Source organism: Camelus ferus, chromosome 14 (genome assembly GCF_009834535.1).
Source record: "Camelus ferus isolate YT-003-E chromosome 14, BCGSAC_Cfer_1.0, whole genome shotgun sequence".
In the NCBI taxonomy this organism is placed as follows: domain Eukaryota; kingdom Metazoa; phylum Chordata; class Mammalia; order Artiodactyla; family Camelidae; genus Camelus; species Camelus ferus.
The window spans coordinates 4,542,531-4,614,619 of NC_045709.1; the positions used below are offsets into that span (position 1 = coordinate 4,542,531).

The window sequence follows — 72,089 nt, forward strand, 5'->3', positions numbered from 1 at the left end:
TGTTTCCCCCTTCTTCCTCTCACATTCACCTACGACATTCACTTATGTCAAAATAAATTTTCTAACAACAGTCATCCAGCTGTGTTACCCCTGTGCCTAAACATTGTCAATGGATACCTGGTGCTCAAATCCAGCTCCCTCAACATGGCTCAGAAGGCTGCCCATGATCTGGCCCCAACCTGCCTCATCAGGTCACTCACTCTGCAGAGGCTCCTTGTGATTTAGCTGCACTCAATGTGTTCTTTCCCCCGAAAACCCCCACTCTTTCTGGGCTTCCAGACCTTTGCCCGTATGGACCTCACAGACATCTCTGAAGACCTAGAATGAGTGCTACTTCTGTAAAAACCTCTTGGAGTCCCCTACAGAGTTTGTTGGACCTTCTTTGAACACTTGTAGCACTTGGTTCAGACGCCTAAGACAGCACTTACTTTAATTTGGCTTAAAAATCTCTTACCTGTTAAACAAGGAGTCCCTGAGGGTAAGAACTAAGTCTTGCTCGGGCTATTAGAAGACCTTATTTAATAAACAAATGAGAGAGAATCGATGTCCTTGGCAGTGGGTTTCAATGTAATTTTATAGAAAGGGAAGATTTATAAAGTCAACGACCAAATAGTTACAGAGTATTGTTCAAATTACCCAGTAGGAGGGTATTAGAAATGACAGACTTTATATCACTAAATTAAGAATACGAAATATTTGTTTACTCTTTACTACAGAGATAGTGTGTGTGTACATAAATAAAATACTTGTTTACTCTTTACTGCAAAGACAGCAATAATAGTAATGCAATAAAAAGGAACATCAAAACTTTTAAAAATGAGGAGATATTTGGAAGTAGGGAGATAAATGGATTAAACAAAATAGTACAAGTAAGGTGATGCTAAAATGGCAAGTTAAGTGTGACTGTTGATTCACAGTGGCTTCATCCTCTGTAGTGTCACTAAATATTCTTTCTCTGGATTCACAGCATCTTCATCCACCCAGTCACCCAGTCCAGTTCTCCTGCCAGCCACCTCTTATGAACAGTCATCAAGTTCTGTCTATTTTATCTCTTACATACTTAAAAATGTCTCCAAGACCTCCTTTCGAATAAGTGTTTGCCAGATCTAACAGAACGAGGCTGCACTATGTAGACTTTGCCAAGACATACCTCCATCCAACAGATTAGTGGTCCTCAAAGTGTGGTCCTCAGACCTCCTGGGGTCCTTGAGATCCATTCAGGGGATCCTCAGTATCTAAGCTATCTTTATAGCAACACTAGGGTCAGAATTTGCTTTTTTACTTTGTAGACATTTGCACTGATGAGTAAAATGCTGGCGCCTTAGAATAATCAAGGAAAGTTGATGTGAAAACTCAGGCATTCTTCATGGCTACAGACTTCAAAGGTTTTTTTTTAAAGCCAGTTTCACTTAAGAATATCCTTGATGGAATAAATGCTATTATTTTTATTAAGTCTTAATACTTGAATATACATCTTTTTAATATTATGTGGGATGAAATGGAAAGTATGTACTGAAGCACTTCTGCTACATAACTAAGTATGATTGTCATAAAATAGATAAACAAGTTCATACTGTATAGCACGGGAAATTATATTCAATATCGTGTAGTAACTTACCATGAAAAAGAATATGAAAACAAATATATGTATGTTCATGTATGACTGAAGCATTATGCTGTACACCAGAAATCGACACAACTGACTATACTTCAGTAAAAGTATATATATACAAAAAAAATTTGATTGTCACAAAGTAAAGCACTCATGAGATTGTTTGAGTTTTAAGAAGGAAAAAAAAAATCCCTTTTCTGGAGATTGACAAAATATATTTGTATATTAATGCCACTGATAAAATCTGAGTTAAACAAAAAACAACAAATTTTTGTTGATCACAGTATTTTCCACTCGAAGGTGACCACGGGACCACCTTTTTTATTCAGCGAATGTTGAGAAACATCCGAAAGAGCCATTTTCAAAGTGTGGTCTGGGACACCTAAGAATCTCTGATCCTCTCACGAGTTCTGTACCGTCAGAAGTATTTCATAATATACTAAGGCGTTCTTTTTCTTTTTCATTCTCATTCTCTCAAAGGTGTACAGTGGAGTTTACTAGAGGCCGCATGATGTGCAATACTGTAACAGATTCAATACAGAAGTAGATACGAGGCTCTAGTAAGCCAGACAGTAAAGAGATCTGAAAAAGTGTAAAACAGGGTCACTTTTCTCCTTAATTTAAAAAAAGGGATTATTTTCCTATAATGGAAAAGAATCTGAAAAAGAATATATATATATATATATATATACGACTGAATCACTTTGCTGTACACCTGAAACTAGCACAATATTGTAAACCAACTATATGTCAATAAAAAAATTTTTAAATAGAAAAAAATGGTTATTAAACAAATAAACTGTACTATACTAACATGCTGCTGATACATCAAAAATCTCTCAGTTTAGATCTGTAATATCCCAAATATTTACAAATATAACCCACATAAACGAAAGCTCTATGAGGTCCGCATTAACTCTGATGAATGCGAAGGAGTTCCGAGACCAAAGAACACTCCTGAGAGCAGAATCACTCGTGTGGTAACTGTTATTTTTCCCTGCACAGCATCAATTCCTTTCTTTTTTGATATCTGTACTCTAATTTTCCCTTAACTCAATCCCCTGGCTCAAGGGAAGGCATTTGATTCAGGCTTGTGTATCCAGCCATGCCTGAGTCCAGATTAACCCTACATTTTTCAACTACATGAACCAGTAAATTGTCACTTGACTCCAAAAGAATCCCATTTCAATACACCAGGGTTCCAGGAAATACAGTTTGAGAAATGATGATCAAATCATTGTGCTGTTTATAGCTGAGTATTGACATAAACTTGAATTTTCAGTTGTGTTCTTGATCTTGGCAAGTCTTACTATCTATTAGTTTAATGGGACTTTGGCTTAATTATGTTATGATTTTGGTAACAGATTAACTGATGAATAGATATATTTATACAATAATAAACATATTAGGAAATTCTCAGTAAATTCAGACATGTCCAATTGAGAAGATACACTAAACAAATAATTATAATAACACAGTCATCTTCTGCTTAAGATAGCCACTGGTCAATTTCTCCCAGGTAACTATTACTCAAGGATTAGTTTTAATCATTATTTTTGCCCACAAAACCTTCTCTGACTATCCAGAATAGGTTAGGTCCCATGATGATTAAAATGTCTTCACTGTTCTTACATTTTTGCCTTCAAAGCAGTCATCACAGTTTTAGTGAACTCTTTGATGATTTGTTCAACGTGTTTCTTTCCCATTAGAATGTAAGCCCCATGTTGTCTCTTGGTCACCACTCTGTCCCTAGGATACAGCTTAGTGCTTGGTATACAGTATGCATATACTCAATTACATTGCAGAATGAATACATGAATGTGGGGGTGTCATGATAGAAGTGAAGGGTGCTGTGGGAGAGTAAACAAAGAGAGTCAACCCGGGTTAGGAGAACAGAGAAGTCCTTCTGGAGTAAAGACACCTGAGCAGCAAGAGGAAGAATTGAGTAGGAATGTCATCCAGGTGTGGAGAGGTGGGAGAGGAGTCTACTAGAGTGAGGGGTAGTGTCTGAATGTAAGATGACCTAAGAAAAGGAGTCTAGAGCCAAATTATGAAGGACCACTTGAGGCCTTTATCTCAAGAGTTTAGACTTTATACCAATAACACTTAGGAGCCATTTAAAGACAGGAAGTTGGGAAATAGTACATCTTTTTGCTTTAAAAGGAAATCCTGATCAGGATGTACAGAATTGTTCCAGGGCAAGAAAGACTGGAGGTAGTGGACCAGTTAGGTGACATGATTAATTCAGGTGAGAAACAGTGTGGCTTGGACTGGGCTGGAAGCAGAAGCTCTGTGAATTCCTTCAATCATTTTTTTTTAATTGAAGTATAGTTAGTTACAATGTGTCGATTTCTGGTGTACAGCACAGTGTCCCAATCATGCATATACATACATATTTTCATTTCATATTCTTTTTCATCAAAGGTTATTACAAGATATTGAAAATAGTTTCCTGTGCTATACAGAAGAAACTTTTTAAAAATCTATGTTTATATATAGTGGCTAACATTTGTAAATCTCAAACTCCCGAATTTATCCCTTCCCACCCCTTTTCCCTAGTAACCATAAGATCATTTACTATGTCTAAGAGTCTGTTTCTGTTTTGTAGATAAGTTCATAGTGTCCTTTTTTTCTGATTCCACATATGAGTGATATCATATGGTATTTTTCTTTTTCCTTCTGGGTTAATTCACTTAGAATCCATGTTGCTGCAAATGGCATTATTTTATTCATTTTTATGGCTGAGTAGTATTCCATTGTATAAATATACCACGACTTTTTTATCCTTCAATCATTTTTCATTGAACATGTATTTACTGTGTACCTACTATATACCAGGCAACATTCTAGGAAATGGGGATATAGAGGTGAATAATACATGATAAAATCCTTGAACATACAGAGTTTACATACTAATTGAGGAGTGAAATGTTGACAAATTAAAGTCAATTAATAGGCCAGAAACTTTCATTACCCTTGAAGAAGCAACATGTGGACTGACAGCAGGGTTTCCAATCCAGCCTGTGGATGCGGGAACACAGTGGGATGACATCTTTAGGGTACGATGGGAAAATCACTGTCATGGGGTAGGGATGTCACTTGAAGAACTCTGTAGGAATGTAATGTATGGTCTTATAAATGAAGCTACTGGGTCAAATAGACCAGAACATGATTCAAAGTTTTGAGGGAACTTCTTGTAATCTGAGGATCAAGATATCAAGGAATAAAAGACACATAACAAACACTGAAAAAGAACAGAAGGGGCTATAGTAAAGTCACTGTGGGTTTAGATATTATTACACGTTAAAAAATCTTTGATCCTAGTAAAGATTTACTTTAAAAAGGTGAAATATAGAATTGTTTCCCAAAAGAAGAAAAAGAAGAAGGAAGAGAAAGAGAAGGAAATAACCCTTACTTCTCAAAGTTAACAAACAAAAAGTAGAAAGAGGCCCAGGAGTGCATGGAGTAGGGGACCAATGTTAATTATTTTTCTATTAGAGTTTGAAAAAAATTTTTCTTCCTCTTTCCCCGTCAAACTTGACGTACATATATACACAAATGCTAAAAGCATTGAATTTGAACACACCATTGCATTTGTCTGGGTGCTTTTTTAACACAACCTGGTTACTCTTCCACAACTTGTGCTGAGTTCTACGTGTTTAATTGAGAACCCAAGCTTTGGTAACTCAGAGATACGTCATTTGTGAAAGATCTTCCCCATGGAAGTGCCCTTTACAGAATTACGCAGAAAGAGAACATAAAAGTAAAACGTATTAACAAAAAGTGGAAACATCCTAAGTTTGTATACATGTTTAAATTGGCCAGAACCTCCAGTCCTTCCTGCTGAAGATGTATCAGACTCTGTTAGCGATGTTCGTATTTTCATTTTCTTCCCAAGGGGCACAATTCTGAATAGAGACTTTTTAAGAACCCTAGAAAGTTTTCCTTAGCAAGAAAATTAACATTGAACACCACCACCATCTCAGCTTTGTGTAACATCCTTCTTTCCTGAGTGCCAGCTGGATGAGCCCTCCTGGGTGGCCTACCTCTGCGTATACCCCTCTTATTTTTAGGACACTGAAAGAAAATAACTGCCCAGCAGTAGGAACGACATAGACCGACCTCTGGAGGAATGCAGTCTATGGTCTTACGTTGAGGATACTAGGTCCTACTCCTCTCACTGTACCGTTTCTTTTTTTAACTCAGAGTTAGTGCCTACAGGCTCTCCGCTACCACATTCCAAATCCACTTCGCTCAAAGACACTTTGAGGGCACAGAAGCAGGGATTTGGGAAGAGGGTTCTGGTTTTTCCAAGCCTGCCAAAAAAAATCAGAACCTATATTTGAAACCATGATAAAGGCTGCACCCTCAGGATCCCTGAGGGTGTTCTTTGCTGAATTTTTTTGAGGAGGAAGGACTGGGAAGGGTGGGAAGGAGAAGTAGATAGAAAAGATCTTCAAAGATCACCAAGTCCAATTTTCTAAATGCTATCGGGGAAACTGAGGCTCAAGGATGCTTACTGCCCCGGGAATGTCTGTGATGTCACCTTTATCCCCGACCAAAGCGTTCATCTGCCTCTCTCCCAGCCCATCTCTTGGGCTGCCAGAAAGGCAGCTGAGGATGGGCAAGTAGCATCTGGAACCGCTGGAACGACCCACAGCCTCCTCCTCTGAGGGCCCCGAGGGGGGAAGGAGGAGGCCTTTCAGTGAGGGAGTAAGAGAGGGAGGGCGAAAGGAAGGAAGGGGAGCCAGAGGTGGGAGTGGAAGCGGCAGCTTCGCTCGGGGCTGATTGGCTCCCAGGGCCAGCCCTCCCAAAGCGGTTTATAAGAGTTGGGGCGGCCGGGCGCCCTGCCCGCTCGCCCGCGCGCCCCAGGAGCAGCGCCCGGCTCTGAGCGCCCCACGTCGAGGCCCGCCTGGCCGCGCGCGGGCTCCGCGCCGCCTTCGGAGTTGGCCGCGGGCAGACGAGCCAGGGAGGGCAGGCGAGTGCCCGAGGCAGCGGGCCGAGCGCCATGCGCCGCGCCAGCCGAGACTACACCAAGTACCTGCGCGGCTCTGAGGAGATGGGCAGCGGCGGCGCCGGCGCCCCGCACGAGGGCCCCCTGCACGCCCCGCCGCCGCCCGCGCCGCCCGCGCCCGCCGCCGCCGCCGCCGCCGCCGCCGCCTCCCGCTCCACGTTCGTGGCCCTCCTGGGGCTGGGGCTGGGCCAGGTCGTGTGCAGCGTCGCCCTGTTCCTCTACTTCCGAGCGCAGGTGAGTGCTCGCCTCCCAGGGGCGCGCGCGCGCGCGGCCGGGGCGCACCCACCTCGGTCCTCTCCCGCTCGCAGGGGATGGAGCCCGGGCCCCCGGCTTGGCTCCCCAGATCTTGCATATTCTGGAGGGCAAAGTGACTCCGAAAAGGGAGCGTCCGGCTCGGGGACAGCCTGGCGCGCGGCTGGGCGCACTGGCCTCTGGCCCCTGCGCGCGCACCCAGCCCCGCCGCGCGCTGAGGCTGGGCTCGCCCGGCCTCGTGCGTTTGAATTTCCCCCGGCGAGACCGCATTGGCCGCTCACCTTTTCTGGAAGTTACTGCACATTTTTCTCCTTCATACATTTCCCACTTGGAGCAAAGAATGAACTATGTCAACTTAGGGGGAAAAAAAAATTGAGCGCCTCCAATTAGGCATCGATTTTTTTCCCTTCCTACCCATCACTGGGAGGAATTGCGTCCCTGGGGCCGGCGGCTTTGCACCGCGCGCGGCTAAGCGCGATGCGTGGGCTGCCAGCAGCTGCTGGAGCACCGAGGGGCGATGCCCAAGTCACCAGATGGACCGAATGACATAGCGCGACCAGAGAAGCCTGGTCTCGGTACCCGGGCTCCGCTCGCGCGAGGTGAAAAAAAGAGAAAGGGGCCCACGTGCCTTCTCACGAAGGTGCGCCGAGGAAGAAAGTGTGTGTGGACGCGGTGAAGTGCTCTCTCCTGACACAGCCTCGCGACAATCTAGCGAATAACCAAGCTTTTCAAAGATGAGGAAGACTGCTAGGAACTGCAGAGAGATAGTAGGAAGGAAGGGGTAAATTTGTAACATTATGCTTTCTGGTGGTTTTTGCTCTTGTGTTTTCTTGGAAATTGCAGTGCAGTTGGTTGGATTCATTCAAATATTCTTGTCTGGTGCTGTGAACTCTCTCAAAGGAAGTGGGGGGCTGACTGTGCATTTTTTTTTTTTATGGGAAAAGAGAGTTGGGTTTGGACTTCATTGGTTTTCAGATTCAAAGGTGATTACTAAACCAAACTGGATGCATCAAAACACGGCATTGCTTGGGTTGTGCGGGGTTTGACATGTGCTAGTCTTGAACTCCATTACTTGTGATCGTAGGCTTTATGTTAAATATTCATTACCCATTAATTTGCATTTTACAGACTTAGTTTGATGATCTAGTAAAACAAATGTAGACATACTCTGTGCAGTGCGTTAGGAAATCTGCATTATAATCTTTTTCTTTTGAGGAAATTTTGTTTCCTACAAAAAACAACTTTTGAGTGGTTTATTTGTGACATAGATTACACAAATCTATATGAAATTGATGGAACGTTTTTCTTTCATTGGAGTATGCTGCAGTCAAGAATGAGTGATTTATCCATTTTCCCATCCAGCATATGATTCCGTACCTCCATTTAATGCTTGCATAATTTATGCCTGTATTTCACATTGCACTATTAAACGGTATAGAATGTAAGTTAAGAATCATTTATTCAACATGCAGTGTCCATCTATTATGTGTGGGGCATGATGCCAGGTAATGAAGGGGCCTCTAACCAAAGACTTTACATTCTTAGTCAAATAAGAGAGGAGCTTTCAGAAATGGATAGAGGATGCCCTGGTTCTCTCTTTTTTGGCTGTTCTGACACCTTAGAATGAGGAATGAATGAGTTCTAGGGACCAGGGACAGCTTAGATTGGCAGGAACCATGGAAATCGGTGTGACCATTTAGGAAAGAATGACTTGCTGGGCTGTTCAGCTTCTTTGTAGGGATTCTCAGCATTAATGGTCTGGTGGGCTGAGGGCTCTGGCTTTCTGATGATCTTCATCCTAACTGAGCAGTCTTGATGTCACATCGATAATAGTGAAACATTCAACTTCTTTTTTTCCCCCAAAGTAAACATGTAAGTTAGTAAGCCTAGCTGGAAGTTTTTCACTTGGAAAATTTAATGTCATCAAATTTCTGGGTACAGTTTTCCTAAATGCCACGAAGATTGAGTTTATCCAAGACTTACGCAAAATATATTAGCCACTACTCTGAACCCAACTTTGTACTGCATTTTTGAAAGGACATCTCCTTCAGGAAAGAAGTAATAGTAGGGGCCGTGTTTTCATAGGAACACACCACTAGATATGATTGCATTTTACTGAGTGTGGTATCTGCCTTTGATACCTAAAGGAGTCCTCATCATTTACAGAGACATTCGGAAGTAGTTTCAAATAAAATGAGATGTTTGGAATTTGTTTCAAAATAACAGGTGGGGTGGGTGAGGGGACAGGGAAGTGGTTGCTTATAGATGAAACGAGATTGTCCAATCACACTGGCTCTTGTTGAAGCTCTGTGCCAGGTACCTGGACGTTCACTCTGTAATTATTTCCACTTTTACATATGCTGGAAGCCTTCTTTCAAACATCTGGCCAAGAGAATAGATTCAGTTTGACCTGACAATGATTTAATATTTTCACTTACATTTGTTCCTTTGGATTAGAACTTAGTACCGAATAAGAGAGTTTTTTGATTTCCGCTGAAGTTTTAGGTCAGCTACTTGGGTTTTCTGAATGCATTTGAATTAGAATGAAATCATCTACTATCATGTAACATGTTTGCAGTTTACAGTGAAAAAAAAAAAAAGGAAGAAAAGAAAAGGGATCTAGTTTTATTGTTTTTGTTTAAAGGTGGTAGCTATGCAAATTATTGAGAAAAAAACAGTTCAATTTAGTTTTAAATGCATTGAGACGAATGCCCCAAATAGTGTAAAACTTATACTGACTTTAAACAAAATTTTCCCTTCTCAGCTTATGTTTAAATAGTTAAGCAGCCTCCTGAATGTTTGCAGATTGCCTGTGCCTAGATTAAAAAAAAAAAAAAAAGTACTAGATCCAGTGGAGATTGGCTTTTCCCCCACCAACCTTGCCAGAGAAAAAACAGCATGTGGCTTGTGCTATATATTTACCACATAGTATTCATACTTTGGTTTACAAAGAAAAAAAGAAAAAACCTTCTAAAATGTTGCTTTTAAATTTTATGTGTGCTTTAAAAAAAAAAAAAAGTCCATATAATCATATTCAAAGTTTAGAGTTTGGCTACAAGATAAACTTTTCAGAAAACTCAATCTCTGTTCCCTTTTAATTCCTTCCCCCAAGCCCTTAATACGCACACTAACCTCCCTGGGCTGTTTGTTACCCAAACAGGAGAGCAATCACTACCCAAAATCTGATGCAGAGATGTGTAGGCTGTCTGCTTGAAAAAAAAAACCCAGAAAACAAAGTAGCACAAATGTCAAGCATCCTGCCTCGTTTAACCCTACAAATGATTACTATTTTTTTTTTAAACTGAGTTCATGTCATATGAATTGCATTATATGATAGATGTATTCTTGAAGTCCATTTTCAGTCAGATGTTCAAGATTTACTTACTATGTTCAGTCATTTCTAGGCACAATGAATTCATTTGTAACTCAGTTTACTGTGATTTTTTTTCTTTGATGACGTTCTTCTCTATCTTCTTCTGTCATGTGTAAGTTCCTTGAAGATAAGGACTGCCTGTTTTACTTACTGCCTTATTTACAGCATCCAGCCTAGTGCCTGACATGTTGAATTTCCCGAAAAAGTTTTCAGATGATTTGCAACGCTAGAAACATACCCATTTTTAATTTGTAATGTGTAAATGATCTCATTAGTGGCTAAAATAGATGAAAAAGTATAATTGTTTCCATCCTGCAAATTCTCTATCCAGACTGCTGCGTCAGGGGATGGGTTGTTGGGGAGGTTCCATTGTTCAGTGAGGTTTGTGGAGTGTCCGGCACCAATCCCAGGCCCTGCCCTGCAGCCCCTGCAGCATCAAGACCGCAGGAGCAGAGGCCCTCATTGGCCCGTGTGTGCGTAGCTGGCCCTGCTTCCCCCCAGCATCTCTCCTCCTCCCTTTCTCCTGGGCTCCACTTTCAGGAAAGGAGAGATGCAGGAGCCCTGGAATAACAAAGATATTTGGTTCTAGGTTAAAATTAACATCTCTAACGTATGACCCTTAAGTACCCAAAATAAGTGAGTCTAGCAAAATTAATTATGCCATACTTTCATTTGGGAAAACAATTGATGACATTTTATAAATGTTTTAGCTCTAGTGTGACCTTCTGAAACAGTGGTTCCCACCTGCACCTTAGAAACACTTGGGGAGACACTCGGTTGACCCTTCCCCTTAAGGGTGTTGATTAAATTGGCCAAGGGTGGGATCTGGGCACAGACTTTTTTTTTAAGAGAGAAGAGACAAAATCTTTGCATTATATATCTTTGCATCAAGCCATAAGCCATTATTGACCATTGCAGTATTTTTGTACCAATTGATATTATTTGTGAAAAAATTGTAAAATTGGAGTCCAAGGAAATTAGGAGACATTTTAAGAGCAAACTATATTTGTACGTTTGGTATTTGAAAGCAGAACTGCTCAAACTTTAATGGGCATCAGGACCTATATGGGATCTAGTTGGAATGCAGATTCCCAGGCACTGCCCAGGGCGGGGCCTGACCTTCTGCATCTCTAACAAGCTCCCGGGGAGCCTGGGACGCTGCAGGTGTTTGGACGGTACTTGTGGCAGGGAGAGTAGCAGGGGCTGCCGCTTCTGTTGATGGCGTTTAGCTTGTCAGCAGGATGGAAGCTTAGTCAGTTTTAGGGTCCCCAGGCATTGCCCACTCATTCCAAATTGTTCCTTACTGCCGAGCCTGGCTTACCGAGCCAGCCGAAGCCTTTGCATGACTCTTCCGTCTTGAGGTCTGAACTCAATGATCCTTCATATCAGTTGTCCAAGCTCCTCTGGTTTTGTGGGAAACTCCTTGGTATAAGTGAGCTTTAAAAAAAAAAAAAAAAAAAGAAGTATAGAATCGAAGAAGGCTTGCCTTACATGAAAACTCACATTTTCTGTCTCATACTAATTCTTTAAAAAAAAATAAAAAACAAACATAGGTTGCAAATAGTTTCGCTTTGTGAGTGACGCCCTTCCCGGGATTATAGATAATCCTTATATTTGCAAGAGTGGAATGACAAAATTTGTTTCAGCGGATGCTCAGTTGTTGAAAGGTGATTATTTCATTTTGCAACTCACGGATATGAAGAGGGTACGGACTCATTTATTTCTGATGGTTGGTTAATAAATCCGCACATCTTCTGATGACTTTTAGAAAGATAGACCAGGGAAAGAGAGACATGGTATGCATTGACTGGGCTTTGGTTATTGCCAACTTTTGTTATTTTTCCTTTTTTCATCTAGCCTGTACCTAATAAGCAAATGCACATGGAGTGCCTTGAATTTTTTGAGAGAAGAGGACAATAAATTAAACTGCTATTATTAAAACAGTTAGACAGCTAATTATCTCTACCCTTTACTTGGCAGTTGAAACCCCTCCTAAGGCTTGTCATAGCCACAGGAGGAGAAGGCAGATAATTCCAACAAAAGAGTAATACTTACAGAAATGCTTATTCTGGTACCTGCTTTAACCGGGTAACCAGCTAATAACTCGATGGAGATATTTTGGTTGGGACAATCCCTTACTCTACAAGAATTTTAGCATCTTTTCAACGTGTATCCATGTAGCTTGCTTCTGCCATGAGCCCCCCTCATCCCATGTGACACCATACATCACCACACTCATTCTCAGGCATCCATCCCCTGACAGACGTACCAACAAGATGTACTAGGTTAAGAAAACTGATGAAAGATTCAACAAAAAGGGAAATTATGCTTCTGGCTTCAGATTTTCTTTGAGGTTAGGAAATGGATTTCTCCTTCCCTTCTTTGGCTGATTAAAATATACATTGGTTAAGGGGAAAAGCCAGACAAACATAGCAGCTAAACATGATGTTAATTTCACCTGATTTATGTCAGCCTCATGCGAATTAGAAGCCAATGTTTTCACCAACTCAAGGGTAATTGTATTTCCTATTAATTGTTGGGGACATAAAAACTTTTGCAAGATTTTTTTGTCCTTAAGTCACACTTCATTAAATAGCAGAATGATCAATGACAACCACACTGACGTCCTCATGTTCTTCCCTCAGATGGATCCTAATAGAATATCAGAAGATGACACTCACTGCATTAATAGAATTTTCAAACTCCACGAAAACACGGACTTGCAAGATACAACTCTGGAGGGTCAAGACTCAAAATTAATACCTGATTCGTGTAAGAGAATTAAACAGGCCTTTCAAGCAGCTGTGCAGAAGGTGAGTTGACCTTGAGATTATGAACGAGTCAAGGGCCCTCACTGGCTCTCTTACGACTGAAAATTAAAACTGGCTAAGTGCTGTTGGCTTTGTTCTTTTTTTATTTTAATAGTTTGTAAAGGAGCTAATGTGAATTTTTTTTAGCAGAATTCTTTTGAAGTTGGTAATAGTTAATTATGGTGACCAGTGATATTCATGCAAATATTCTTTTCTATTCTCTTTCTTTTCTTTCTTCCTTCCTTCCTCCCTTCCTTCCTCTCTTTTCTTCCTCCCTTCCTTCCTCCCTTTTTTCTTTCTTTCTTTCTTTCTTTCTTTCTTTCTTTCTTTCTTTCTTTCTTTCTTTCTTTCTTTCTTTCTTTCTTTCTTTCTTTCTTTCTTTCTTTTCTTTCTTTCTTTCTTTCTTTCTTTTCTTTCTTTCTTAGGGATTTAAATTCACACTTGGAAAGAGGACAAGGATGGTTTGTGGTCCTCAGTGGATCAGTTTGCTAGCTTGAATCCCCTGTCTCAGAAACCATTCCCTCAGCTCACAGGATTCTCTGCTAGCTCTTTCCTTTATATTTGGTTTTGGGATGGTAGGATTCCCTATTCCACATCTGTTGACCCAGGAGAATAGCTATAGCTGGTCCACTGAGGTCATCTGAGGTCGGGGGGGAGGCAAGTAGAGCGGGAACTGATGTGGTGAGTGAGGTGGAAATTCTCTGCCCGTTTTTGCATTCCCCGGGAGAGCTGGGTGAGAAGGGAGGAGGTGGGGACAGAGGAGACTGGTGACTTCTCTTACACCGACAGCTCCAGTTGAGAAACACTGTAATAACTGCCTGTTTTACTTCCCTGGATAAAGCTGCTTGAGAATTCTGCGGCCCTGGAATTGCTTTGTTTACTGACTCCACCAAACACTGGGTAGAACCTAGTGATGCCACTGCGTGCCCATCTGTACGCATTGCATACTTACATGCCCCTCTGCATGGATTCTTGTGTCCACCCATACATTTGGGCTGTTTCTGATCATCTTAGAGGAAACTCTGAAGTCCTCAAATTCTTTAAATCTAAATTGAAGTTTAATATATATTTCAATATTTTATCTTTAATAAAATATCTGTTTCTTTTTTGAAGATTCACATATAGTGATAGCATTTTTAAAAAAGAGGCTATGTGTTGGGGGTAGAGGTAGGGTGATGCTTTGTGTAACCCTTAAAGCTGATATTTGCTATATTTCATCAAATCAAAGGTACCAGTTTTCAACTTTATTATTTTATGCATCACAAAGAAAGAAAAAAACATTCACTAAAAAATTAAACATGATCGTCATAAATTCAAGTTGCATCTCAATTTCAGTGATGCTGAAATGTAAAAACATATACATCATAGAATCAATAAAGTACATATTGCTCTAGAGCTAAAAGAGCATATTTCTTATAAATATTACATTTTCATTATGATTAGTGTGTAGGTGCTCAGCTAGCTTTATGCAGTAAATGCATATTTTAAAATTTGGGTCTAAATTTGATCTTTTTATCGTATATTGTGACTTTTGAGCTCTAGCAACAGCAGTCCCACTAGTCTAATTCATATTCTTATGTTCTATAACATTTTCTTTTTCCGCTTTTGCAAAGAACTAACTTTACTAAATAAAAAGAACAGAAAAATGGGCAACCTCAGGTTTTTCACTAGGAGAAGAAATTGGAAATTGAATGACTCATACCGTATTTACCTCTGCCCATAGCATCTTAATTCATGTACATATTGCAGGAAAAACTGTAGGATGTGAAGTCAGATAAACTGGCTTTTGAATAAGTGTGATCTTGGGAAAGTATTTAGTATTTCTTCGCTTTGGCTTCCTTATGTTTATGATGCTCACAGTACCTCCCTAGCAGGATTGAGATTAATTTGAGATAATAGATGTAAAGGTGCTGAGGGCTGGAAATACAAGTATGCACTCGGTAAATGTTTATATGTTACTTTTACTGCCACTATTATTAATTCATTGTCATTATTGATGATTTAATCAAAGGCATATTTTTAAAGTATAGAGCAGGTTTGATCATTTTTCCAAGAGTGCATCTGAACAGTATCACACTGAAGCAAGTTGCAGAAAACCACTGTCATGTTTTTACCATCAGCAACAATTGAGTTGAGTACATACTATCCTTTAGGAAACTTCTAGGTCTATTTAAGAGAGCGTGTTCTTAAGGCATTTACAAGCTACATGTTGAGGGATAGTGCCTTAGTGGAGGAGAGAAAGCCATCACATTTGCAAGACCCTCAATTTAAAATTATCATCAAAAATCCTGATCTACGTTGGGGCAAAGGGGACCTACTGAGCTGTGTGTTGTGAAATCTAATACTCAATTTGATGTATTTTTTAAATTGAGGTATCATTGATTTACAATATTGTGTTAGTTTCAGGTGTACAGCAAAGTGACTCAGCTTTCTTTTTTCAGATTATATTCCATTATAGGTTATTATAAGATATTGGATATAATTCTCTGTGCTATACAGTAAATCCTTTTTGCTTATCTGTCTTATGTATAGTAGTTTATATCTGTTAATCCCATACTCTTAATTTGTCACTCTTTCTCTCCCTTTCCCCTTTGGTAACTGTAAGTTTGTGTTCTGTCTGTGAGTTTGTTTCTGTTTTGCATGTAGATTCATTTGTATTATTTTCTAGATTCCACCTATCAGTGATATATTTAAAAAAGAATGAAATATTGCCATTTGCAGCAACATGGATGGGCCTAGAGAATATTATTCTTAGTGAAGTGAAGTCAGGCATAGAAAGACAGATTCTAATTCCTTTTTTATTGTTTTGTTCTATGTTTTATTTTCATTAGTCTGCCTTTTATCGTCTTAACTCCCAAATACTGAGTAATCTATCTATAGGCAACATTTACATGCATTAGAGATGATCTGTTAGTTCAAAACTGAACCACTAATTAAGGTAATTCTGGTTAAGTAAATGATCACCTCCTAATTTTCTGTTTAGCTCAATCCATATTTTATCTCCTTACCATGAAAAAAGAGGTAAACTTTCAATTTCACTGGTGTCTTGGTTCTTAAACATTATACTTTAGGTTGCTTCTGGAAGAATAAATATGCAAGATCTGCCAAGATAATTTTGAAAATAAGTAATATTAAGAAGAACAGACACCATTAACAGTTAGTTATGAGAATGCAAGGATGAGTCATCTTAAAAGTGAAAGGAGAAAAACATTCTCATCTCACAGATACTGAGAAGGGATTGACAGAATTTTGCACTTATTTCTGATGTCTGAAATCCACTAGTAAATAGCACGACTTGGATTCTTGATGTTATCCTAAATAGCTCAAACTAAAAGTCAGCTAATGATGAAAAAGAGGAGCAATTCTCTCAATATTAGGAACACATCAAAGATGCCCACTGTCCCCATGTTATTTAACATTGTTCAGCACATGCGATTACATGTGAGAATGAAATAAAATATATAAAAGGTGGAACTTGCACGTGATATGATTGTGTACTTGGGAAAATTCAAACCAACGGAAAGGCTACAAGCAAAATACACCAGTTTGTGAAAGTTAATAGGTAGTGATCACTAGCTGTCCTTATTTCAAATAACAATTAGAAAATAGGAATGAAAGATTTTATTCACAACTTTTAAAAAGCCCTAAAAATTAGCTTCACGAGGAATGTACAAAGCTTATGGAAATAAAACTAGAAAACTCTACAGAGGCATTTAAAATAGGATTGGATAATGTAAAGACGGAAATACACAAAGTCATACCCACGAAAGAGAACGAACACCTTAGAGAAGCCCTCATTGTGTGCTGTGAATGTCTATGTGTATATAATTTAATATAAAAGTATTTTGAATAAATGGGCAGAGTTTGAATTATTCAAAAATGATACTGGGACAGTTTGTTTGCTATTTAAAAAAAAAAAAAGTGATATCCTGAGTGAAAATAAATCCCAGATGGAGAGAGATGGCCAATTATCTGCTCCCCGGCCATTCTGTGCCTTCTGCTGCCTCAGTGAACGTTCTGCCCCTCCCTGTCCCATCAGGACTTCCCCGGTCATTGTCCCGTTTCCTTTAAGCTTCCTAAGTGACTGTCTACAGTAGAGGATGACAAACCATTGTGTACTGAAAGATGCTGATGAATAAAAATGACAGAATTTTCATTATTTTATTTTATCTAAAAAAATTTTTTAGAACTGTTTTTTGTGCAACTTTATTTATTTATTTAGAGAGGAAGGGAACTAGGTTTACTGATTTATTTTTAGATGGAGGTGCTGGGAATTGAACCTAGGACCTCATGCATGCTAAGCACCCACTCTACCACGGAGCTATCCCCTCCCTACAGAATTTTCACCATTTTAAGAGTCTGTTGGAGACCAGGTGCCTTGTTCCCGACGAGTAAGACTATGAGAGATTCAGTACCTGACAAGCCAGAAGGAGAAAGATTGGTGGGCAGACAAGCATAGTCAACTGCTCTTATTAAAGACACCCTGTTTTGATGATTACTAATAGATTAGTGTGACTCACAATATGAGTAGAACTTTATTTTATTAATTTCACATTTTTTGGTCGCTCTGTAGGATTTTACCTGTTATTCCTGAGTAACGATATTACACCCAGGTCATTCTTTTTAAAGAATAAGAGCTTGTCACATTCTACCGTTGTGTGTTTGGAGGTAGAAGGTGCCGTTTCTTCTCCCAGCCCAGGGGATCTTGAGGAAGGAGACACGCTTTATCCACAGTCTTATGACTGGAATCAAACAATGTTTATCAAGGGCTAGGCACTTTGCTATAACCTCTCCTAGCACCGAGGATTTACGCTTCTCTTATCTTAGCCAAATAATGATTTGCCAAATGTGTTGTCCTGATGAGGATTATTGGTTAGTGTGGCATTCTGCATATCTTGCCAAAATCATCAGATTTCTCATTTCTCGTGCTGATGCTAAAAATAGGATGGAGGTACCAGGCATTCATAAGGAGGTTTGTGTCTTAGTTTTAGTTCTAATATAGATATTGGGTGAACCCGTAAAACACAATTACATTTGTGGCTGCTGTCATTATTGAGAGATCAACCCATCCAGTGGTAACAAACACTAGACATAGCACAATATCACATTCTGTGTGTGCAGAAAGTGATGTTTACCCAGCCCGACTTTGGTCAGACAAGTAATGCTGTTTTATCCTCCCTTTTTTTTTGTTTGTGGCTGGGTTTTCTTGGCTCTTTTTCCTCTTTAGCACAGAACACTGAAAGCCTCTTAGTGATCTAGCCCCACCAACCACAATTTACAGTCTATCATAACAGTCTGTGACAATAAAGAAAACACTGGTACAAATACGGTGTCCGATTTATAAAGCAATTCCTGTTCCAGCTTTGGCAGCCCCTCTGGCCCCTGCCATCCTGAGGAGTGAGGTGGGGAGCTCAGGCCTGAGCCGGGCACTTGGCCCTCAGACCTCCGGCCAGGCTTAGCGGGAAGCCATCTGTTTATTCACTGTTTATACATCCTGAGCCCTGAGGGCTGAGACTCGACTTGATGTCAGCATGCCCGGTTGTTGATTTCACCTTGGGTACCTGTTTGTGAAAAACTTCCCGAAACTGACTTTTATAAGTGTCTGAGGGTAACAACAAGGTCCTACTCTATAGCGCAGGGAACTATATTCAATAGCTTGTAATAGCCTGTAATGGAAACAAATCTGAAAGAGAATATGTGTGTGTGTGTGTGTGTGTGTGTGTGTGTGTGTAACTGAGTTACTACGCTGTACACCAGAAACTAACACAACACTGTAAATCAACTATACTTCAGTTAAAAAAATAAACATTAAAGCCATGAAAAAAAAAAAGTCTGAAAGGGTGATGTGGAGGAGAGAGATCAATATAGAAGTCATACCAGTCACCTTGCTGTTGTGACCAGAGACCCGTCACTCAGTGAACCAAGTAAGATAGAAGGTTTTTCGCTCGCGTGCACCAATCCAGAGGTGGCAGTTCAGGGCTGGCAGAGAGGCCCCCCCCCCTCCTCAACAGGTACCTTCCGCTGATGGTCCAAGTTGGCGTCTACGTTTGTTATCATTTCCAGACAGAGGGAAGGGAGAGAGAAAAAGTGAAGGCAAGACCTGGAAGTTGAGACGTCATCACCTCTAGTAGCATCTTATTGGCTGGAACTTGCTCATAAGATGACACTTCGATGCAAAGTAGGCTACACCCTCCAGCTGAAGGGGGTCGCCTATAACTAATCGGAAGGAGAGGATGGATTCCAGGAGCACAACGAGTGGTCTCCAATATTCACTAAACCCTGTTTAGGAAGGAAAATGGGCTCCCTATGTGAGCAAGAGTTAACTCTATGTACACACAAGTCTATGAAAAATTGACGTGGTCAAGATTGTATTTTATAAAAGTTAAAGCACTTTAGGATTACGCAGATCCCAGGAGACAGAGAAATTTAAAAGTAGATTTAACAGCATGCATCTTTTCGAGGAACTTTCACAGGCTGGTTTAGTCATATGCATCTGTGATCTTTGAATCAGCCTTGCTTCTCGCTTGCACAGTTTTTAGTCGGTTTTGTGGATTCAAGGGTATTAATGTAAAACCAGAAAGCTAGTCAGATGAAGTGATTGTCTTCTCCACATGCAAAGCTGATTCCTTAGAATTCCAATGTCAGTGACTGCAAGAAGCCTTGTAAGAACGAAAGTAGGTAAGAAATCAATTAAAACTTAAGTAGCTCCTAACTGCTTATGAAACTGTAATCATTGGAGTTGTTATGCAGCCATTATTTCTCGTCTGCTTTTTAGTGAAGTACACAGCAAAACCAACGGGAAAAAAATTAAGCCAATGCAGTATCTCTTTGCCTTTGTATATAAGAGCATGCGTCCCAAGAAAGTTTCTTGTAAACCCACAAGGCAACTTGGGGTTTGGGGGCAATGATGTTCCCAAATCATGATGTTAGTCATGTAGTGGTTTTCCAATGGGATTTCATCTCTGCCATAACAGTTTTGGGAACTGCAATTCAATCAACCCCAGTCATATCTAGCATTTATAAAAGCTGTCTTTATGGGAAAGCTGAAGTATGACCCACAGAATTTTCCTACAAAACCGAGGCCATCGACTGCCTTTGGCTCAACAACAGGCCATTGGCTGGGATGTGCTCAATCTCAGGGGAGACCCAGGGCAAAAGGTAGGAGGGTTTGCAAGAGGGAAATAACAGAGATGACCAGACAGCTGATGTTTGCTTGAACTTTTTGAAATTCAGGGTCTGAGAGGTCCGTTCTCTTGTGGCTTCCTCATCACTAGGGTGCTACCCCAGCCCTCAGTCTTTGCCCTTTGAGAATGCTAGTTGGTGGTGACGGTGGTGGTGGCAGCGGTGGTGATGGGAGTTGTAGCAGCTGCAGTAAAAATAATAATGATAATTAGAAACTGTGAGGCTGCTACCCATTAGAAAGTTTTGGTGAACCCAGAATCTCTTCTCCTCGGGGCCTCTACCTGCTTCTCATCTGATCTTCCCTTGCCTGGTGAGTGATGAGGTCAGCATTTCCATCAGTGCAAATCAGAAGCCAGAAGATGGTCTTACACACTTACTCATTGACTGTTCACCTCACCCCATCCTGTGAACTCCACCTCCTTACTAAACCTTCATATACGTCCGTCTACTCTGTGTCCTTACTGTTGTCACCAGTACAGGTGTCACCATCACCACCATCATCCTGTCTTGTCTGGACCACTGCCAGGGGCCACCCCATCCTTCAGCCCACTGCCTCTAGTCCATCCTCTCCACCGCTGAGTGACTTCTCAAATGCAGATCTGAACTTGTCACTTACTTTGCTGCTTAAGAAAATCCTTCAGCGGACCCCTGTAGTCATCAGGGTTAAAAAAAAAAAAAACAAAACCCTATAGTCATCAGGATCAAGCCTGAGCTGTTGAACATGTAACACCAAGTCTTCTGTGTCTTGGAACCTTCATTCCAACCCCAGCATCTCCAGACTCATTACCTTGTGCTCCCTCTCATCACCCAATCTCAGCTTGTGCTCAGTGGCCCCACCACAGGGAAGTGCCAGATGTTCCCTAACGTGGCTGTGCCCTCCCCCCGCCTGCTGTAACCATAAGCACAGTGAGGGCATAGAGGATATCTGTCCTGGACATGCAGCATCCTAACACCCTGCAGGATGCCTGCCCCTAGCGGCCATCAGCAAGCTTTGAGGGATGGACAATGGATGGATGGATGGATGGATGAAATATGGGTTTTCTGTACACATTCTTTATATGTCATTCTGGGCTCTTCTTTATGTACCGTCTTTAATTGTTTTTCAAAACTGAGCTCAGGCATTTCTTCCCAAAGGAGTCCCCCATCGGTGCCCGCCTGCCCACCTTTGGGGTTGGCAGCCCCTCCTGTGCACACCCAGGGTGTCTCGTATTCACCCCATCGCAGCATGGACCACAGAAGCTGGGTGCGGGTCTGACTCACCCGAATGTGAGCTTTCCAGGGACAGGGACTGTGTGATGTTTGCTGTGTCTCCCCAGTGGCAGGCACACAGCGAGCGCTCCATGAACGTTAAAAGAACCAGTTTAATGAATAACTGAGTGCTCTGTCTCATCCTTGTTCTTGGTGTCATCAGGTGACTGGTTATCAATGTTACCAGAACCTAGTCGCATTACCAGAGCCTGAAAGATTCTCATCAGGGGCTGGAGGTCACTCCCAAGCGTGGCCTTTTTCCTGCTTCTTTAAGGGGGGAGCTTCTTCCCTTTGGGGGGCATGAATGGGATGGAGACTTTGAGGCAGGCTAGGGAACCCTCCCTGGCCAGTCTGCCCCCTCCCCATCCCTCTCTGGCCTCATTTGTCCACAGTGGCTGGCTTGGTACCTCTGTTCCCCTTTGAGTTCCCTTCCTAGTAGTCAGAATCACTTTTGGGAGAGTCTGAAAGGGTGAGCCTTCTCAGAGGAGATGAGATTTTGTGGCTATCAGAAGCTGTGCTGATGGCAGGTGGCACGATTATATTTCAAGGGGCAGAAGTGAGCGGAGACACGGTAAGTGGCACAGTTCGTCCCAGAGGTCCCACTACAGTTACTCTGCCGAGCCCTTCAATTACACTTTTTTAACCCTAGCGCAAGACATTTTTAAATTGGCCTCTTTATGAAGACTAATACTGCCGTCATAAGGCTACTTTATGAAACCCCGAGGGGACCTTTAACTGTAGCAGAAACTTCCTCATTTAAACCATGAAGGTTAAACAATAAAAACTAATTTTCTATTCCCAGCATAGCCATCATGCTGCCAGGAAAGCATCACTCTGCTCTAGGAAAACAAGGGCACGGGATTCTCCAGCCCTTTGGTGGGTAGAGTCCATTATCTGTGTGCAAAGACATGTCGCCTTCAATCAGCAGGCTCCTTCTGGGAGAAATGAGCCCCCCGCGGGCTGTACTTGGCGCGGGAGGAGGAGGCCAGTTCCCATCCTGGTAAAGCTCTTCCCTGAGAGTTTCCAGAGACTTTCCAGAGATGCTTGCAAAGATGGTGGCAGTGGATTCAAGGAGGAGACGAAGAGATTAGGAGTTTCAGGGGGTGAGGGGGGGCGTGCCTGAGGGCAGGGGAGGGAGAATCTGTGTTGCAAAGACTTTAGTTTTGAGGGAGTTTTTAAAATCAATAGTTTATATTAAGAAATAAGGAATTTCAAGGATCAAAGGCCAAAGTTACACTTTCAAGTTGGAGATGGTTCTTAGCTTCAGGAGTAGCAGAGCTTATGCCTCAGCTACTGTCTCCCTGCCTCCCCAACACTCCCTAGACTTTGGGCCCCTCCCATGTCCCCCGCCCCCCAGCGCTGGCCTCCCTGTCCTGGTACCTTGTAGGGCTCTGCTCCAGGGAACCTGAGCTGAGAAACACATGCCTTTCGGAACATATATTGAGGTTTAACAGGACACTTAATGGATCTCGCTCTTTAAGTTCTTTGCTTTGAGGTGTTTTTGAACTGTCATCATTGACTCTTCTCAGCAAGCCTGGGGGGCCTCCAGCTCCATCCTGGCGCATATAAAGTGGCCCCACATCCTGTGGATTCAAAGTTCAGTGTGAGCTATAGGGGAAGAGGGGAGGAGGCGCAGACATCTATTCTAATCTTGTCTCCCTAGTTGCCCACAACGCCTGGCGGGTGTTCTTTCTGTGCCCAGTGTCCAGGAATGCTATGGAAATAAAATCTTTACAATTAGAGATGAGCTACTGATAAAACGGTAAGACATCTCTCCGAGGGAGCAGGTGTGCACTAAGTCTGCATGAACGGGCGGGCAGGAGACTTGTAGAGAGAACTGCCTCTAAGTAGTTCTGTGTGGCTCGAAAGTCCAGCGTCCTCAGAGGTGGTGGGGTGCAGGGGGTGCGGGGGGAGGAATAGCAGGAGAGCCTGGAGTGGCAACCGGCCCAGTTGTGCAAGGCTTATAAGCCCAGGCCAGGCATGGAGACTTGTTCCTGTAGTCTGCAGGCAGCCCCTGGGGGGTTTTCAGAAGAGGCGGGACTTGCTCTCCTGAGTACTTTCCGATGCTCTAGCAACGATGGACCAGTCTGAGGAAAGCAGGAGACCAGGAGAGGCGGTGAGAGGCTGCTGTTGTCATCCTAATGAGAAATGATGAAAGCTTGCAGGCAGGCAGTGGTACTCCGGCTGGAAAGGAAAGGATGGATTTCTGAGCTATTTACAAGGTGGAAGTCTGCAGGATTCCTCTGCAGGAATAGGAAACTGACTATTCATTTTCTGGAAACAACCCATGTGTGGCATTCATGTGCTAACTCGGCTGATGAATACGCTCTTCTTGTAGCTAGGTTGGAGAAGAATTACAGGAAGTATATCATTAAGATGTTAAAATGAATGCATTACATATGTTAACAAGTGTATGAACCCTGTATTATATCTGGCAAACGGGGTGTTAAATCCTTGTTCAACCAGCCAGATGTCCCTGCAGCTGCTGCTGCTATGGCAGAGGGAGGCAGCCACCTGAGACCCCAGCTAAGAGCTGGTACCAGTGGTTTCCGGAAGCATCTGGCTAGACAAATTGCTTCTCCTGTGCTCTGATTGACAGGTACCACATAGATCACACAGTTCACATCACAGTGCACAGGTGGGGTTTTCAGTCTGATAAGCCCAGACTCCAGCAACTTGACCTTTTTCACCGAATCTTTATAGGCGTGAATGTCCTCAGTGGGAATATAAATCTATTTGTACATATGATTTTGCAAGACCAAAAAAAAAAAAAAAAAAAAAAACCGTGGTCAAATAAACAAAGACCAATTTAATAACATTCACTCTTGAATTGGAATGCTATCAAAGTCTTGTTTGGGGCAGTTATCCAGCTAAGTTTGCAAAGGCTGGTTTAGTGTTTGCTGTAAATGTTTGAATTACCTGGAGCAAAATTTCCATAACTGCTCAAAAGAAGTTGAAAGTCCCTGAGAGGTGTTTATATTTATTCTTATAGAGTACAATCTCTCCTAAGTGGCTTTGATTTACCAAGATTGAGCCAATTCTGGGATGTCTCCCTCCTCCCTACGCTTGGCAAAAAGATCCTAAAATATTCTAAAAGATGTTCAGAGGAGTCTGTCCCAACCGTCTGAAGACACGGGCTTCACTCTTGAAGTTCTCCCCATCACCCTCCTGGGAATTGTGCCTCTTGGATATTGAGTTCAGGAGAAGTGAAAAGAGCAGCAGTCCGAGAGACCACAGTTACACAATCACATTGATCTTTTGTGTACGTTCTTTCCTGGAGGAGAAATTGTGAAATCCCAACATTTTCCTATGAGTGAAATAAAAAAGCTGAAATTAAAAAAAAAAAAAAAATCATCATGCCGGTTGTTTTCTTGTCTGTTCAAATGTACTCTGACAGCAGAGATGAAAAGTCAGTGCAGTCTAAATAGGAAAACACCACAATGAGAAGATTTTCAAATGTTGTGAAATGCCCTCATCTGCATTGTTTTTAGACCTCTGAGAGGGGGCAGAGGGCAGTTTCAACTTTGCAGTCCGGCTCGGGCAGCCCAGGCGCGTCAATGTTGGGCAGCGCCCACTAGGTGGCAGTATGTCAGAGGGTTTCTTTCATCCGAGACTTGGCCGCGATCGCTTTGGCGGTCTACCACTAGTTCGGTTTTTCTTTGTCCTGTTTTGAAGGGTTAAATGAAGCGATCGTAATTCAGAGATCCATTATACTTATTTAAAAATGCATAAATTCGCTGAAAAGCCTGCTCGTTACAGTGTGACCATAAGTAAGTTCATTCATTTATGGGATTTTTCTTAGTAATTTATAGGTAAGGATTCTAGTGGTCATGAGTAGTTTTTGGAAAGCAGGGGGTCGTTCGTTTTGTCCTTCCATGTGATGGATGCGAAACATGCTGTCTTCTGAGAAGGTGGATCGCTGAGCTCCCTGGGTTGCGGGACATGGGGTTGTCTTCAGTGGCTTTCAGCCAGGAGAAGATTGCGGGGGGGGGGGGGCATCTGCCCAGTTTCCTCACCCTGGAAACTGTTTCTGGCTTCTGCCTGAGGCTGTTTGCCAGGAGGTGTGTCTAAACTACCTGTATTTCTTTATGCAAATCTGTGGGAATTCTGATAGTGTAGACATCATAGGATTGCATTGCATGTGTATCCAGAGAGTTAACTATTTTTTTCAATTTATAGCTGAATATCAAATAAGGTAAAACACATATAACATTTTTTTAAAAGATCTCTTTCATCTGAATAATTTGTTCAGAGGAAAGGAGTTAGGCTGTTCTTTGTAATGTCTTCCCCAAATTAGATGATCAGAACTTTCTGATTTCAAAGAAACCAGAAGCCATGTCTGAATGATAAGATTTGGGAATAAAGAACTCTGCAAATTTTTAAACACTCTAATTAATGTGACAGAAGTAGGGGGGCTAATGCGGATGAAAACAAACAGAAATGCAAAGCTTAGGAAATAAATGGAATTGTCAGCTGGGGTGAAGTTTGGGTACTCCTTTGGAAGAGTTTCCTATAATCTTGAAAATTAAAAATATTCGGGGGTCATTCCAAAGAGATCTATGCTTGATATGTACAGAGCAAAGTATCTGACCCTTGAGAAAAAGGACCAGAGTGGCCCTGCTCTGTGGCATGGACTTGATGGAGTCATATTTGGAGATGGGGGGGTTATGGATTAGGTTGGGGGTTCACCAGCCAAGCCTTGAATGAGTCCTGGTTGGTTCTGAGCATCCTGTTTTCTGAAGCCCCTGGGAATTCTGAGACCATATTTCCTGATGTTGAGGCTCCTTTTTGTCAGACTCCCCAGGTACCCTGCAGCCAGGTCCCCAGGTAGTGAAGGTGTGTCTCCTTTCCACTTACTGCTTCAGGGAGGGACCCACCCTCTAAGGATTTCTTGATGGGGACAGAGAGGAAAGAAGACCTTTCCTTCTTCCCACTTAGGTTCTCCTGTCAGGGTCCTATAAATCAGACTGATGAAAGGCAAATTAGCAAGAGAGAAAAGCACACCAATTATTTAACGCAAGTTTTGCATGACACAGAAGGCTTCCTAAGGAAATGAAGACCTGCAGGAAGGGCTAAGCTGAGTGGATTGGGTTTGATAAAGAGTTGGAAGGTGTAGAAAAATGGGACAGGACAGGACTGGACAGGGTCTGAGCAACGGGTAGTGACCTGAGGATTCCTCTGGGTGTCCTTCCATCTTAAAAGATTAAGATGCTTCTTTCTTCGAGATGGGGAAGGCATCTCTCACCTGAGGGTCTATGAACTGCTTCAGGAGGTTACAGGAGGAAGGAAGTTACTCCTTCCAGCATCTGCCATTTCTCAAAATCCTTTCCCTTAAAATATTCTATATGCCAAAGCACCCTGTCTGGGGGGAGCATGTTCTGAACCTCAGAAGTAGGGGGGCTAATGCGGATGAAAACAAACAGAAATGCAAAGCTTAGGAAATAAATGGAATTGTCAGCTGGGGTGAAGTTTGGGTACTCCTTTGGAAGTACCCAGGCCATTGATACTTTAACCTCAGCTTCCAGGAGCATATTTGATGGCTACATCCTGTAAAGGAGGGTGGGCTTCTGGCCCTAGAAGAGGAGTGAGAAGGCAGAGGCTCAAGTCCCAGAGATATCAGTGGCAATCTTATTCTCCCTTGGCCTCCATCTCCCAGTCTGAGAAGTAAGGTTAGTAGTAGGTACCCTGTCTCTGATTCTAATGTGAATCAAATAGGGTCATACAAGGGGAAACTGTTGGCTCCGAATGTAAGGGGTTATTTAATTTTCAATTTTATATAAATATAAATTGTGAGACTATCATAACTCTATGACTAAATAGAGCTGTCACCAAGCAACCATTCATGCGGACACTCAATTAATAATAACATTTCTCAACACCTGCTACATCTTAGAATCACCTGGGGAGAGTCTTGTAAAAAATTACCAAGTCAACATCAGACTAATTGTATTACACTGGCTGGAGTTGGGCCAGGACCCCCTAAAAGTATAGTTTTAGAAGAATGTTATGTTTATGGTTGATATCTATGCACATAAATTATGATCTTCGAGTTAAGAAGATTGGGGGTGGGGTAGGGGATACAAGCAAAGATATTGAGAATACATTTTTTGTAGCCTGAGGCAATAAACACATCTTTCTTTTCCATTTTTCACACACTTGCTTTTCATGTAGACACTTCCCTGCAGAGTTTCAGAGAGGAACTGCCCTTCTTGGAGAACCGACAACATATAACATGAAAACAGCATTATCTTGTGGGTCTTCAGCTCGAGTTTTAATTCATCCTGGGTCATGACACACCTTTTTATTTTATTATTATTATTATTTTAAGCAGACACTGTAAGTGCTTCTGAATGGCTCTGGTTTTTGAATTTTTTTGTAATGAAAAATTCTGTGGCAGCTCTGACCTGGCAGCTGCTGATGAACTGGGCAGGAGAAGTTCATTCCCAGATGGCAGAGGACAAACGTTCTCTGTCCGCTTCATCAGCTTGGGCCTGGTCTCAGGCTTCAAGAAAAATCTCATATTGGCCCATCTCGGAAATCTCTGGGGATGTCAGAAGGATTGCTCTTCTCAGACTGAGGCCCCAGGTCAGCAGCACCAGCTCACCTGTTAGAAATGCACATTCTCAGGCCCCGCCCCCCCCCCCCCCAGTGGGTCAGAAACCCTGTGTTTCATTCAGCAAGCCCTCCGGGAGACGGTGCTGCGTGTTCTCATGTGAGAACCACCGAGCTAGCACCAAGGTCCTTTCCTTGTTTTGCTCAATAATAAGCAGCTTTTCTCACCCAGCAGGCACTTGTAGGCATTGGTCGTATTTGCTTCCTTCTTCCCTCCCGCCTCTTCCCTCTGATGGTGAGGCAGGTCGGGGCTAGAGGGGAAGTGAAGGGTAGCTTTCATTCTCTGAATTAGTCTGTCACCCAGGTTCCTATTCCTGTTCCAATCTTTCAAGAGATAGTAATCAGATGAAGATATATAGATAAACACGTAAAGAGATACATAATATATAAAGACATATTGCATCAGAAATGTATAAAGCTATATACAATGAATAAAGATATATTATATGTACACTATATGTAATATATTATATATTCTTAAAGGTAAAAGATAATACACAATTTATAAAGATAAACTGTGTATATATAAATGTATAAAAATGCACACAGTGTATAAGGTACTTTGTGCATATATAAATCTCCATTGCGAATGCAGGGAAGACCAAACCAGGGAGTCCCAGAGATCAGGGTACCATTGGGAATCCAAAGATCATGACATGAGACTTGGGAGATTGACAGTCAGCACTGGAGAGAACTAAATCTTGGATGGAGTGGGGAGAGGAGCAGGACCTGGTAGAGGCCACCGTGTTGCACAACCCAAAAGGGCCAGCCGCCACTGGCCTAGAATTCCGGGCAGTGATGCTCCCTGAGCCGTGCAGACCAGCGACCTAAGTCAAGGCAAGGGCAGGAGGTCGTCCTGAAAGAGGCTATAAAGTTTCCTTCTCTAAGTCAGTCATGCTGTGACTTCTTTAGGATGTTAGAATAGGTAACTGAAGGCAGCTCTGCTGTGTCCTCCAAGGGTCTTTAAAAATAGAATAGATTCTCATCTCTCTTGGGGTCCTACAGGCAGAGAGAAGAAATCAATGAAACTTTATGACCAGAACCTTTCCTGCTGTTAACAGCTGAAGTCGTGTTATTTCCTCGATCTATCTACCTGTCATCTCTCCAAAGCCCTTCTCTCCAGACATTCAAAGAACCAGAGCTATCTGGTCCATCTTTCAGACGTCACGGGGCGGGAGCTAGTTAGCCCGGATGGTCCTCCCAAGAATGAAGAAATTAAGAAACTCTCCAGAGTGTTTCTAGTATCTAGATGTATGGATTTACCAGACCGCCTGCTAAGTGCCTACATGCGTTACCCCACTGAATCTTCACAACCACCTGTGATGGAGGTGCTGTTAAATATCCTCAGTGTATGGAAGTGACCGAGAAGGGATTTGAACTGACGTCAGAGCCTGCAGTTACATCCACTTGACTTTACTATTTAATGGTAGCTAAGGTTTTGGTTCGCGTGGGCCCGCAGTTACCTATTGGGTCCTTCACGGTCAGAGCTCAGATTGAGACGTGCAATTAGCTACGCTCTTTATGTACTTGTGTTCTTTCTTTTTCTGGCTTGTGCTTCTAAACCTCTATTTGTGGCAATATTTTAAGTTAATTGTTGGTAATCTTAAAGCTCTTAGACTTCCATGTAGTACTTTAAATATGCTGTGACTTTTTTTAAATAAAAAATTAACCACTGGGAACTAGGCATCTTTCTCTTCCTTATGGGCTGAGCGTCAGTGTTATAACAGGGATTCACTAATGAAACAGACATAAAAAGAGCCTCCCTAAAGATTTAGGAGGGTCATATACTCCGTGGTAATTGTTATTTTCCTAGTTAACTTCATCTCCATTTGAGTACCTGCTACAAATGTTTGATTATGTTCAGTGATTCCATTTTTTATCATTTACATTGTCTTTTATTTCTTCTTATTGTCCAAAGTGTTTTGCTAGATGGTAGGCATGCAGCCTACTTTTTAAGCACATCAACATAATTCTTCAGGGGTGGATTTCCCTTGATAACTACTTAGAACATCAAGAAATGTTACCATCTTGGCATAATTTTGAATAAGGATTGAAAATATACATCTAAAGTTCTCTCGGAAAATATTGGAGAGATTGGAGACAAGTGAAAGAAGAAAGCTTCTCTGCTTAAGGCTTCTGATGCACGAAGATAAAATGCTGATTATCTAAGCAAGAACTTTATTAACAGTGTAAATTTTGAGATGTCCTTTGTAGGTCTGAAACAATCTCTTAAGATATCCTATATCTCTCCTTACAATGAAGTCTCATGACCACATCTTCCCAAACTCCTGAAATATTTTTATATCTTTTATAAATCTAGTTCATTAACTTATAGTATGTATGATCTGAAATTATGATAACTTGTTGGATTGTTATCTTTAGATATGAAAGAAAGACCAGTTATATTAGGTACCTGGAGTTAATAAAATTGCATCAATTAAAAAAAAAAAGAAGGAAAGGAAAGAGGATTGATGTATTGTATGCCCAACAGTCCTGAATTCTTACTGCTCTATCGGAACAGTGAGAGTATAAATAAGATTCTTCTTCCCTTGTATTTCAGGAAATGCAGCATGTTGTTAAGTCACAACACATCAGAGCAGAAAAAGGTAAGTGTGGATCTGTCTGAATATTTGAAAACCCCCAGGGTCACCACTCTGGGCTAACATGGCTTTTCTTATCTCCAGCGATGGTGGAAGGTTCATGGTTGGATCTGACCAGGAGGAACAAGCCTGAGACCCAACCCTTTGCCCATCTCACGATCAACGCCACGGACATCCCATCAGGTAAGTTCCATTTGCATCCCAGCCTGGAAAATATCTCAAGAATTCTTTTATCAGCCAATTTGAATTCTCAAACCTATTCTTAGTCTGTGACCAAAAGTTTGAGAGCCCTTAACTTTCAGGCCAGAAGAAAGGTCATTTAGTCTTCAGTTAGTAATCCACATCATGGAAACAGTGATTCTCAATCATGCCAGAATGGACACCATCACTGTATTCAGGCCATCAGAGTGATTTTCTTTTAAATGACAGCTAGTTGAGGTTGCAGAGCTAGGAAGGACAGTCCCTTGTTAGGCTTGTCTCCATTTACCCAAGCAGAAGGTGGCCTGCAGTGCATGAATTCCTCCAGGTAGTCATACACTCAGCCATCTCTTGCAGAGTTTTACGTAGGAGCTCAGCAGAGTGACATTAAAAGGCAGTGGCCCTCTAGAAAATGAGACATACTCCTTCTCCGGGGGGATTATCACCTTTTTCTGGCTAAGAAATTAGCTCAATGGACTGGAGACCTGATTATCTTTTGGAAATGAGGAAACCCAGAGTTCTATGCCTCCAGGTACCTTAATACACCAGCGATCTCAGCACACAATTCCCACTGGTTACTACACCTGGGGTTAGGTGAGCATCAAAAAGATTACAAAGGACATGATGACAGAGTGACAATTGGACATTATTATTATTGTCACACCATTTATTGAACACACACTACGTATCAGGCATTTTGCTCCGTATTCAAGGTCTCTGATCCTTACTACAACCCTGCAAGCTAGTGATTATCATACAGATTCTGCAAACAGGGAAACCAAGGTCCACCTAGTTTAACTGACCTGCTCGAAGCTGTGTTGGTGGCAGGATTAGAAGTTGAATTCCATTCTAGCTGATTCCCAAGGCCATGCTTTTTACACTATAGGTTATCATCTAAGTACCCGGGGCCAGTTGGCTTTGTCAGAGGGAAATAAATTCAGAGCTCTTATGTTCCTCTTTTCCTGTAAGAAGTAGATTAATGTAGCTTTAACAGCATGTCGTCTTGAGTCTGATGGCCTGGGTTTCAGGACCCACCGTGCTGCTTCCTGGCCAGGTGACCTTGCGCAAATTATTGGAATCATCTGGGAGTCGGCTTCTTCATGGGGATGGTAATAGCTACACTGGGAGTGTAGTTTGGTGCAGCCACTATGGAAAACAGTATGGAGATTCCTTAAAAAACTGAAAATAGACTTACCATCTGATCCAGCAATCCCGCTACTGGGCATGTATCTGGAGGGAACTCTAATTCAAAAAGATACATGTACCCCAATGTTCATAGCAGCACTATTTACAATAGCCAAGACATAGAAGCAACCTAAATGTCCATGAACAGATGCCTGGATAAAGAAGATACAGTGTGTGTATATATATACACACACATATATATGTACACAATGGAATATTACTAAGCCATTAAAAAGGAATGAAACAATGCCATTTGCAGCAACATGGATGGAACTGGAGCTACTAATACTAAACAAAGTAAGCCAGGAAGAGAAAGAAAAATACCATATGATATCACTTATACATGGAATCTAAAAAAATAACACAAACGAACCTCTTTACAAGACAGAAACAGACTCACAGACATAGAAAACAAACTTAAGGTTAAAAGGGGGAAGGAGGGAATGGAGGGATAAATTAGGAGTTCGGGATTTGCAGATACACACTACTATATATAAAATAGATAAACAAGGTCATACAGTATAGCACAGGGAACTATATTCAGTATCTTGTAATAGCCTATAATGAAAAAGAATGTGAAAAGGAATATATATATATATAACTGAATCACTATGCTGTACACCAGAAATTAACTCAACATTGTAAACCGATTATACTTCACTGAAAAAATGATATCTATCTCATGAGGCAGCTACAAAGACTTCATGAGGTGATGTTGTAATGTGCTTACATGGAAGCAGGTGTGTAATAAGCACTCAGTGAATGTAATTTGTTAGTATTCTTTGAGTTTAATTAAATAATTATACATATTCTAATTTTTTCCCCCAAAATGATTCAAGGTCAGTTTTTCTTCAAGTTAAAAAAAAAAAAAAAGAATTCAAGTTTTAATAAACCGTTTTGAAGCCGTTGGCACGGTATGGGCCACGAAGGAATTTTTCCTGACTGCAGACATGGAAAGAAACCAACTCTTTGATTTTTAGAAAATTTTCCTAAATTATCTATCCCATCCCAGATATGTTCCCTATAAACGAATTTTCCCTGTGTGTGTGTGTGTGTGTGTGTGTGTGTGTGTGTGTTTGCGCACGCGCCTTATGGTGGAACCACACTAATCTTCTGGGTGAAAAGCTATTTTGCATGTCAGCAAAGGTGATCTAATTCATACTGATACGTCAGCTGTGTGTGCCGTGGATGGGCTGTGCATTGATCTTTTCAGTTCATTTTAAACGGCAAATGATAAATCTTGCCTTGGACTGTGTGCCAAAGTCTATTTGGCGGGAGCAAGCATGTTTTAGGTACAAAGCTCTCCCTCCAGGCACCTAGCATCAAATCATTGCCAAAAACAAGGCCAAACTCCTGGTTATTTTCTGATGGTTATTGAGCTTGAGACAGAGCGAAGTGAGTGAGCTAGTGTATGCTTCTGTTGAAGAAAATAGAACTTGCTCCTTGGGCTTGGCCAACAACTCCTTGGGTCCGTTCGTCTCCCATCTGGGGCCACTACTGGATGCTTCCGGAGAAGATGGCTTTCATTTTGCACGCTCCTCTTGGGCCTCTGTTTCACACTTACTTGTACTTATTACACATGAGAAAGAAATCAGAATCTGCCTTGTGTTGATTGTATTTCAAAGCTTCTTGGATAAAATGCGTGGGTAGAGGGGAGTATTTATTTTGGGAGGTCAGAAGTCGTGGCTTTCTCAAGGGTCACTCAGATAAATATTTGAAGAGGCATCTTGTCTAATATCTAACAGCGGTCACCCTGAGGGCTGGGGAGGCGGGGAGGCTGGGGAGGCGGGGAGGCTGGGAGGCGGCATGGAAACCCAGGCTTGCTCTTGTGAGGTTCTTCAGCCTGACTGAGTGCACATCTTCCTCATCTTTCCTCCCGCTCTGGTCTAGGCTTTTATAATAGGTATTCATACTAACCACTGACTTGGCGTTGAGTAATAGCAGCTGACGCTTATTGTGTGAAACTATTTTAAATATTTTAAATGTTTTATTTAATCCCACCAATATGGCACTTCTATGGAAGAGGAAAGTGGGATACACAGTATTAAGTAACCTGCCCCGAGTCACTAAGCTGTGAGTGTCAGAGTCTGGCTCCCAAGGGAGCAGCGCCTTTATCCTCCCAGTGCGTCCCAGGACGGAGCTTGTAGTCAAACCACGGTTCATCCAGGCTTCCTCTGGTGCTCATGTCCTTATGTTCTCAGGGTAAGAGAACAAATGACTTCGCGGTGGGCAGCAGATGACGCGTGGAGAGTCTTCACGTTACATCCATGTAAATTATACCAAAAAAATTTTTAAAAGTTTAAACAGACCATACTAACCTTTGGTTTAGTTATCATATGATTTCTCGATTTCCTTAAGGTTTACCTTCAATCATTTTAGGTCTCAGATTTCAAAGCAGTACTCATTTTCATAATCCGATTCCAGAGAAAATCTGAAGTGCGATCGTGAAGGAACAAAAGTTACTTCTGATAGGATGTCTGGACTCATCAGCATAACTCAGTAAAGAATAGAAAGAAGATTTACTGCTCTCGATGCAGACTTTTCCACAAGTGTGCGAATACACACAAAGGAACGTGTAAATACACACACGATGAGGGCACATGATCTTGGCTGGGCTGGTAAATGTGAAATCACTGATGGGTAAATCTAACTGTAAGTTCTATGTTTGCCTGAAGATGTTCACGGGGAGGTTAGGCACAGGAGAAAGAATAATGTTATTCCTATGTTTTTAATATTGCATTCATACAAAAGGACTTTAAAAGCTTTCACACGTCTTCATTAACGAAAGAAAGCAGTAGATTAAGATTCTTTGTAATGGAGTAAATTCTACAATATTTTCTTCTCTGGGTGCATTCCATTCTTTGCTTGAACAGTTTTCCTCGGTCACAATCCTTTTCTCAGCCCATCCACATTTGACCCAAGTCCTCCCAGCCCTCTGGCTCCTCTGTCCCCTCTCTGGGCTGAGCTCACCTGATCATTTCCGCAGCTCCCCCTTGGCAGTTGCTGGAACTGAGCTTCCCCTGTGTGCTATGTGACACTCCGAAATGAAAATGTTATCTTTTTTCGTTTTGTGTGCCCATTTCTTATTTTCTTCACTATGAAGTGGTAAGTGCCTTGAGGGTCCACTGCTTGGTATAATTCTTAATCATGGGTAGAGTGAACGCCCATAGAAAGGACCATTCAAGTATTTACTGAGTGACCAAATTGATCAGGGAATAGATAAAAACTGATATGTTTAGCAGGAAATAAGGACATTCCTTCACTCCTTCCACTTGACTTAAGCTATCAAAGGGAGTGGTATGTGGTCAAGGTTTCTGTATTCTCCCCTGTTTCATGTTCCTTCCCTGCCTTCCCAGACTACAGCGCCAAGCCCTTGCTCTAATGCTGGCTGATCCAGCCCGTCGAGAGGGCAAGACTTCACCTTAGCCATTCTGCCGCTGTCTGTTAAGAGCCATCATAGGAGATAAACTGTAAGACCAATAATTCATTGGCTAAAGGATTGAATACAAGAGTAGAGTAAGAAGGAGGTAAACACAGATGGTTTGAGATAGGAAACACATTGAGTTTTATTAGGTTTGTCAATGGATTGGGTGGCTGTTTACCAATCTGGAGAAATGACTACGGTTTATGAGGATGCAATGAACAGAGTCTTGTAGTCTCATTTTGACTCACTTGGGACCACAGGATGATGTTTACATCTGGGATACTTTAATCTGGGATGACCTGAGGTAGGATCTTTGATGGAAAAGGGTATGTGCTGTGCTGGGGCCTGGAGGCAGCCTTGCCTGTGATGGCTTTGCAGGTTCAGTCTAGCGCCCTCCTGTGGATAAGAGGAGGAGTTCAGGAAACCTTTCCTGACCCTGGATAGAGGGATTGGAACCACTGGATTCTTCACCTTTGCAGGCCTGTCTAATGATAGGTTGCCCTACTGTCACTTGGAATCCACTGCAATTTTTTTCTGCCACTTACTTTCCCACCTGGTTTGTTCGTGCAGCAGCCTGGTATGGAGGTCCCCAGACCATATCCCCGCTGCCCAGTGGCCCTCCAGACACAGAACATTCTCCTTTTTGTGAGTCTCTAGAGACAAAGGCAGGTGTTCAAGTTTGCCCAGGATTCTGACCAGTCTTGAAAGGTAGCCAGTGTGGGTTTCTGATTCTACAAGGATCTCCCAAGGACCCACTCTAACCAAAGTGTTGTCAGCTCCAGTGGATCCGTGGAATCCACTTAAGCTATGCCCCGTGGGCTGATTTCTCTTGGGTTACAAGCAGCAAAAAACTTCTCCCTGGCTGCAGGAACTAATCCCAACTCCATTCTGAGGCTCCTCAGCTCTGTTTTGCCTTGTTGAAATCCTAGCAGAGGCCAACCTTAGCTTAGCATAAGTATTTACCAAATCCTCTGGAGGAAAACTGTGTCTTTTGACTTTCCATAAAGTGACACCTTTTTCCCCACCAGCTGACATCTTTTCCAATTATATAATAGGTATCCACATAAATACAAATGTTTGATTAATTTTATCCTGGAGGTGGTCGCAATTTTCAAAGACCTAGTAAAATACACCAAAGACCTGAAATATTAAAAGCATTGGATGTATGGCTGATATAGATTTTCTAGAAACTTCTGCCGCTCCAGCAACAGTGGCATGAAGATCGGGTGTCACATTTCAGGTGTGAGAAGGAGCTAAAGGAGAATTCTGGCTCATCAGGAGAGATTTTACCATCTTTGGGGATGGTGTGACGTTGTGAAGTGGGGAAGTGCAAAGCCAAGAATATTTTCTTTGTGAACTTCTCCGGGGGCAGCTTTTCAGTCATGTGACCTTGGGAGGCATCTGGGCAATTGGAGGAGGAGAAAATCAGCGGTGATGAGCATAGAATTTAAGAGGCTGACTTTTTGGTTGAAGTTGCTGTGACCCAGATTTTCAGTTCCTTCTACATACCTCTCTCCATGAATTAAAAGAGAAGGTGATTAGAGATGATCGTACCGAGTGAAGTAAGTCAGACCACGTCTGAGAAAGACAAATACCATATGATGTCACTTATACGTGGAATCTAAACAATAATGATACAAATTCTATTTACAAACCAAAACAGACTCATGGACATAGAAAACAAACCATGGTTACTGAAGGGGAAAGGGCGGGGAGGGATAAATTAAGAATTGGAGGTTAACAGACACATGTTACTATATATAAAATAATAAACAAGGACCTACTGTATAGCACAGGGAGCTATATTCAATTTCTTGTAATATCATAATGGAAAAGAATCTGAAAAGGAAAAATGTATATGTATGTATACGTATAACTGAATCACTTTGCTGTACGCTTGAAACTAACATTGTAAATCAACTACACTTCAATAAAAATTAAAAAAAAAAAAAAAAGGTGAGGGTCCCATGAAGTGTGGACGGTCTCCTCCGAGACCTGTTCCTTGCTTTCCTGTTTGAACTGCCTTTGATTGATTCTCTTCCTTCAGCCTTGAGTGACCTTTATGCTTCTGTTGGCTGAATCGTAGTCCTCCTTTAAGTTATCAGGCTCAGTTGCTCAATAAAGTCATTCTTGACTCTTCTGGGAGGAGGTAATCTCCTTCCTTTGAATTCCCACTACAGTATTTGCACCTTTCTTGTCAGGGCCCACACCTTGCTTCCAATCTGAATCCAATCATACTTATCCCACGAGGGCAGGAAAAATGAGATTTTTTGCCTTGGTACCCTCTCAAGTGCCTAGCAGAGGGCACTGGTACATCTTACCTGTACTCATACTCTGGCTTTAGAAGATACATTTGGAGAAGCTATTCTCCCATTGGAACAATGACTGTTACAGTGAGTTTTTCTCCAACCTCAGAACTGTGAGGGTGATGTCCTTCTCATTTGAAGGGGTGGGTTTTAAATCACATGTCTCATCAGGGAGGGTGAGAGCCCAGTGGTTGAGTACATGCTTAGCATATACAGGGTCCTGGATTCTATCTCCGAAAAATTAAAAAAAAAAAAATCAAGTGTCTCTCTTTTCCTTAGGTTCCCAGAAAGTGAGTCTGTCCTGCTGGTACCATGACCGAGGTTGGGCCAAGATCTCCAACATGACATTCAGGAATGGAAAACTCATAGTTAACCAAGACGGCTTTTATTACCTGTATGCCAACATTTGCTTTCGACACCACGAAGCTTCGGGAAACCTCAGTGTGAAGTATCTTCAGCTGATGGTGTATGTCACCAAAACCAGCATCAAAATCCCGAGTTCTCACACCCTGATGAAAGGAGGAAGCACCAAATACTGGTCAGGGAAAGCTGAATTCCATTTTTACTCTATAAACGTTGGAGGATTTTTTAAACTACGGTCTGGGGAGCAGATAAGCATTGAGGTATCCAACCCTTCACTACTGGATCCAGACCAAGATGCAACGTACTTTGGGGCTTTTAAAGTGCGAGATATAGATTGAGCCCCATTTGGTGGAGCGTTTTCACGTTATTTCTTAGGATGTATAGAAAACTTTTTTAAAACAAGCCCAGAAAGATGTATATAGGTGTGTAAGACTACTAAGAGGTATGACCCATAGGGTACAAGAAGACCCCAGCCATGCTTTTGACTCTGTAGAGAGCAAATGTATTTACAGCCAATGGGAGGTGTTGAACTCAAGATGTGTTACAATCTAAGGGTTTTCTTACACAATGGTTTTTCAATTTTGTAATGAATTCCTAGAATTAAAAGTGATTGGACCAGTTACAGTTGCCTTTATGAAAAACCACATTTGAGCAATGGGAAGGGTTAGTTTTCTGACTCTAGCCTGTGGTTACGTGCCACGATGCAGCTGAAGTGGAGAGGGGTCATCTAATGGCAAACTGAAAACAATCTGAAGGGTTAAATTCTTTTGAATTGTTACATCATGCTGGAACCTGCAAATAAAGACTTTTTCTAATGAGGAGAGGAAAATATATGTATTTTTATATAATATCTAAAGTTATATTTCAGATGTAATGTTTCCTGTGCAAAGTATTGTAAATTATATTTGTGCTATAGTATTTGATTCGAAATATTTAAAACTGTCTCGCTGTTGACATATTTAATGTTTTAAATGTACAGACGTATTTAACTGGTGCACTTTGTAAATCCCCCAGGGAAACCTTGCAGCTAAGAGGGAAAAAAATGTTGTTTGCTGATATCAACTGTATTATATTTCTTCCTCTTTTTTAACTTAATAGGTTTTTCAGACTTGTCAAGTCTGTGCAAAAAAAATTAAAATGGATGCCTTGAATAATAAGCAGAATGTTGGCCACCAGGTGCCTTTCAAATTTAGAAGCTAATTGACTTTAGAAAGCCGACATTGCCAAAAGAGATACATACTGGGCTACTGGGATCTGTCAAGAGTATTTATATAATTATTGAACAGGTGTTTTTTTCTACGAGTGCTGCAAATTGTACATATTTTTTTTAATGGCAAAGTTATCAGTGTCTTATCAGCAAAAACAAAATCCATTTTTAATTTAGCGGAAGTTATTTTATACTATACAATAAAAAACATTGCCTTTGAATGTTATTATTATTATTTTTTTGGTATGAAAATAAATTTATAAGAAAACCCGCCTTGTGCTTTTTGTGCTTCTTTTTCCTGTCTGTCTTGCTCTGTGATCCTGTTCTCGCCAATATGCTAATGTGGCTTCTATCTTTCCAGAGGTTACTGGGAGAAATGCAGATTTAATTAAAAATTAGGAACAGATTCAATTAAATTAACAAACCTCGGCATTTGAAACATAATTTACAAGGGATTTGGAGGCAAGAATGGAGCCAGATAGAAAATAGAGGCTTCCTCGCTCAAAAAAGATAAGTTTGTTATGCTTATGTCATGAGGAAAAAAAGTGTTGCTTTGCACAAGTTTGTGATGCCCTGCAGAGCAACTGTTTAACCTGGAGGAACCCCTGAATATTGTATCCCTTACGGCCGTGAAGAAGCATTAATGGTGGTCTGCGTGTTTATCCTCACAGGAATTTACATGGGGGAGCCATAAAATTTTTAACAGTAGATCCTTGATGGTGGGACTTAATCATGGATCAAAATACACTTATGGTTTTAAAACTATCCATAAATTGGAGGTCGATTGGTACAGAATATCTCTGAAGTGTTACATATCTCAATTACTCTGATCCTGTTTATTCTCAGTTTAAGGAAAAATGAATTTTGAGGGGCAATTGGAGAAATTCTCCACTCTCCACTGACACAAAATCTTGTCATATAGACTGCCTTTCTAACTCCCCTGGCTCCTAGAATACGATTTGATCATTTCCAATGGTGAATCACATTCATTCACTTTTGTTTGTTTGGTTCACATCATTTATGGAGCACCAACTATGTGTGAAGCACCGGGGATCCTATGGCCCTCTTCTTGCCCTTGAGGAATCTTCATTTTAATGGGAGCCAGCCTAGTAAGAGCGTGGTAAGCTCCAAGGTATAGGCATCTAGAGAATAATGTGGGAACAGAGAGGAGGTCGTTGAACCCAATCTGAGTATCACCGAAGGTCAAGAAAAAAATCAGACTGGATAGGAGGTGGGCTGAATGGCTCCAAAAGTGTTATAGAATATTCATTCTCACTTTTAACTTAGAGGCAACTAACTTACAGTGTCTCAAAGATGAGCTAAAACCCAAGGTCTAGGGATGGAAAAACACCTGGAATCTAGCAAGAAAGTACATGGTGGCACGAGCCAGACCAGAGAACCACCATGATGGATGGTCTGCAACATGAAGAGAGACCCTTTATACAAGACCTTGAAAATTCAGGCTGACAGTAATGTCAACTTTGTGTATGTTGCCTGGTAGGTCAGGGATATTTAGAGCTTCCCTGGAATGAATCTATGACAATGAAATGTTGGTGAGAACTGGCTTATTCCTTGAAGGACGCAACTGTAGCAAGCGGATATGACAGGAGGTAAAGGAAAGGTTTTTTCTTTTTTCTAGTGTTGCTCAACATTTCCAGGATCTGAAGAGAAGGATCCAAAACGCGAGATCCAATACCTTACTTTTCCCGCCTACATGCCACTTTGTACTCTCACTTTTTCTTCTCAATTACCCCCTCTCCACCACTTCCACTCTTAGGTGTTTTAATCCTTTCCTTTTTCCTTTTCCCCTAATGCCTGATTCTTGCCTCAGAGGACCATTTAGTTTCTCTGATGGCCCTTGGAGACTAGAAGGCAGCTGCATCTGATTGAGATGGAACCAGACCTTGTCAGTGCTCAGCACAGGGAAGAGGATGTTGAGGAATGACAGGACAGATCAGGAAACTAACACATACTGGATGCTACGGCCAATGGAATTGTTTGCTCATGTTACCTGCTCCATTTCTTCTTCTTCCTAACACATGTCAAATACAAAGCAAGGGAAGTGGGCCAAATTTGAAGTCATCTGTCTTTTTTTGACTCAGTTTTCACAGCTAGACCAGATCCCTGCCTCCTTGCATCTTCTCAGAACAGTACACAGGCGGCCATTCTTGTTTAACAAAGTTGCTTTCCTCCGGCTTCCCTTTGGTTCACTCATCTCCATCAGGACGTCCTAGAGAGCTACCCAGAGCAGACCCGTTTCCCGGGTGTCTCAGGTAAAAAGCTTCATCCTCTCTTTGTGTGTCTAATTATGGATGTGGCTAGAGATAGTGGCATGGGATTATACCTGCACATTGTAGCGGCACAACTTTGACTCAACTTGCGGCTTCACAGTTAGCCTGTGGAATCCTTCTGGGCCACTCCAAGCATGTGTTGGCTTCATTGTTGGCTTTGTTAATCGAATCTATAGCTTCTATGCTATGAAATTGAAATATGTTTCCCAGTAGCTGCATTTATAAATGCTAATTAGTTATTGATTCACATTATTATGATTTAGCCTCTCGTCACTTTACGATAAAATATTTTGTACACAGGGAATGTTAGATTTTAGCTATAAAACAGAAATCTATCCTTTTGATTAATAACACTTTTTATGGTACTGCTGCTCTTCTATTCTTGTAATTAAAAAATTCTATTTCCTTATCATCTACCCTCACCTCCCCTCTCCTTTGTTGACTGATATTTTCTGTTGTTACTGCGTCTTGACTAGCTCTCTGGCTATTTGCAGTGACAAGCTCTTTGATATTGTCAGACATGGACCACTTATAACATGATTCATACCATTCCTGGCTTTCAATCTCTATAGAAGTTTGAAAATTCAAAGAGGGATCCCTTCCTGTGACAAAGGAATGGGCTAGAAGTTACTTAGTCCATTAGAAGCCCCCAGAGCTAAGGACATGGGGATCAGGGCTGGTTTCAGAGACAATATACGTTCTCCTAGAAGGAGGTAATAGATACTTCAATCTCCCTTATCTTAAAATAAAGGGTCTTAAAATCACGAGATGTTACTCTCTTGGGCAAAACCCATTTTCTTCCTTTTCCTATGGATTCTGAAGAAGCTTTGTTTCCTCAAAAGACTGATCTCAACCATCTCAGGTTGGTGGAATGAAAGCTCCTCATGTGGCATGAGCATCTTTTGGAAGAAAGATCACAGATTTGGGTATCAGCCAGACTCAGGGTTGGAATCTGAGCTCTGTTGCCTGGTGACCCTGGGCCAGCAGCCACCATTTGGATTTCGGTTTCCTCCCTTGTAAAGCAGGAGCCTCCCTGTCTGTGCGGTAGAGTTGCGAGGGTTGGCAATAAGAAGAGCTCAAATAAGAGCCACTAGTTTTATCCTCTCATCCCATTTGCTACATCCCGAGTCCCCAGGTTGAACACACAGTTTGTCCTTTTTCTCCAGCTGCCACGTAGCCTGTCTTGAGCAAAGCGCCACACTCTGCATTGTGGGAGACACCAGGATAGAGACGGTATTAACTTCCTAGGGCTGCAGGATGGTCACGTGGCTGATGGCAGGAAGGGCAGGGCAGTTGAGAGATCAGAACCTTACCTGTGACCCTGAAATCTTGGATAAAGTTACCCAAGCATCCTCATGAGTTTGTTTTTAGTTGAGTTTGCGTTTCTGGTGGGAGCCAGTGAAATAACAAGAGTTTGCCCGAGCACTGTGAGGTGCGGAACAGAACAGCCTGCAGACGCAGGAGCGGAGGAGGGAACTTTGGGGCCACAGCCATGATCTCAGGGTGAAGGTGCTGGTGCTCTGAAGTGGTGACCTTGAAACTTCTCTGGGTGAGGAAACCTGTGCTGAGGACACTCGTTCAGGTTTAAAGTTAGAGTATTCACATTGAGAAGGAAAACATCTTGGTCCCTAATAGGTAAAAGGAGAAAACATCACACAACTCTAGGGGAAGCACAAATAATAAATAGGACTTGTCAGAAATACCCAACTGAGGGAAAATGTTATGAAATAGGGAAGGGGAATCTGGAGGCGTTTACCTAAATCCCAGAGAGACATTACAGCAGAGGAAGAAGGTGAGGCCCACAGAGTCAGCACCTTCCATCCCTTCTCTCTCCAAAATCACCAACACAGGTGGCCTGTGATCCAAAAGGCGAGTCCCATCCACGTCCAAGCTCAAGTCAATGGTGAGGGGGCTGGGAGGAGGGTCTGGCCCGTGGGAATGAAACAGGAAAGCAGCTTGTGGCTGAGCATCCATGTCGGTTCCGGGAGGAGGTTTTTGTGTGTGGCCAGAGGCTCAGCAGGGGTTCAGTTTTGAAAGAAGACGGTCAGGATGCCTAGAAGTGGTCTGACTCCAGCTGCCTGGAGGGATAGGCGAGCCCACTGCCAAGACACGGGGGAGCCCTGGGCTGGGGAGAGACCCCAGTGTCCATGTCCCCGGGAGAAGAATGGGCCTGACAGGCAGCAGGGCTTCCTTGCGAGTGAGGTCGGGAAACTTCCATGCAATCCTGTTCCCGAAACCGTGAAAGGCTGTTTTCCTCCATGAGTGTCATGCATTCGCTAAACATATACCACAAACTTGGTGGCTTACAACAAAAATTCATTCTTACAGTTCTGCAGCCAAATATCTACAATTGAGGCGAGGGCAGGGCCACACTAACTCCAGGGCTCTGGGGGAGAATCCTTCCCTCCCTCTTCTGGCTTCTGGTGGCCCCAGGAGTCCCCGGTGACGGCTTCACATCAGTCTCTGCCTCTGTCTTTCTCCTTGTCTCCCTGTGTCTTCTTTGCTTCTGTTTCTTCTAAGGACAACTGCAACTGGATAGAGGGCCCACCTGGATAATCCAGGAAGATCTCCTCTCAAGGTCCTTAATTACATCTGCAATGGCCCATTTCCTAAGTAAGGTGACATCCAGAGACCCTAAGGGTTAAGATGTGGACCTGCCTTTTGGAAGCCACCATTCAACCTACTAAACTTTCCAAATCCCAATGAGTCATGGGACCAGCCACTCTGCTAGTCTCCTTTTTGGGGGTGATGGCTTCCAAGGAGGGACCGGAAAGAGGCCGAAACTGGAGAGACTATAAGTAAAACACTGAATGATCCCCCCAAAATCCCCAGATCTGCAACCTGCATGGGCACAGACAAATAGGAGAATGTTGCTGCACTAGGAGAATGGAATTATGGATATTTTCTTCCTTCCAAAATTGCCCTGCTGTTATGCTACCATTGAATTCAATAATAATGGGCATTAAAGCCGATCTTTTCAATAGAGAAACATCAGAGCTTTTGGTGCTAAATGAGCCTAAAGCCCCGTGATGTTGGCCTGTGCGCTTTTGAGATGGAATAACCGAGAAGCTTAGGGAAAAGTGTGTCAGCTGGAAGGGTGAGGAGAGGCTTTTTAGAATGAGAAAAAGTGACTTCTCCCCGGTGTGCTGTCTCTCTCTGTTTACACCCTTCCACTTAGATCGTATTTAGAATTAGGCGCTGACACACCAGGCAGGAACCAGACTTGGTGTCCAGCGTTCCCGCCTCCCCTCCTAACACAGGTTTTCCCACCATTGTCTTGATTTGAGGAGACAAGATGAGGAAACAGGACAGTTTCAGAGAAAAATACTTTCCTGAACGTGTTCAACAAACCCATTAATGAGATTGTTAAAAGAAACTCAACAACTCAGCTGAACATTTTTGTTTGTGATCTATTAAAGACCGGTGATAAAGGCTTTCTTTTAACACAGAAACTCTGATGTATCAAAACCTAGGGATTTTTTATTTAAGCCTGAAATATTGGCCCGCAGAAGTCCAGCCCTGCCAGCTGCAGTGTCTAGAGAACACCTACTGGCCTGAAAAAAAGAGTTAAGCTTCTGGTCCAACACCACTGCAAGAATTCTGCTTTTCTATTGTAAAAGCTGGCTAACTGGAGGAACACAGGCAAACCCGAGGAGAAAATCTTTCTTATCTGTGCTTTACAATAAAATCCTTTGAAGTTTGTTGTGTACTATTAATATTAATGCAGCCTTCAAATTATTTTTTAAAAGCTACACATGGCATAATCTTGTTTCTATAGGGGACTTACGGAGATTTCTGTGGTTATTGGTGTCCCTGAAGGAAATGAGTCATTCAGTGCCCTGGGTCTAACAGGAATGCAGGTCTTGACCCAGAAGAGATAGACCAATTTAGTCCACTCGCAATGAATATTTTAAAATACCTGCTCAAGATTTCTTAAGGAGAGAAGGAGAGTGACACAGATGTATAGGCAGAGAAGGAGGTTGCTGGTGACAACATTAACCCCCCTTTTGTCTGTCCTAAGCAATTCAGATCTGGCCCAAACTTGCCTATCCCACACAGTAAAAGGAGAAATTCATCAGAATCCCCCTAAATAGTCGGGCAACTCACTTTTGTTAGAGGAACACACCCCTTGGAAACCAGACCTCTAGGGATGGCCCTGGGGCCAAACATGAATTCCTTCCTGGCACACAGAGAAGTAATACACCTTTTCATCTCTGTCTTCTTACATTTCAAGTGCCCCAGCCACGAGCCCCTCCAGCCCTCCCAATTTGGCTCTGCAAAATGTACCACTGCAATCTCCAGTCTTCCCACAAAAACTAATTTCCCTTCTTATCGCTGAAAAGGGCTTATGAACTATATTACATCAAGTTGTTTAAAGTGATCTATAGTCCGTTAATGTAGTTGCATCCACTTTTCTTGGCCTTGATCAATGATTAAGAAATATCTGGGTTTGTTTTAGGAAACCCATGTCAGCATTTGTCCCATGATTAAAAACTGTGCATCAGGCAGGAGTCAGACATCTTTTCGGGTTTTGAGAGCCTCTGATATATTGAACATCATGCTAGGGCTATTTTCTTGCAAAATCTCTTTGAACCCTGATGACAATTCCATGAAGTGACTGTTATGATTCTGTTTTATAGACTGGTGAGTCAGGACATCTGGCTTGTGTGTGTGTGTGTTTAGGATTTGAATGTAAGACTACCAGGCTTTCTTCTGCACTCCTGCAGTCACACACCACGTGGCTGATGTCATTGCTTCTACCTGAGACGTCCTCCCATTTCTCACCTGGCCAGATTCTCACCGTCCTTGAAGTCCTTGGGTAAGCCCCGCGAATCCATCTGCCATCTTTTCCTTGTGAACTCCCATTGTTCTTTGTGTTCTAACCACACAATCTAAGACGCAGTTATCTCTTGGCTCCTACCACTTTTTGATTATTCCCTAAGACTTGGTCTTACCTTCCAAAAGGAATCTGAGCAGCTTCAGCATAGAAGAGTCTGTTCTCTGTGCTTCTTCAGGGTCCCCAAAGGGGTGGGGTGGACAATGGGGGTAGAGAAGAACCCAATACAGGCTGGTCGAGTACATGATTGTGAATTCACCTGTGTCCTCTGTCAGTCATGAGCATCCACAGCCTAGCTTGTGTGTGTGTGTGTGTGTGGCTCTTAAAAGCCCCTCCATTTTTGACCCCAATTTCTTGCTGAAGCTATACAGAATTGGATGAATGGTGGTGGATGGGGGGAAATGGAGCCATTGGGGCCATGTTTGCATTGTGAGTTTTTTTAGGTGTAGCGCCTTTACATGGAATCCCATGTCAGGGAGGTACAACAGAGTGGAAATATGAACAAATTTGACGTTGTGAGGTCAGAGATCTAGTCTTGCTCTGCAACAACTGTTTTAAACTTTGGATAAGACACTTAACCTTTCTGCAGCTCTGCTTCTGTATTCACAAAATTAAAATAATAATAGCCACTTCATCTATCTTGTGTTGTTGAGAATTCAAGCAAAACAAACATGCAAAGGTGTCAGAAGGAATAAACCGAAATACGGATTGAATAATGTCATCATTCCTGAAGTCCGTCAGATCTGTTACACAGTTTGACCTGATCAGCACTGAGCACCTATCCTGCTCATCCTCACCCCCTTTGGTACCATCTTCCAACCAGAAATCATTTCTGGGGAAGATTTTAGGGGTCAGTGGGGTCAATACATATGCTGGTGGCCATGCTGACCCAGATCTTCAAATTCATTCTACTCTGATTTGACATTTCAAGTGGGTTTTTTTTCCCCTCTCCTTTTGAGCCCTGGCTTCACATCCCGGAGGCTGAGCTCACCTCTTGCCAATTTTCCCTTTTCTAAAGTAGAAGAAAAAGAAGAAAAGGCAGAAAGGGAGTGCATTTTAATCATAGTTGCAATGGATCACTTTCTCTTTCCTGCAGGCAAAGTAAAAATGTCCTTGAAAGAGTAATGAATTAGAGTCTCAGGACCAAATCCATCTTCTTCTCCCCCTCCACCAAGCTCTTCTACATTTTCCTCTCTCAGCCTGAGGGGAGCTGATCAGCCTCGTGGTGAAAATGAGGACAGTCCAGGAAGATGGCGGTCTAAATCATTCTTCTTCATTTAAAAAAAACCCCAAGTCTTTAAGGACCACCCATGTCTAAAATCCTCACAGCTTAGAAGGTCTAGCACTTAGTAAGGACTCCATAAAATGTTGAACTCATTTAAAACCAATTTTTAGAAAAGTAAAGCCTTAGAGGGGATCCCCCAGAGATGTGTGTATTACAGTAGAAAGGAAATTCCCCAATGGCAAGAGTGGCTCATAAGGAGAACCATTTCAGACATCAAGGGTTGGTTAGAAAAGAGATATTTTGGGGTGCGTGTGTGTAGACAAGTGAGTGTGTCTGTGATGCGTCCTTGCGTTTTCAGGAGGTATAACTCAGGAGGCTTTTATTGGTAAGTAACAGAAAACTCCAATTCGAAGTGACCTAAATAGTGAGGAAATTTGCTTTCTTGTCTAATAAGAAATTCAACTGTCAATCAGGCTACAGATACAGTATGTCAAGGCTCCAGATCTGCCTCTTACTGTTCCCTGTGATCTGTTCTCCTTCACGTGTTGGCTTCACCCTCTTGGAGGCAGCAGAATGGTCACAGCTGTTCCGGGCATCCGATCCGGGCACAACAATGTTCAGAGGAGGAAATAATAAACACGACTTGTCCAGGCTTGGCCAGTGCCCTTGAGGGGCTCCCAGTGGTGCAGGGAGTTAGTTTTGCAATCCCCAAGAAGCTGGCTTCTAGTCAGAAGCCAGGTGAGAGCAGAGAGAATGGTATGCTTAGCTTCTGGAAAACCATGTTGATAAATGTGGCGTAATTTTACATCACGTTTGTGTACAGAACACAAACCGGAAGATTTCTCTGCAGCAAAACCCCACTGAGCACTAATCCACTCACAGCTGGGTGACCTTCACCTGAACCTTTCCCTCCGTGCTTACTTGGCTTCTAAGTAATGATGTGGGGCTGAATTTCCAGCACACACACATTCTTCTGAAATCTGAAATTCCCCTTAAATTCCATGCTCTAGCCAATACAGCAAGGATCTGGTATAAAAACTTTATTCTTTTAACATGAGCCCTTCCTGGCTTGATAGAGGCTAATTCCTCCAAACTTGTTTGGCTGCTCAAAACATGAGCTCAGTAGTCATTCTGAGTTCTGAGATGACTCAACAATTGCTTTGGATCAGCTGCACAACTGGCCCAAATGACTGCGAAAATTGGTCATTAAGATGATTGAGAAACATGTTTCAAGTGAGTAGCAGTCAATTTTGTGCCAGCAAGTTGATGTGGACAAACCCCAGCCTGATTTTCCTACCCAACCCCCGCCTCTGCCCTGTTCCCGGTCCTTCTACACAGTGCCCCCTTGGCAGGACAATTTTCTAAAACACAGTCTCGGTCAGGTCACTCACTGGTCCCAAAGCCGAACATCATTTCTCAACGCCACCAACAGATTAAATGTAAAGCATCTCCTGCAATCGACTGGTTTTTGCAAGTTTTTCTCCTGAAATCTCTGTCCCCTGGCCTCTACCCACTCTGCCCCATTCACGCCAAAATACCACCTGTTGTAAGAGAGGTCCAGCGTCTTAGCCGAGGGCACACAGTAAACGGCAGAGCCTGAATTCAAATCCAGGCACTTATGCTACAGAAGCCACTAGTCAACACTGTTATGCACAAAAATACAGTGGCCACTTTTACACTGTCTTCCATTTTCTAGCCGCATCCTGTCTGAACACACGGCAACAGAATTACGAAGAGCTCAACACAGTCACGACCTTTAGACAGGAGAGACTGGGCAGGAACTGGACTTCGACGTGGCTTATTCGGTCCCCTAATCAGTTCCCCAGTGACACACAGTGAGGGGAAGGCACGGCTGGATGTGAAATTTGGATTTAGTCACAAGATCTGCCTGGAGTCTAGGCTGTGCGATTTGCTAGTTCTGGGGTCGTGAACAAGCCATTTCACTTATCTCAGGGCAAAGTTTTCATCATTACTAAAATGAAGAAACTAACACTGTAAACGATGACTGTTACCTTCACGACGGTGAAACTGAGGGGCCAGAGGGATAAACAGGCACGCGCCCCCTGCTGCGGGGAGAGTGGCCGCAGCCGGCCAGAGGAAGACAGCCTTCGCTCCGAGACCCGTTCTGACCACCGACGGTGCTGAGTCAGTAAACAGTGGAGTGAGTGAGAAGACTGGCCACACGGGGACAGGAACTTCCTGCACAAAATGACAATGGGGAAGTTAATCTCCTTTCTCCCCACTGTGAGGCTACGGGGGGCAGAGACCAAGGGCCGAGAGTGGATTCCTCTCCCCTCGCCAACTCCCCACGACCCGGACACCATCAGGGTTGTGGGGTACAGTGGTCTCTGATGAGGATGCGAGCGGCTGGGGGAGGGTGGGGGTGGGGACAGGGACCGCAGGTGGGCTGACACCCAAGCTCCCAGCTCATGCTCCATTGTCCTATCAGACTTACAGTTGTAAAGCAAAGTAATTAAAGGATAAAATTATTAAGAACTGTAAGTCAGCGCAGCTCAGCTTTGAACCCCAAACCCCGTTCCCTCGGGACCGCACGAATCTTGGGCTTTGCGCAGGCGCAGAGTTGGATGCACTGCAGCAAAGCCTGGCGGGCTTGGCGGAGGCGGCGGGGGTTTTTCTGCCCTGAGGTCTTCTCAAGGCAACAGCAAAGCGAGGGTTTGACAACACTAAGGAAAGTTTATTAGGTTTCCTGCCTCAGATCTAGGGGTTCAGCCTCCTCTGCCCTCTTTTTAGGGAAACCGAGGATGATCTTTCTTTGCATTGGTTTTTGCTGACCACCACCTATTGGGAGGAGGGTCTGGACACTGATGTTCTAAGGCTGAGGTTGTTATGCTAAGTGAAAATAAACACTAATAAATCCCGCTGTACGCGCTGGGTCACATGCTGGCTTTAGGGAGACATTCACAACCATCTATATATTTTTTACTGAGTCTTATAGTGGAGAAGAAACATCATTCATGTGTCTCTATTTGACATGCATTTTATTATACATAGGACTGCTGGAAAACATCCCCCACCAGCCAGCTTTAACTCCTCTGCTGCCACACAATTGCTGCTAATGTCACCTTCAGGGAGTGCCTTGTTTAGACAGGGCCACTTTTGGGGGGGATCTGCTTCATGATTAAAAATGACTTATCAAAGTAAGTTGCTATAGAAATGAGTTGCATTATTCTGGATATAAGTCAACTAATTTCTGACTATAAGATGCCGCCAATGATATATAATATAAAAGCACAGATATAATGCATTGCTTAAAATCCTATGGCTGTCTGCAATAAAAGCATTCCTCGTACAATTTAAATTTTATATACATTGCCTAAATGCACTGTATGTTTTATCTAAAACTATATTGGCTCTGAGCCATATTAATTAAACTCTTAATTAATTATTAGAATTTGGGGGGGTTCATTTCATCTTATTTTTTCCAGATTGATTGAGATATTGACATAATGTATGTAAGCTTAAAGTATATCACCTGATGAGTTCATACATGTATATATTGCAAAATGATTACTAGAATATTTTAAATTAATGTTATTATTTGGATGACTCAAATTTCTTACAAAATATGCAGGCAAAATGGATCAAGTCTCTTAAAAAGTCCATATCCTTTGACAGAGAACTTCTACCCTGGAGAAATCAGAAGGGGAGAAAAACATATATGTAGAACATGTTTATCAGAGAAGCATAATATACAATTGTAAAATACAGAAAGTTACTTAGTTATCCAACAGGAGAATGATTACATAAATGATGGTATTAGAAAAAAAATATAATCTCAAGATAAAGAATGGACTTTGGAGTCAACAAGGTCTGAGTTTGAAACCTAGCTCTTTGATTTACTAACGATGTGAGCTGGAGAAGATTAGTTTTCTCATCTAATGCATTGATTGTCTATTGCTAAATTATGAACTGCCCCTAAGCTCTGTGGCCTTAAGACAACAATCAGTAATTGTCGTAGCTTCTACGTGTGCAGGTTGGTGGGGGTTGGCCTGATGGGGGCTGGGCTGGGCTGTGTACCTCTGCTTGTCACTGTATGTCTGTGTGTCTGGCGGGGACCCTGCACCACGTGTCCCTCATCCTCCTCTCTTATCCTAGTGGGATAGACAACATGCTCCTTATGTGGTGATAGAAGAGCCACAAGAGGAAAATGTGGAAGTACGTAAGACAACATCACATTTCTTCCTCATTCTCTGGGCTAAAAGCAAGTCACATTGACCAGACCTCAAGTCAAGGAGTAAAACAAATCACACAGTAAAGGTTACAACTCCATGACAGGAATTCTCAACCTTGGCACTCTTGGTCTTTTGGGCCAGGTAATTCTTTCTTGTCGGGGGCTGTCCTACAAAACACTGAATGTTCAGCAGCATCCCTGGCCTCTACATACTGAAGCACCTCTATAATTGTGACAACCAAAAATGTCACCAGGCATTGTCAGTTGTCCCCCAGAGGACAAAATTGGTCCTGGTTGAGAACCACCAATCTGTAGAGAGAGGTGAAGAGTTAAATACAATAATAGATCTGCTCCTGTGAGGGTTATAATATTACTGACCTTATATTGATTTCAGACGATTAAATTCAATTGCTGCTACTTTAATTGTTTAATAAATGCTGGCTTCTATGATGTAGCCATGTAATAATATAATAGCTATGTAGTGTATAATTAAATACAGCTATATAACATAGCCATTACAGATTATGTATGACAGCCCAAGCTGGGAAGCAATGTTCAATGACGCATCACCCCTGGGTGTGGGAGAGCTCTATCTGCAGACTTGTAACCATCTCGCATTTAGGAATAGACCCTCACCCCTACAGAGTTTTAGCAAAGCACATGGTCTCCCACCAGCCTCAGAACTGAGATGTGAATAGAAGTGATGCGAGTAACTTCAGCATCACCCCCATGGAAAGAAAGGAACTGCTTGCCCCCCACTTCCTCTCCACTCGCCCTGAGCTGCGGGGCAGATGTGGTGCTTGTGAGGAAGCCCAGACCCCGTGTCCAGGGCAGGACTGTAGCAGGTGAGGGAGTAACAAGACAAGAAGAGACCTGGGTATTGGATGACGTCATAAACAGATGCTTTCACGTCCCTAACGCCTTATTTTGTGAGAGAAAATTCAATCTATTTTGCAATACTGTACTTGGGGGCTTTTTATAACAGTAGCTTCGTCTGAATCATTAAAACAACCACAACAACAAACACCATAAATTGGGACAAGAAATAATATCCTGCAAGGGTAACAAAAATGTCAGCTATATGACTTTAGCAACTGTGTGAGCTTTTAACAATTGAGTTCAAGTTGGTTGTGTTTAAAATTGATCCCGGAACCGTTGTGGGATAGGCAGCCAGGGAACAGACATTGTAAGCTGAAGGGCTGGTGACCTTTGTCAAACCATAGCAAAACATCGGTCAAACTGGTTCCTGCGATAACACTGAAGACAGGTTATATGCCCTGGAGTAAACAGTGAGACGAAACCAGATTGTTGGTTTCTGTTGGCTGCTTCCTGCTGCTTTGAGTAGAGAGCGATGAAGTTTGGAAAGAATCTGTCAGTTTGCCAGCAGAGACAGAGGGAAACCCATCTGGGTTAGGGATGTCCCCTGTGCTTGGGACTGCAATCTGAATTGACTTGCAGTCCAGTAATTTTGGCCTCATGGAGCTGGAAAATTGAACCGTTTCAGCATCATAAACAGAAAGAGATAACACTGTGTCTAGGAACCTTTCTCCAGGGCCTGTTGTTAATGGAACCGTAGGAGCCAATCCAACGGCAAAGATAGAATTAAGCATATTGTTGTCTCACCCCAGCCTGTTATTTTAAATGGCCTCAAAGTTGCTACTGAATTAGAGAGAAAATAGTCCAAGTATAGCGATGAGTAAACACATGTGTTCATGAACTTGAGATTGTTGCAGACAAGATCGCTGGCTACCCTTGCATGCTCATGGAAATGACTGGGAGCAAACAGTCCAGAAAACTGCTAAGAATTCTGAAAGAATTATGTGATCAAAGAAACCACAAACCTGGCCTGCAAAAGCTGTAATTTTCTGGCCCCTGAAGCAACCCCCAGGAGAGCCGCGCATCCCCAAGTAAGGCATGCTCTCCCACACTCACTTTAGTTGTGGTCGCAGAAGTAAATGGACAGTCAGAGGCTCGGAGAGGTCAGGGGACAAAGGACTGTCTTCCAAAGACAAGAACTGGCATCTGCAGACCAAGGAATTTTCTTCATTGGCTGTGATGGAGACTTATCATAGTTCCTTCCCAGTAGGATTTCACCATTCTTAAGAACCAACGACTTTTTCTCCCATTCACCCTTTTTCCACATGAGTGTTTTTACTGCCACTCTCCTGTTTGACTCCACTGTCGAACACTGATTATGGGGAAGGTGTCAGAAAACATGCCCATTAATCAAAAATCTCCCAGATCTGGGCACCTCCAGTCCTGATGGAGAAGGCTTGATGTCATCCAGAAATCTTGAATTCTGGGTTGGATGTAGTAACTGGATGTTTTTTAGACTGTCCCCTTGTTAAAAGAGTGATTGTGTTTTTGTGTGGTTAGCAGGGCACAGTTGAGTGACGGGGGAACTTGGGGCAGAGGCTGGCAATTGTGCCCAGCATCCATTTTCTCCTTACATTTAGTAACACGCTCTCCCATGCTGGGTTTTTGCAAGATACATGACCGTGCAATGAGGGGCCAACTTTTCCTAGCCTCCTTTACAACTCAGCGTAGCCACGTGGTTGAGTTTGGGCAAGTGGCAAGTGGACAGAAAAGAATTAAGCCACTACCAAGGCACATTTTTCCTCCTAGCCTTTTAATTTTTTTAAAAAAAATTTTAATATATATTTTTATTGAATTATAGTCAGTTTACAATGTTGTGCCCATTTCTGGTGCACAGCACAATGCTTCAGTCATATAGGAACATACATATATTCGTCTTCATATTCCTTTTCACTGTAAGTTACTATAAGATATTGAATATGGTTGCCTGTGCTCTACAGTGTGGACTTGTTGTTTATCTATTTTATATGCATTAGTATCTGTACCAAGGCACATTCTTAAAAGAGGATGTTGCTTGTCTTGCATCTCCTCTGTATCTTCTTCCCTTTGGCTAAAACATGATGTGATTCTGTTGAGCCTTCAACCACACGGACCAGAGCAGTGCCCTGGGAATGTGGGCCCAAACCTGGGTTCCTGGGCAGCCACGGGCACAGAGCTCTCTAAGCCCCCTGGAAACCCGTCTGCCTCTGCATCTATCCACAAAAGACAAGAAAGCTTCTGTCTTGATGGGACCACTGTATTTGGGGGTCTTTTTGTAATAATAGTTTCAATCTGCCCTAAAAACTCAACTGTTCAGGTATAAAAGAAACCCCAAACCAATTTACGCATTATGATCTCACATTTTTTAAAAATGTAGGTAGGCACAGGGAAAAACCTGAAAAGCTAAGTATCAAAACATTTATTTCTGAACAGTATGAATAGTATTGTAGGTACTATGATAGTATGAATAGTATGAATAATGGCATTTTCTTTTTGGTGTTTTTCCATATTTTCCACCTTTTTTTGACTTTGCGTAAATATTATTAAACAAGCACCAATATCAGCTCTATTTTTTAAAGATAAATAACAATGATCTCTTATTTCTGTCCCTCATGCTTAGCTACTTTTATTTTCTCCAGTGGCCACAGTTTTTTCAAAGCTAGAAGCATTAGACCAGAAAAAAAAAAAAAAAGTCCCAAGAAAGCTCTAAGTGCTTTTTCTTATCTTTTAAAGCCATAAGACCTGTTCAACGCTTGGTTGACATCTATCAGAACACTTCAAATTTCCTGGAAAAACCGGAAGAATAATCACCAGCTGATTGCCACAGCTTAAAAAAGGCCCTCTTACAGCTGCTAAAACACCCCAAGACTCACAGAAGGGGCAGTTACAGGGAAGACAAATGGCCTGTTGAAGAGCTTGCCTACATTTTCTTTCTCTCCAGAAGCAGCTTCTGGCCAACGTGGTTCTCATGCTTTATACAGGGTTGTGATGATGGCTTTTTTGGAAGGCGTTTTTTCTGACCTGCTCAAAATCCTCTTTCTCTCTTCCTACATCCAATTGCCCAATACATAAAACTATTCCAGGTTAAATAATCTCTTCACCCCACCCCCGTCACTGTGCCCTTCCTGCTGTGGTTCTAGCGTAGGTTTGTCTCATTGCCGACTCCAACAGTGACTAGCCTCCCTGCCTCTCATCTCTCCTCTTTTTAATGCAGCCTCTATCCTGAGATCAGAGCTGTCCTTTTAAAAGACATATCTGATTCCATCAGTGCTCCACTTAATGGTTTCTATTGCTTTTCAGGTCGAGTCGAATGACTCACAGACCCCTCATGATCCAAGCTGTGCCTACATCTCCAGTCTCCTCCCCAGACATGATTCCCCACACACTCTACCCCAGCAAACACATCCTATATGAAGCTCCATGATTCAGCTACACTGAATTTTTTTTTCATCAAGAGACTTTAGTTTTTAGAGCAGTTTTAGTTTTACAAAAAATTAATCAGGGTACTGAGATTTCTCACACAGCCTCCAACCATCACCCAGTACACACAGTCCCCCCCCCCATTATTAATATTGTGCATTCATGTGTAACATTTTTGCAGCTGATGAGCCATTAATGATACATTATTATTAACAAAAATCCATTGTTTACAATAGGGCTCACTCTGTCTTGTACGTTCTACGGGTTTTGACAAATGTGTAAGGACATATATCCACCATTAAATTACTATACAGAATAAGTTCTCTGAACTAAAAATCCCCTGTGCTCTGCCTATTAATGCCTCCCTCCCTATGAGACCTGGAGACCACCGATCTTTTGCTGTCTCCATAGTTTTACCTTTTCCAGATTGTCATATTGTTAAATCACACAATATGTAGCCTTTTCAGTTTGACCTTTATCACCTAATAGTATGCATTTAAGGTTTCTCCATGTCTTTTCATGGCTTGACAGCTCATTTCTTTTTATTGTAGAATAACACACCAGTGTATGGATATACTTTAGTGTTCTTACCTGTTCCTCCCTGAAGGACATCTTGGTTTCTTGTAATTTTTGGTGATTATGAATAAAACTGCTAAAAACATTACTAAACATAAAATAGATAAACAACAAGGACCTACTGTATAGCACATAAAACTATATTCAGTTTCTTGTAATAACATATAATGGAAAAGAATCTGAAAAGAAAAAATACATATGTATATAAACGTATAACTGAATTACTTTGTTGTAAAACACCTGAAACTAACATTGTAAATCAACTACACTTCAATAAAATTTTTTTTAAGTATTAATTACTGAGCAAGTGGGTAAGTGAATGCAATGGATAGGGTTACGCCAAAGCTCAGACACATTGGGAAGTTCTCTTTAGGGCTTGAAAACACTGAGGTCTAATTTGTTACCATCTCTTCCCAAACAGGTAAGTTCAAGCAAATCACTGAAAACTTTAGGATTTTTCCTTTTCTACGTTTAGAGACAGAGACCACGCTATTTTCCTGGCTCTCCAGGAACCTTTATAAGTGGAGTAGATTACTATACCACATACAGGGTTATTGTGAAGAGACCTTGTAAGAATAGAAATGCCTAGAAGATTCCCTATTAGAGTCAGGAGAGAAAAGTTAGGAACTCTTCTTTCTGCCCTCCGCACGGCTGCCCAGAGTGATTGTGTTTTGGACTAGAGAAAGCTGCAGGGTGTAAATGTTCTACATCAGCCACTTGCACACACATCTAGAAATCACTCCAAAAGAATAAACTTCTTGTATGTGGTCCTCAGACCTTTCATCAATAATTTTAGCTTCAGCCCTGTCAGACTCAATTGGTCTGGCTGTAAGTATAGCTTTGCAGGCAAGCTAGTTCTGGTTCGAGCAGCAATAAATCACTGATAAGCACAAGGGAACTCGGTTTTCTTCCCAGAGCCTAGTCTCAAATCATCTCTTAGCGCACGCCTCGAAACTGGCATATTTTCGTTGACTGCCAAAAAAGAAGAATATATCAGAAAGTCAATTGGCCTCTGACCTGCCCCTAGTGATGAAATCTCTGCCTCTAATGACTTTCATTTGAAGCGTGGAGAGGAAAATAAATGTGAACAGAAAATACCGTAACATAAAGGTTGACCACGTAAGAGAATTCCTTCCCAGCTGTCTTCCATGGTTCAGTTATCCCTCGCTGCATGCCCACCGTTCAGAACAGGAAAACCAGAGACTGCAACTTCTGGATCAGCGCTTCTGGCTTCTTACCTCGTGTTTACTGGGGCAGAAGATACCTTAAGTGGCTGAGCAGCTGCCTCTCTTAGACAAGTGTTTGTACAGACTACACGTGGTGGGTAATCACTGGTAGATTCCAAATCCCAGAAACGCTTTTCTCTAGCTCTTGACCAGCCTCCTTTCTTTCCATTAACAGTAATGAGCTTACAGAAGAGAGATTGCTTCTAATACAACTGAATTATATTAAAAAAATATATACCCTCAAGACAAATCTGCTAAAATCATAAGGCGATTCAAACAGCAGACAAGATCCAGGGGGCAGTTTCCCCTCCTGACAGTCTCCTTTCCAGAACCAATTGTCACTGTAACTGAGAGTCACAAAGCTGGGAGACGGCGAGGCCAGATATTTTTTATGAGCTTGTTCAGGACAGTAGGACCTGAAGAACTCACCTTGGATGACAGTCTCCTACGTCCCAGGAAATGTCAATGTCAGGACATGACCATCTTCTATTTGTAGAGCAGAAGCTGCTTGTCTGACAATCCTGCTGCCCATTCCTGCTTATCCCAGCCCCCTGCCAGCCAGATCGTGACCCTGTGGTTAAACACAAGCCCCACACTTGTCCAGTGAGCTCTCTGACCTGGACGTTGGCTTTCGTCAAAAGAACACTTACTGTGGCGTAAAACTTGGGTTTGGGTCTGACTTCTGTTACTCGCTATCTGGGTGACCGAAAGTAATCTGGTTTCCTGATATTTATTTCTTAATCTACAAAATGGGGACTGTCCTTGCTCTGCCCAGCTTACAAGGTTGTGAGAAGCAAGAGAAGTAAGTAAAGCCATGGCTTGTACTTGTTTTGTGGATGATAAGAGCTACAGAACAGAAGGGGTGGTGGGGATTCAGAGTTACAGAGGGTGTATTATCATTTTTTAGGGCAAGTCAGACTGAGGATGGGGGACAATGTTGTGTGCCTGCTTATTTATTTCTACAGTCAAAAATGACTAGCTTTGCATCTAATAATCATTTTCCTTCTTCTCCTGGGCACACAGCTGGACTGAATTGCGCATCTCACTTACTCTCAGATGTTACTATCTTGTAAATTCTTACCAGTAAAATGTGGATGGAAGTGCTGTCTGCTACTTCTGGGCTTGACCCTTTAATATTTCTCAGCACAATCCTCTATCCTTAGTTCACGGTGCTTTTAGAGTCTTAGTCAATTTTTCATGCTACTTTTTGGCCAAAGAAATATCTAACAGTGCTAATTCTAAGTGTGGTTGGGTCTAAACAACTCAATAAGTATTTATATCCTTGTAATTCCATGATGTTGGAAAAATTGGTACACATGAATTAAAAGCCAAATAATATTTTTATTTTCTTCTTAAATAGTGACAGTTACTAAAGGGATATGTAGCCTGTTTGGACATGGCATAACTTCTTAAACCTGGGAGATTGGACGGCCACCCTCATTTCCTGTTGCATATTGATTTTCCGATGGTACCTGCTTTTTATAACAATAATGACTGAAAACCTAAATTCAAAAAGATACAGCATTATCACTGATCTCAGCAACATAATGGCATAAGACATTCTCAAAAGAGACATTCATCCATAAACAAAAGCACCTTTGTGGGTGTTGTGGGATTCCCCATCATATGCCCAGGGACCTGAGATAAATCCCACCCACCTGTGCACCCAGTAATAGGCAGACAGATGTTGATATGGGTGGTGAAACTGGGGGAGCCAGAAAATCTGCCCAGACTCCTCTTGTTGCAGTCAGGAAAAAAACCTGAAGAGTGTTGACTTGGGCAGATACTAGGAGGCAGGAGATAGAATTTGCAGAAGTTTAGCCACCCGGAAGGGAGAGTCCGGCAAGATATTGGAGCAAATAAAATATATGACTTTCATCACAGTAGAGGTGGTGGTATAAGATTTTCCCAGCCACTGTCCCCACACTCCTCAAGGAAACACTGCACAGGGTTTGATTTATATGTGGTGGTGGCCTCTCCCTCAAGGGAAAAGGACAGCAGTGAGTGAGTGCCTGGCTACCCTAGTTGTGCTGGTCACGGCTAGAGAAGCGCATGTCTCTCCAGCAGCGCCCAAGCACAGAGGCAGAAACCCTATGACTGGGAGGAGGGAGGGGATTGGGAAGGAGGCAGCTAAGGGACATGGTTCCTGCTGATTGTGCTCAGTGGAAAGTCCACCCATGAGCCTCTGGGTGTACCATTCCCGAGGATCTCCCCACCATGTCTGTAGGCACTCCCAAAGCCCTGAGTACTAAACCCACACTGACGCCTGCTCCGTGGCTGACTCCTTGTGCATGCACCCGTGTGTGGTGGGGAGAGAGCTCTGGTAGACAGGGAGCATGCTCAGAAAACACGCCCCTGTCTGTGGACCAGGGAGAAACCACAGACTTGAGCTATAGTGCCACCTTCTGGAAAACAAGAGAGGATTCCAGTAGCCAGCCTGGTGACTTATAAGAACCAGAAAGAACATTAATGCTTGAGAATTTCGCCAGAAGAGGGAACCAAAAAAGTGGAGCAGGCGTAACCATACCAAGACAGATAAACCCCCAGATAATAACACCACCATCCTTCAGAATGCCCATTCTCAAGGCAACTAGCAAAGATTTAAAGAAGTGTCTGCTTCTTCAAATGCCAAAGTACAAGGAATATGAAAAATCAAGGAAATATGCTATCACAAAAAGAAAATAATAATTTTCCAATAATTGAGATCAAAAGCACAGAATTTCATGATATAGCTGATAAAGAATTCAAAATATCTGTTTTGAAGACACTCAGTGAGCTACCAAAAAAACTGAGAAAGATGATTAAATGAAATCTCAAAAAAAAAAAAAAGATCAAAATGAGATTTTTTTTCCAAAGGGATAGAAATTGTAAAAAAATAAATAAATAAATAAATAAAGACCCAAACAGAGTTTCTGGCACAGAAGAACTCAATGAATGAAATTTAAAAATGCAATAGAGAACATTTGCAGTAGAGTAGAGCAAATGGAAGAGAGAATTAGTGAATTTGAGGATAGGAATTTTGAAATAGTCCAGCTATAGACATATGAAAAAATAGAATGAAAAAGAGTGAAGACAGACTACATGATCTATGAGATCCCATTGAAAGAACAAATATTTGAATAATCAATATCACAGAAGGAGAAGAGAGAGAGAAGAGAGCAGACCATTTATTTTTTTAAAAAGCTGATAACTTCCCAAACCTGGGGAGGTAATTGAACATCAAAGTTCAAAAGCTAATAGATCATCCTATTATCTCAATACAAAAACTTTCTCCAAGACACACTGGCAAAAAAATTGAGGATAAGGAAAGAATTCTAAAAGTAACCAGGAAAAAAAAGATTGCAACCTACAAAGGAACCCTCATTAGCCCATCAGCAGATTTCTCAGCAGAAACTCTATAGGCTGGGAGAAAGTGGGATGACATATTTGAAGTGTTGAAAGAAAAAAATAATTGCCAGCCAAGAATTTGCTCTCTAGAAAAGTTATCCTTCAGATATGAAGGAGAAAGACTTTCCTAGACAAACAAAAGCTGAGGGATTTCATCAAACTCGACCTGCTTTGCAAGAAATGCTGAAAGGAGTTCTTCAAATTGAAATGAAAAGATACTAATCAATGAATAAAAACATACAAAAATATATAACACGTGGGTAAAGGTAAATGTAAGCCAGACTTCGAAAACTTTAAATCTGTAATAGGAGAGTGTGTTAACCACTGAATGATAGTATAAAGGTCAAAGAAAATTATTAAAAAGTATGGCTGCTATCCTGGGTTGATGAATTTGGTTAATGAATTCCAAAAAAATTGCAAGGGAAAGAACACTTCAGAATTCATTCTATGAGGCCACCATCACCCTGCTACCAAAACCACACAAAGATATCACAAAAAAGAAAATTACAGGCCAATATCACTTATGAATATAGATACAAACATCCTCAACAAAATACAAGCAAATCAGCTCCAACAATGCATTCAAAGGGTCATACACCACGATCAAGAGGGATTTATCCCAGGATACATGGATTTTTCAATATCCGAAAATCAATCCATGTGCTACACCACATTAACAAACTGAAGAATAGAAACCATATGATCGTCTCAATACATGCAGAAAAAGCTTTTGATAAAATTCAACATCCATTTAGGATAAAAACACTCCAAAAAGTGGGCATAAAGGGAACATATCCCAACATAATAAAGGCCATTTATGACAAACCCATAGCTAACATCATACTCAGTGGTGAAAGCTGAAAGCATTTCCTCTAAGACCAGGGGAAAAAAAGATAGCTACTATACTGGGTTAATGAATGCACAATATAAAAAGAAGTGAGTGATTAAGCCTCTCAGGCTGTGGCAGCCTCATTAGCCCTGCCCTGGGAGCGGAGAGTGAGGGGAGGCAGAGACAGAGGAAGGTCAGGGGAACAGCTCCAGCCCCCGCAGAGCCACCACCGCAGGCTGAGGATGGGCAGACTCCCATGGAGAGAAGATCCTGTTGCCCTGAGGGTATCTCAAGTACACTTTAAAAAAAAAAAAAAAGTAAGTAATGACATCAAAAATATAAAAGGAAAGGATTAAAATGGTGAAGTTTTGTAGATGACTGAACTGAAGCTGCTATGGGCTGAAAATAGACCGTTTCATCTGTGAGATGTCTTACATAAGCCTCACGGCAGCCACAAAGCAAAAACCTAAAGCGGGTGGACAGGGGATAAAGGGAAAAAAGAGCATGCCACCTGCGAAGATAGGAAGAAATAGAAGGAAAAAGAAAGAATGGAAATATAAAACTGCCAGAAAACAATTAATAAGATGGCATTAGTCAGTCCTCCTATACCAATATTCACTCTCAAAGTAAATGAATTGAGTTGACCAATCAAAAGGCACAGAGTGACTGGATGAATGAAGAAACAAGACTCAACTCTGTGCTGACTCTGAGATTCACTTCAGATTTAGAGACACACACAGGCTCCAATGAAGGAATTCATAAAATGCGATGGGAAGCCAAAATGAAAGAGGGAATAGCTATACTTATATTGGACAAAATAGATTTTAAGTTAAAATTGTTAACAAGAGACAAAGAAAGTCATTTTATAATGATGAAAGAATCAATTCATCAAGAAAATATAACAATGGTAAATATATATGTAATGAATCTTGGAGCACCTAAACATACTAAGCAAATACTAATAAATCTGAAGGGAGAAATAACAACAGATAAATAAATAATAAACAACCTCTCGCTCCCTCTCTTTCTCTCTCTCTCTCTCTCTATATATATATATAGACTTTATATATCCCATTTTCAGGGGATATATCATTTCAGGGGACTTTAATATCCCATTTTCAGCAAAGGACAGATCAAACAGAAAATCAATGTGGAAGCAATAGACTTGAACCATACATTAGACCAAATGGACCTAATAGACTTTTATAGAACCTTCCATCCAACAGAAGCAGAATACATGTTCTTCTCAAGTGCACACGGAAAATACAGCAGAATAGACTGTCTGATCAGACACAAACAAGCCTTAGAAAATTGAGGAAGATTGCAATAATATCAAATATCTTTTCTGACCACAGTGATATGAAACTAAAAGTCACAAGCAAGAGGAAAGCTAGAAAATCTACAAACATGTAGAAATTAAACAACCCACGCCTGAACAACCAGTTAGCCAAGGAAGTCATCCACAGTGAAATAAAAAAAAAAATCTTAAAACAAATGGAAATGCAGCATATAAAATCTGTGGGTTGCTGCCAAAGCAGTTCTGAGAGGGAAGTTTAAAGTGATAAATGCGTGTATTAAGAAATTAGAAAGATCTCAAATAAACAGCCGTGACAGGAAGTGGCACTGAAGCAGACTGACAGCCGAGGACCCTTTCGTTAGAAGAACAACACAGCTCACTTGTGGAGCATCAGCCCTGAAAGGCAGTGTTCAGGGCTCCGGGCTGGGACCTTGGGGGCTATTTCCTCTGAAGTAGGTCACATTTTCAATTTACGTCTTGTTTCCTGACCTATTTAGAGAAGATGGTAGTTCAAAATCAGGTAAACCTTTCTGGGAAAGTTTCTATTTGATTTTAACCTTATTAATAACATCGCTGAGAATTCCCCTCCAATCCTCCTGCAGCAGTACAGAGCTAAGAGGGAGACAGTCTGCACCTTCTCATGAGTAAGTAAAGATCACCATGCTTCTAGAAACTTCCTGGCTTGCATATGTCTACGTCATCTTGATGGTTTTAGGTAAAGTCCTGAGACTCTTTGATTTCACATATTTAGCCCAAATCTTTCCATTTTCACCTGTTTATGGACTTTCTTCATGCCCAGGCTGCTTGTTGGCTCAACAGAGGTAACTTGCTGCTGGTTGTGGATGGAAGAATGGGGAATGGAACTTCCTTGGCCCCATGACTTTTGGAAAATATTCCAGAGCATGTATGATTCTTTGCAGGTGTTTTCATGAAGACTGGTTTGAGAGCATATCTGACTTAGACCCACTCACATCACTGAAATTTGCCTCCATTGTGTCTCACTGAAGAGAAAATATGTACTGTACTTTTTTCTTTAATGTTTTCAGCTTTATTGAGGTATAATTGACAAATAAAATTGTAAGATATTTAAAATGTACATTGTGGAAGTTTTTTTTAAATTGAAGTGTAGTCAGTTTACAATGTTGTGTCAATGTCTGGTGTACAGCGTCATGTTTCCATCTTGGTAGTTCTGATATCTGCTTTTTTAAATATTTGGTTAAGGTCCAATAGACATTTATTGAGCACTTACTGTGTACCCTACACCAAATGCTTCCCGTGCTTTCTTTTGTTTAATAATTACCTTGTAAATAATAATTTACCTTTTACTTAAGAAATGGAGATTCTGAGAATCCAGATAATTTGTCCAAGTTTTCACCACTAGCATTTGCAAAATTTCAGCCCAGATAGTCTGACTACTATCCTGAGCCAACTGCTGAATCCACGGAGGTGACCTAAATATTAGTTGACAATCAAGAAGATAAACAGAAGTTTGCAAAAAAGGAGCTATGGGATTTTTATTTTAATGGAGTATGATAAATGCACTTGATCAAAGATGCTGAGATTCTTCAGCTTGTTTGAAAATTTGGCTCTCTGTCAGCAGCCAGAAGCTGAGGGAAAAACCAGAATTCTTACTTCTCAGTTGCTGGCTTCCAACTGTTATTTCCATGGAAACATATCAGATCTGCAAAAACAAGTTAAGTGCCTTAATATCATCACCGCCTAATGGCTGGAACTTCCTGTTTCAATCTAGCTGTCTGGTTTCAAGGGGAGAAGAGAGGAGAATTGGAATGGCCGACCTGAAGGGAAATGAACATTTCATCTCAGTGGTCTCTTGCTGGCTAAGAATAGGAATCATTGCTTTCTAACAGCCATTTAATTTTAGGCCAAGTATAAAAAGAGAAAGTGCCAGTGAACTCTGCTTCAAAGGATAATTAGCAGGAATCTCCTACTTCTTTGTCACCATCAGTCACTGTTATTGGCTGAGATTATTTGTTTATTGCTATAAATACCTAAGACCAATATGTGTGCTCCAGACTTTAGACATTATAGAAGCTTCAAAACCTGGAATGACTGCCATTGGCCAAAGAGATGGAAGAAGACTTCAAGGAGTAGGGGAATAAGAGGTTTCTCTGTCAACAGTCTTATGACTGTCACTAAGGACACATAGAAGCAGGCTCCATACCCTCTGTGGTTGCTCCTTTATTCTTAGAGGGTTAGATCACTCTCAAGCCACAATAGGGGGGCTCCTCAGACAATAAGTCTGGAAGGCTTTAGATGCTACAAATTGACTTTCTCCTAAGAAGGTTTGTAAACAAATACTGTGTCATTATAAGACCGTTACAACATCTTGGGTGGGCTTTGGCCTCCTGCCCAGAGTTTGGAGGTTGAGACAATCAGCAAGTGTGATTAAACCACTCTGTGGTCCATGGGTTCGTGAGGCTGTTGAAGCTTTTGCTACATCCTTCAGCCGGCAGCAACTCAGGGGCGCCCACCGGGTGCAGAGTTCTGAGCATGATGGGAAGCATGAGAGCAAAGGGAAGACAGTACTCCTGCTTCTTGAAGAGTTCCTGAATTCACCAGCTCCTTTGGGAGCACACACATGAAAACGAGTCAGAAAATAGAAGAAAAACAACCGTTCCATCACACTAAAACAAAACTCCAAACCACGTTTTCCTGACCAAGTTAACTGTTGTCAGGTTGGTTCAAGTGATTTGGGGAACCAGACTTAGATGGAGTTAGAAAGGGAGTTAGAGGGAAATGTGGAGATTTTAGGGACAAAAAGAAGGAGGAACAGAAGGAGAAGCAGCAGCAGTCACAGGAGAAGTGGAGATTTGTGTAGGGAGGAATCAGGAGTAAGAACGAGAGTTGAGAAGGGAGGTGGCCAATGAGCATGGCGTAGATTAGCATTAGGAGCCCAATGTTGGAGGTAAGGACATTTCAGTGTCATGGGGTGGGTAAGTTATGGAGCCCAGCACCTTTTTGGGGGAAGCGGGAAGAATTAGGTTTATTCATTTATTTTTGATGGAGGTACTGGGGATTGAACCCAGGACCTCAGTGTTTGCTAACCATGCACTCTACCGCTAAGCTATATCTTCCCAAGCCTGGAACCCAGCATCTTGAAGTTGGAGAGTTTTCATTTGCTTTGAGGAAATTAGGTATTTCTAAAGGTTTCTGAGAAAGGGCCAGCCTTGAGGGAATAGAGCCAAGGATGGAAGCAGCACATAGAAGAGACACCATGTTCCAGATCACTCAGTGGATCCCCATTTGAGTCCCAGCTCTTCTGTGGAGCCTGCCATGTCTCGTCCTTTCTCTGAACATTCATATTACTTAGAGGTTATATCACATAATCTATATCCCTTGATCATTCACTTGTTTAGTCTGTTCGTAGGATACAAAATCAGCGTTAGGGCCATGGCTGACACAAAGGTTATGCAACTCTGTAATTGTTACCATCTAAGAAGTGTTTTCTATAGGAAATAAAGGGCTATGATTTCTGAGGTTAGGCTCACTTGTAGGGGAGCACTGTTTGCTTTGGATTAGAATGTAAACATCACAGGACTGAGACTATCTGTTGACTTGCACACTGGAGCAAAATGACGCTCTTGGTATTTTGTTATTTATGTTGCTTAACACTGGTGTTTAAAAAATTGGATATGGCTCTCCTTGTGTCCTGCTCTTGCTTGTTCTCTCTTGCCACACTCCCTGAGAAAAGCAAGGGTCCAGAACCAGGATTCCTCTGTCCCATCAGCTGGAGTCTCTCTTCTGATTTTGATGGTTGATTTAACCGGAAGAAGATCCTGGTTAAACTAAATTACCCCAGGGAAGGGATTATACGCTGTGAGCCTGGATCAGACCCTGAGGAGAAAGGGGAGGATGGAGGAGAGCAGAGGGGGTGCTGCGCAGGCAGATAGGAGATGGTAACACTCAAGAAGATCCATGGAAGAGCCCAAGGTCTCCTCATCTCCCCTCCTTCTGCAGATAGACTTGGCCTTTGAGTTGAAATACAAATAACGAATCCAAGTATGGAAAAGTGCTCAACCACATAAGGGGCTTAATAAATGGAAATTAAAAAGACATAGAAGAGGGGAGGGTCTAGCTCAGTGGTGGAGTGTGTGCTTAGCATGCACTAAGTCCTGGGTTCAATCCCCAGAACCTCCATTAAAATAAATAAATACATAAACAAACAAACCAACCTAATGATTTCCCCCTGCAAAAAAAAAAAAAAATCCTTTAAAAAAAAAGAAATAGAATCAAACAAACAGAAGACATCAAGTTACTTTTGAAAGGTTTTTAATGAGTGGGGTATGGTGAGATAGCTTTCTAAGTGAGGGTGGCAACTTTGATTTGAAATTTTAACTCAGTGTTGAACTTTCTAGGTCCAGCTTGTTATCCAGATTTAAGATTTTTAACATGTTAAAAATATCACTAATACATATTTATTGGAAAACAGCGCAAGAGACCAGAATATCAAAAGCTGATGGCAATGACTGCTTCTGCAGACTTAGCTGAAGTCAGGCACACCAAAAATGATGGCTCCTAATTAATGCTCCTACTGTCCATGATGAAAACAGCCAACACTGCCCCCGTGCTAAGCATTAACCCAAGTTTTGACAGGTTATTATCTCATTTGATTTTCCTCATAATTCTGCAATGCAGGTCCTTTTACTTTGCCTCTTTCCCCAGGGGAGGAAGCTAAAAATTAGAGAAATTAAGTTTGAACCATATGAAATTGCTCATATTCGACTGGCTTTGACCTAGACATAAGGCAGTCTCAGATGGTTCAACCTGATTAGCGTGTCCAGTCCAAGGTCACATGGTGGGCAAATGATAGAAATTATCCAAGGCATCTCACTCCAAACCCCCAGGGCCTTAACCACTGGGCAATACTAACTACATTTAGCTAAAAGGTGAGGGTGGGCGAGCCTGGGGTCAAGATGACAATGAAATTGATAAGCCATTGAAAGCAAATCATTTTGGGACGATTCAGAAAAACAAATTTTATCTAGAGTCTGGGGAAGCAACCTGTGTACTAGCATGTTGGATGAAGCAGAGTTCTGACCCCTCCCTCAGTTTTGTATTTGTCACCAAATTGCTGAAAGTAACTTCCTTTCTGAATCTCATATTCTTTTGTCAGATGGATATGATACCAAGGGTCATCTTGAAGGATGCTTTGGAAGGGATATGTAAGCCAAATGGACCAGGAGACAGGAGCCACTCAACATTTCCAAGGAAGTCCAAGTCTTGGGGATGCTTCCCGAAAGGTCAACTTCACTGTGTGGGCGGGAGCCCTGGCCAGGTTCCTCTCAAGTATTCTGCAGTCATTTTTCTCTTTCTACATTGTTTGCTTCTTCAGAGCTGGAAACCTACAATGATTCAAGAGTTCTGACTCATTCTGATGAGCCAGCTTGTCGTTAACATAAATCAGATGAAGTTGAAAGCCCACCTCAACATCACAAGGTCAAACACTGGCTGTTGTCACTGGAAAAAAAACCCCCGAGGCACTTGCTTTCATAAGCAGTTGTTACGAAGAAGAGGTTCAAAGAGAGGTTTAGGCAAAAGAATCTTTGTACTTCCCACGGTGTCTGCAGTCAAGCTGCAGATGAAAATGATAACAATTTATTTTGAAATTTGCTCTTTAATTCTGATGGATTTTCTAAGCAAATGATTTTGAATCCAACAGCTGCTGGGTGAGCAGTATGTCCTAGTATAAATCAATCTTCTGCTACCTCCAGAGCGGTGAATAATATGTCTTGGTTAGTGCAGAAAAGATTCCTACATTCAAGATACAGAGCATCGGCACAACTTGCATATGATTGCAAATATTCAAATGAAATGTAGGGGTCTTGCAAAGACTGAGTAATAAATCATGCAGCAGGCAAGTGCCTTCCTATTTGCATGGATTTCTGTGGAGTTGAAAGGAAAAAGAAACAAATGAGGGCCAGCTTAATTCAAAGGCAACTCAGGTTGTCTATGACTGTTTCTGACTTAGCCTGGTCTTGCCAACATAGGGACCTAGCCTGGACTCAGGAAAATGCAAACATAGGTTAATGTTGTCCCTGCCTAGGGAACAGCTTGATAAAAGGCGGGTCATAGATGGTGCACCTCACCCCCCTCTCCACTCCTTCCAGGGTTAATCCTACTGGCTTCTGGGCGAAGAGAGCATGGGCTTAATGCATCCCCAAATGGAAAGGGATGTGAAGTCCTGGCCTCCTCCTCTAAAACAGTACCTTGGAGGGAAGGGAGGGAAGGAAAAAGGAAATAAATGTGCTCATTATGTGGAGGAGAAAATAAATAATCGTCAGTGGAAAAGAGGAAAAATCAGGAAACCAGGAAATGGAGGTGGATTTTTAATAGTGAGATATCAAGTTTTCCCAGTGGAAATGCTCATAAGACTCAAGGAAAGTTTGTATGACATAGTGAAGCATTTATTTACTAATTTACCTTCGAAATCCTTCTAGATTTAATACTTGGCATTTTTTTAAATGGAAGGTACTGGGGATTGAACCTAAGGACCTCGTGCATGCTAAGCATGTGCTCTACCACTGAGCTATTCCCCACCCCCAATATTTAGGATTTTAAAAACCTATATTTAGCTTTTCCCAGAAAGCCCATTGCCTAGGAATAAAAGAGTGTACTTTTTTAGAAAATCCAATTCTTTCACCCCTTCTCTGCCTGCTCCCCTGTTATTTATCAGAGACCAGAAGGATGGGTTGAAGGATCTGTGTTCCAAATCCAAAGACTGTGATGCAAAAAGGAAAAGTGTAGGAATATGGAAGATAAATGACAAAAAAAGAGTCACCGTATGGATTTTGAATCTTTGGATATCTTGACAAGATTAATCCAGATGGTTGTAAACTTGCAAAATACAGTATGTGTCTGTGTGTAGAAGCTAAAACAGGATTTGTCTTTCTTTTGGAAATCTATTATTCCAAGATCTGGGTGTTTAAGGTGCTCCATGTGGCTTTGGTAGCTTTGCCTTTCTCGCTCCTTCTTCTCAGTGACCGGGCAGTCGTGAAATGCATCCTCATGTGGGAGGTGATGCAGTTGTGTTGTGGCATCAGTGGAAAGACTTGAAAAAGCTCCGACATGTAACAAGAAGTCATAATTTCCCATCTTCCATTTCATGTCACTTCAGTCAGATTGTTTGAGGCATCCAGGTCCCAAAGTAAGACCTAGCAGCTGGTGTTCCTACTCCATTCATCGTAAATATAGAATCAAAACAAATCCATCACATCTATTTACAAAATAATATAAAACCCATCCTGAGGCATTGATAAGTTAAGGCCACCTTTCTACATTCAGCTGTTAGATTGCTCAGGACCTCTTCTCGCTGAAGGATATCAAAGCACATCTGTGCACATGAAGAGGGTGTGCTGGAAAGATGTAGGTGCCAGGTGTTGATCTAGATTTCATCTACGTTTGCAGGCTGCTGGCTCACCCAAAGATTCTAGCTGCAATGCTGCTGGATGTTTTAGTTTCTAGTCTTAGTACTTATGGCCTTGGGGAAATTACTCATGGGGTCTTAGTTCCCACGTGTATAAAAGAGCTTGGGTTTCCAAAATGTAGACATGGTATAATGAGTTCACAGCAAACCTCTGCACAGATTCAAATTTCTTTGGCCAACTGTGATTACTGTTGTGAAATATTAACCTCAAAATGACTGTCTCCTGCCTGGCCCAAGTCTAGTCTCTAGGAAACACTCAGATCCTTTGCCCCTAAAACTTCTGGCAGTGTAGGCCTGTGGTAATGCATCCATGACTATCCACCACTGTCACAGGCAACTTGAACTTTCCCGGAAGTGGGTCAGGCACTAGTCCTCATGGTCAAGTCTTTCTAAGTAGGTTCCAGAAAGCCTTCCTCACTAGGCTTGAGGTAAGGAAGCCAGTACCCTTCCAGGTCCTCTTGGGGAATCTCAGGGAGGGATGCATTTTGGAGAATTAACATACCAACAGCTCTCTTCAATGAAATTGCTTCAAAAATTTCTCTTACTGTTATATCCTTTCTATATTAAAGTTGAAGAAAGCTCAGAGAATGTTGAAATTCCACTGGTGGAGAGACTGCCTCATACTTTGGTATCTGAATGAGGAAAAGATCTATTTTAACATTCTGGCAAATTGGTAAATCAGTTCAGCCTACACTAAAATCTCTCCTTCCACTACTAGAAAAGATGTACCTCTACACTCAAAATATCTTCTTAGCAAAAAGCCTTTGACCATGATGTCTCAAGATGTCTGTTATAATCATTTTTTAAAGACATCCAAAAAACATAACCCATTTAACTAAGAGCCACACTCTCATTTCCATTTAAAATAACACCCAGGAATTCAGAAGCCATGCAGATCACCACAAACAAGCATTTCAGGACAGTCTTTTATGTCCCTAATTCTGTATTTATGCAAGAATTGATACTTTGCGCATTTGCTTAGTGTTATTAATTGGTCTCATCGTCATTCCTTGTGTTCTTTGAAAGTGAACATTCAGTCATTTGGAGGGTAAGAAAAAGGCACAAAATAAAGGTGAATAATACTCGTGAATATTATAGAGATGTGAACTGAAGACAAAAGCTCC

General features: G+C 41.9%; 1 protein-coding gene across 1 annotated transcript; it reads left to right on the forward strand.

Moving 5' to 3' along the window:
- The first annotated feature begins 6,362 nt into the window (after nt 1–6,362).
- TNFSF11 (TNF superfamily member 11) lies at nt 6,363–39,756 on the forward strand. Its single transcript, XM_032496075.1, has 5 exons — nt 6,363–6,860; nt 12,897–13,064; nt 30,664–30,709; nt 30,788–30,886; nt 38,096–39,756. The coding sequence occupies exons 1-5, from the start codon at nt 6,621–6,623 to the stop codon at nt 38,515–38,517; spliced, it is 975 nt and encodes a 324-aa protein (XP_032351966.1). The 5' UTR covers nt 6,363–6,620; the 3' UTR covers nt 38,518–39,756.
- Nucleotides 39,757–72,089: the final 32,333 nt, after the last annotated feature.

What these genes read in the sequence shown, in the direction of transcription:
- TNFSF11 (XM_032496075.1), top strand. Translation starts at nt 6,621, where the DNA reads ATGCGCCGCGCCAGCCGAGACTACACCAAGTACCTGCGCGGCTCTGAG. An exon ending in TCCTCTACTTCCGAGCGCAG is followed by an intron (nt 6,861 to 12,896) that starts GTGAGTGCTCGC and finishes TTCTTCCCTCAG; the next exon opens with ATGGATCCTAATAGAATATC. An exon ending in TTCAAGCAGCTGTGCAGAAG is followed by an intron (nt 13,065 to 30,663) that starts GTGAGTTGACCT and finishes CTTGTATTTCAG; the next exon opens with GAAATGCAGCATGTTGTTAA.